Source organism: Magnolia sinica, chromosome 12 (genome assembly GCF_029962835.1).
Source record: "Magnolia sinica isolate HGM2019 chromosome 12, MsV1, whole genome shotgun sequence".
Classification (NCBI taxonomy): domain Eukaryota; kingdom Viridiplantae; phylum Streptophyta; class Magnoliopsida; order Magnoliales; family Magnoliaceae; genus Magnolia; species Magnolia sinica.
This window is the reverse complement of record NC_080584.1, coordinates 10,477,715-10,540,691: the sequence shown is the minus strand read 5'-3', so window position 1 is coordinate 10,540,691 and position 62,977 is coordinate 10,477,715. Positions and strand designations below refer to the sequence as shown.

The following is a 62,977-nucleotide window of genomic DNA, read 5'->3' as shown; positions in this document are numbered from 1 at the left end:
TCGCCTTGCCTGGATGATAGCAAATATCGAAATGATAATCCTTCAAGAATTTCATCCATCTCCTTTGCCGCATATTTAGGTCCTTTTGATCAAAAAGATACTTTAAACTCTTGTGATCCGAGTACAGTTCAAACTGCTCACCATAAAGATAATGCCTCCAAATTTTTAAGGCAAACACTACAGCTGCAAGCTCTAAGTCGTGAGTGGGATAATTTTGCTCATGAGATTTCAACTGCCTTGACGCAAATGCTATTGCTTTACCACCTTGCATCAGCACACATCCCAACCCTTGATAAGATGCATCAGTAAATACTACAAATCTTTCCCCTTCTGCTGGTAAAGAAAGTACTGGGGCTTCCGTTAATCGTTTCTTCAATTCAGAGAAAGCCTGCTCACAACTTTCATTCCATTTAAAAGAAGTGTCCTTCTTGGTCAAGTTAGTCAATGGCCTTGTTAACTTAGAGAATCCCTCAATAAACCTTCTATAATATCCAGCTAATCCAAGAAAACTACGCACTTCTGTCACATTGGTGCGCTATTCCCAATTTAACACTGCTTCGACTTTCGATGGATCTACTGACACTCCTTTTTCCGATACCACGTGCCCTAAAAACTTTACTTCGTTCTTCCAAAAGTCACATTTTGAAGCTTTGGCATACAACTGATTGTCCTTTAGAGTTTGAAGAGCTATTCGAAGGTGTTCAGCATGATCTTCTTGCGTCTTGGAGTAAATTAAAATATCATCTATGAACACTATCACGAATCGGTCCAAATACGGTTTGAAGACCCTGTTCATGAGGTCCATAAATACTGCTGGAGCGTTCGTTAGTCCGAAGGGCATCACTAGAAATTCATAATGGCCATACCGAGTCCTAAAGGCAGTTTTGGGTACATCATCATCTCTAATCCTCAACTGATGATATCCAGACCGTAGGTCTATCTTTGAAAAATATTTAGCTCCCTTCAACTGATCGAATAAATCATTTATCCTCGGCAACGGGTACCTGTTCTTGATAGTCGCCTTATTAAGTTGACGGTAATCGATGCATAGCCTCAAAGAACCATCCTTCTTTCTTACAAATAATACCGGTGCACCCCACGGCGACGTACTAGCCCTAATGAAGCCTTGGTCTTGGAGCTGCTGAAGTTGCTCTCTTAATTCTCTCAATTCAACAGGTGCCATACGGTATGGTGCTCTGGAGATTGGTGCAGTCCCAGGTACCAGATCGATTGTGAAATCCACATCTCTCTTTGGCGGTAATCCAGGGATATCTTGAAATACTTCTGAAAATTCATTAACAATCAAAATTTGTTCTACTCCTTGAGGTTCAACTTCCGAGATGGCTGACAAACTAACCGGTGTTCCCTTCCTTCGCGTCCCATGAAATTGTAACGGTGCTCGCCCATCGATATTTAATATGACCATTTTCCTAAAACAATCGATTTTTGCCCGATATAAAGATAACCAATCCATCCCCAATATAATATCGTATTCTCGCATCGGCATAACTATGAGATTAGCTGGTAAATTTACGTTCTCGATAGTGATCGGACAGGATTTACAAATCTGACTTAGGTCCACTGAATTACCAAGGGGGTTTGCTACCGTTAACCTTTTATCTAAGGGAGTAGGAGATAACTCAAGCGAGCATAAAAGGCAGTAAGAAATAAATGAATGCGATGCTCCAGAGTCAAATAACGCTCTAGCTAAGGATGAATAAATGACGATGGTACCTTCGACTACATCGCTACTAGCTTCGATGTCAGGCTGAATAATGCCATCTGTTGGCGGTGCTGGATCCTCATATAAGAGTGCGGCATCATCATAAGTCTGGGTCGCTCCATCTTCAGACTGTGCTAGAATATCATAACTTTGAATTGGGTCCTCGTATTGTTGCGCCAAGTTTTCGTACGGCTGTACTGTGTCGTCTCCTGACTGTACTAGAGCGTAGACTCGGCCTTGAGCTTGTGGTCGTGGTGTCTGAACTCCCTGCCTCGACTGTTGGTACTGCTGAGGTTTAACCTGTGGCGGCGGCTGCTGAGGTGGTCTCTGATATACCGATGAAGGTCCTTGCTGTGGTGGCCTCGAGTATGACTGTAGCGGCCTCTGTGGATATGGTTGAGGTGGTCTCGATGAAGGCTGTGAGGCAGAAGGATGTAGTGGAGGTCGCTGTGACATAGACGGCGGCGTCTGTTGCTGGGGAGGCCTGAAAGACTGATGTGAAGATCCTGACCTTTGTGGATACTGTGTGCGCTGTGGTCTGGAACAAAAACGAGAAGTGTGGCCCTCGAGTCCACAATTATAGCAAAATCCTGAAAATCGTGGTGCAGGAAGTACTGTCGTCGGTCTGGCCATCGATATCGATGTTGTTCTCTACCTCTTAGCTGCATCTTGCTGGGCTGGAGATATATGTGTTGCAGTTCTAGCACCACTCTTTACGTCCCTCCTCTGATCACGATTCTTCCAATATTCGTTGATGTCTTTCTCCACTGCTAAAGCACGCTCCAACACTTCGGCATAGGTCTTCTGTACGAAAGGGGCTAATCGGCTACGAATAGAGGCTCTCAGACCTTCTCAAATTTTTGTGCCTTACGGGTTTCATCGGACACCAGAAAAGTTAAAATCGTGAGAGCTCCGTGAACTTAGCATCATACTGGTGCACTGTCATGTCACCCTATTCTAATTTCATAAATTCTCTTGCCTTTTGATTTTTCACATACAAAAGAAAGTATTTATCGTCAAACTTCTCACAAAACTGGGCCCAGGTCCAGGCTTCAACTCTCGGGTTTATCCTAACGACTAAGTCTCAATAATGATCTACCTCCCTTTCTAGCATGTAAATAGTTAATTCTGCTTTTTGGTATTCATCGCACCTCATAACCGTGAATATCTTATCAATCTGTTTCTTCTACACATCGGCCTCAGATAAGTCAGGCCCACCCTTAAATACAGGCGGCCTCTGTCTTTTGAACCTTTCCAATAAAGTTCTTATCCCTTCGTAAGCTACATGAACGGTTTGAGTTTGACCTTGCACTTGAGTTTGTCTTATCTGATAGCCCACAAGAGCCATAGGATCACCTATGGCCCTAAGAATTCCACCCATAAGTGACCCATTTTCAGTGGTATCAGGACCAGGAACTCCTGATGTGGCTCCGACATCAATGTTTTGATCCGCCATAATCTATGATTAATTAAACATATAAGCTTAGTGTGTGACAACCAAGGTAGGTTGTACTAACTAAATTGAATTCTGCGTATCATTAATAGAATGCATACTATTTAACATCCATAGAAGCATGAAAATTTATTGGATTGTAAGAAAGATTTGATGATATAAAATATTAATACATGAAGATTAAGAGAATTCAGACAATAACATATATCAAAATTGTAGTGCAGAAAATTCAGATTCTTATGCTACTATTCCCACTAATGATTCTGGTATTTATAAGTGTCGGATTGATCTAAAAATTTTTATGAAGATACATATATAAGTCTACTATAATTATATAAAATTTTAGCTTAATACAAAGTCTACAAAAATTTCTAAAATTCGGATAATTAGGTTTGTACAGAAACAAACGATTTCTAACTAGTATACACATAACTTAATATTGGTAAAGGATAAGCTTATATTTATATTTTTAAATTATTTTTTAATGAAACTATACTTGTTAATATACGACTTAGATTTTGAATCAACTTAAAAGGAGTTTTAATTAATTAGTTATGACTTTTGTAAGTTAAGTAATTTCTGCCTACTATTGCTGTCCAATTTAACGTAATATGCTAAAAATCTTTAAAACTTCCTTTAGGTCCAGATTTGGTTATTAGTTCAGTGTTAAGTCTAAATAAGATTATATATGATGTCAACATAATGTAATAATCCCTAAATTTATATCTCTATTTTTAATCATAAAAGTAAAGGGATTTATGTTTGGGTTACTAATTCTAAAGACAACCCTAGGTCCACAATTTTAATCTAACCTGGCTCTGATACCAAGCTGTCACGCCCCGAAATTCGAGTACCCGAATAAGGTCTTCTGGACCCGAATCTCAAGGTGTGAGTTAAAATATAATACATTAATTACAATCCAGTTGATTTAATTAAATTCAATCAACACTCAACATCATCTAAAAGGAAATACAACTGAAATGTTTATTTAATTCAACCCTTTCTACATCGAAATTTGAACATAAACTAAACCTAATAACAAAATGATTTGAATTAAAACTAAACCTAATTAAAAAATAAAAATAAATAAAATAAAAATAAAGCTAATAGTAGAGACCCGCCTGCTCGTAATATTCCAGCTCTGCACCTGTGCATTTGTTTTAGTAGGATGAGCATAACAGCCCAGTAGGGTCGTTTCTTACCCAAAATTTAACATGTTCAGATAATATCAATTTTTAAAAGAAGGAATCGAAAACAGATAATGGAATTTAACAACAGAATTATAAAATGCAATACATGTGATATTTCCATGAATACTCCTAACATTTGTATTATTTCTTACAACACCGTATCCAAGTGGATGGTCACGTTGCATTAACGCCCATGCACTGGTACCTCATGGTGAGGGACCCATTTATACGTTAGCTGGTCAGACTACTGCTCCAGTTGTACTCCTGACGTATGTCCACGCACACAATTGTACTCATACGCCGTACACAAAGGAGACTCCAAAGGATCCAATGGGTTCTAGGGTCTTTCACCCAAGGGACACGATTGCCCTACTTGCTGACTTTAGGGTCTCTCACCCAAGGGACACGATCGCCCTACTTGCTAATACAACCACATATACATTTTTTTTTTTACAATTTAGATAATCAGTAGATAAGCATGAATAACATGAACAATTCTAATATCAACAAAAATAAATGATTAATAATTTAATAAATTCAATTTCTACACTATAATGCAAGTTCTATATGAGGTACATAAATTTGTTAAAATATCAAGTTCTATACGAGCTCTACCCTTGAGTAATAAATCTCACATTGAGTGGCTGGGCCTACTAAAATTCATGGTTACTTTCGCATTCTCAGCTCAAATATTTTTATTTATTTATTTTATTTTTGTGGCCACCATCAAAAGTTGGTTCGGCAATTTGGACGGTCTGATTACCATACCAACATTTCATGGTGGACGGTTGAGGAGTCACCACCATATTAAAAATGACAGTAAACTATCATGATATTGTTATTTAATAAAGAGGCAGATTGTGGAAATAAATCCATACAACAAACCGAGTAAATGGTGTATCCCAAAGTAATAATTAAAAATGCAGGTATATGATGAATATATACACTACAAAGCCGGAGGGGTCATGACCACTTGCACAAATCCAAAGCCGTTGGTTAATTTTTAGAATACATGCAGCAACTCCAATGCCCCACCATTCAATTTTTCATGGAAAATGGGAAAGCTACTCGCGCGAGTAGGATTTGAATCCTACTCGTGGGTCATGTGCCACACAAGACACATGTGTGATATCTATTCCATTCATCTGAGAGGTCATGTTTTCTATGTTCCCATTACTTGAAAATTTAGCAGTTAAACTAAATAGGTGGACCATACTTGTAAGTTGAATAAGGAACGTTGTTAGCTTTCATTCATTCATGGTGCCTAAGAAAATGGACAGACCGTGCTCTTTTATTTATTTATTTATTTATTATATTTATCTGGGCACGTTAAAGATGTGGATTGCATGGTAGATTTCTCAGACTTACAGTTGTGTGCTATGTTCCACATATGAAGACGAGTAAGATTGTAGTCATACTCGCCTATCCCGCACTAGCAAAGTTCCATTATAATAAGAAGATCTCCAGTTCAACTGGTTGGAAACATTACGGTCCATCAAGTAAATAACTTCTAACCTTTAATTTACAAGTAAAATCTAACCCATTCAATAGGTTTATTATACTATTAGGATCACTTACAAGAAAACACTTACATTCACTCATTAAATGGATAATACTATTTATCAACAGTTATAAGTTATTTTCTATTTTTGGTGAATATCCTGACTAGTATATAGGATTGATTTTTCATATAAATGTTATTCATGTTGTTTTAAACGAATTGAAAGGGTTGGATTTTGAATGAACTTAATATGTCATAAATCTATTGCTAGGTGGACCGTAACTTGTGGTCCAGCTTGATGGACTTGAAACATGCTCCATTAAAGTAGTTTCTCATGGTACATCTCCTTACTTTTCATGAGGAGTTATTTGATACTCTGGTGGAGTACGACGATTGACATGCACACACTCTGAAATTGCAAATGAGGCATATGATAACACAAATATTTTTATATAGAATTTATAAATCAAAATATAAACTTAGATAATTGGTTTATTTTATTCGGTAAATTTATTTTATTATATATATATATATATATATATATATATATATATATATATATATATATATATATATATATATATATATAATTATTTCAACATTAAATATCAGGAATATATATATAAAAAAAATAAAAATAAAATATAAATTCATGAATAAGTAGGATTTCCTACATAAAAATCAACTGATAATAATATTCTAAAAAAAAATAAACATAATAATTAACTGAAAATATTAAATCTCAAGAGAAGATCACCTACCTTAAAGTTTGACGATCCGCCTCCACTCTAATCTCCCTCTCTCTTGATCTACAGAGCTTTCTCTTTCCCCCTCTCTCTTGATCTACCCGGTTTACTCTCCCTTTATGATACGATTGAAACTTTGTTTATATCTTTCCTTTCTTTTTAATGGATATGAGGAACGAGGCGGAAGAGTGGGAGATGTGGGCAGTTTCATTTCGTGGGAGGGTTCGGCGGCCATTACCGTACAAAACGGAAGGAAAGTGGAGAAAGTGGTTTAGTCGTGAGGAAGATATAACTTTCATTTTTTATTTTCTTTTAATTTTTTAAGATATAGTGGGTCCCACTAACAATAATTTAAATCTACTCCGTCCATCATCTCGGCTTGGCCAAGAGAATATATAAGGCAAAAAAAATGAGGTTAATCTGAAACTCAGGTGGGCCACACGCAAATGGACGGCGGGGTTAGTTCCCACAAAAAAATTGGGTTGTTACAAAACTGACTAACTTGCGAAAACAACCGTTCCAAAGTTACAATTTCAATTTCAAATTCAGATATTTTGGATGGTTATAACCTCTAATCCGTGAATACTTGTTTGAACCGTCCAATAAATGTGCATTAATCTGATAGTTCGCTTATCAAATAAGTTTTATTTTTCGTTCATGAGACATTGAAGCTATTTCCAAATTTTTGAACACTTAATTTTCGTTAATTGTATGCCATTCATGCAACATCTAACTGCCAGTGTATCATCCATCGTACTCTGCCAGAGTATCAATGTGTTTCTCTTTTATTTATAATTCTATCAATGGCATGGGAGAAACCGCGTATAACTGTGTTGACCACAGAATGTTCTGGTTGCCTGGAAGAATTATGTTCAATCCACGTGCACTTATAAATTTCCCATGTGGCTTATATTAAATTAAACCGTCCGTTTTGTGGGACCCACTGTACAAAAAATTATAGTGATTGGAAAAACCCAACCTCTAATTAATAGACCTTTCCGTTGAATTCGGGTGGTTGGAAATTTTGCATTTTTTTCAATAATTATATGTCTACTAATCGTCCACGTAAACTATCAATTCACTACAATATTAGGTTAATAATTTTCCTAGAGTGAGCTTCCCTATAAGGACGGTTTAAATTCTATTCTATCGATTTGTTGGGATTTTTTTATCTCTTAGTAATAAGGGATTTTGCCTCGTATAGACCCAACGTGTTACTCACCTATTTTCATTGGATTCAAAAATATCTTTAAGAACCAAAGTCGGCCTCTGTTCATAAGGACAAACTTAAAAACGGTAAAAATATTCTTGCTTTTTTTCAACCGCTTACCCAACAAGCAGGGTATTTTCTTGAAATAACTAAAGCCCGTACCTTGAAAGTCGTGTTTGGTAAGATAGGTTTCCAGGTGGCCAAAAAAGAAAGGCATCATACCGACTCGTCCACCGTGGTAATTTTCTCTAGTAATAATGAAACGAGCGAAATCTTTGATACTGTGCAGAATATGATGAATGATACGCAGGTGCTGAGAAATTGTACACGTAGCATATGAGTGATTCAAATTTAACTGCTCAGGTTATGGTTCTACGTTTAGATGCGCTGCAAACAAAAAATAACACTTATTTGATAGTCTAGTTATAAGATTGGTAGACATTTATAGGACCGTTAAACCAGGCTGTTTTTGATAGTTTGACTAAGTTATAGTGGTTCCATAATTTATACTGTTTAAGTTCATTTAGTTCAATCCACATGTACGTTTTCTGTGTGCCTACATATCAAGCATCATAGGCCAGAGTATCAGATTTGGAATGTTAAAATGGTAATACGAGTTCCAACTCGGGGAAGTTCGCATGAGTTTAGCTTTGTGGATCCACCTACGTCGGACATGCATATCGTACATTTGGTGGGTCCCTTAATATCCCAAAAATCAGCCATAGCCCGAACTTTAGCGGTGGCCGTGTTTGGTCCTTGTATTGAATGGTAATGAATTGTATTGGGATAGGATCGACATCATTATTGTGCAATGATTGTATGTATGGAAATATCATGGTATTGTAGCCATCCAATCCCATGTTTGAGATAAAAATTTTGCTATCCCAAAACATTAGATTAAGCAAATTCATGCTTAATGGACCATGGAATTGTAATTAATGGACCAAATTCACTATGAATGTTATATAATCATAATGTCACTTGTAAACAGTGTATATAGATAGATGGCATGGATAAATGCATGCATCAATGTGGGGCCGACATGTGTAGTGGATTTTAAAATCCACAGAAATCTAGTGACCAATTGCAATTCCATGGGACTAAATGCAATTCCATCCCACCTAATCCCAACATTTTTCATCTTCTCCATATGCATATACTGGATGGAATTGCATGGGACCAACTGTAATTCTATCCTCTAAACTCATCTAATACCGTGCACCAAACGCTCCCTTAAAGTTATACAAAATTATTCCTGAAACACCTAAAACCACTTGGTGAGGCTCACTTGAGTTTTTTATAAGGCTGAAACTTAAGAGTGACCCTTCATCCAAGTGGTATACTGTAACGCCCTGAAAATCGGGGATCGAGCAGGAGCCCAACTCCCGAGTTCCAAAACATCACTTATGCAACATAGATAATGATGATCAAATGTTGTCTGTATTATTGCCTTAAACATGAGTGAGATTATACCAAACAGCATATCATACTCCAGAGACAAATAATTACGCAAGCGGAAGACTGTGATAAGTATGTAAAGTATATAAGCGACTGTAAGTCTCCTAAGTATGATCATAGTTACATGTAAAGTTTCCAAAATATACAAAATGTGTAATGTCATCTAGTCAGCAACTCAATAATCCCCGTCGATCAGAGCGGTCTACATAAACCCGCATAACAACTGCATGTAGGAGAACTCCTCCTCGTCATCGTAGAAGTCCGGCTCTACCTCGTGAGCATCGCCATAATCTGCATCTACAACAGGGTTTGGTTGGTGTTTAAAGCACCGTCCCAGAACGTGGGAGTGAGTGATCAACTCAGTGGAATCATGAAGCAAAGGTTAACATGTTATCAATTCAGTCAAGCAGTAATGATAAAGCAGTAAAACACTCATGTCCTAAGTACTCTTGTTAATGCAAGTATGGTATGTTATAATGATGGATGCCCTCGCCTACACTCCCTCTTGCGGCAACATCTAACGATTGTGGCATGCACCACTCCTAGTAAACGTGCACTTCCTCGCCAAAGCACCGTGTGATGCGATGCATGATTCGTGTTATTCAAATTCTTAGTTAGGTTTATTCATACAGTAGGGTTGGAAAGCTAAGGTACCTCCCTTATATCAATTCTTAAACAATGATCCATTTTAGGGTAGTCAGTCCTAGTAAATCTCATACGATGTTGCGGTTTTAGGTCACTACAAAGGGCTCGTCACCTGATCAAAGTAGGCCTAGTTTATACTCTAGTTGCTACGAAAAGACTCATTACCGCACGCAGTCTCAGAGTATGCTTGAGGTCACTCCACCAACACCCTACCAACTGCAAGTCCATTTTCAAAGGCTCGTCACCAACCCGACTGGGGACCATATCTAGGCTGCGCCAGTGTAGGCCGACAGCTCGAATATAGTGTCTCATACAACCGTATTCGGCTCACGAGTTTGGGTTGCTCATTAAAGACTATGGGGAGCTTCGTCACCCCAGCGTAGGCTGACAGCTCGACCACGGTGTCCCTACCACCATGCTTGGCTCATGAGTCATAGCGGATCAAGGTACTAAGGTTAAACAGGTTTTCACTGGTGAGTTTGGTACCTTAGATTCAAGCAGTAGCGTCCATACATGGTGAACATACATCGGGTCAATCGGGTTACTTAACGAGCTCGACTGGTACCGGCGCACATCGAGATGATCGACATGAAGTGCGTAAGCACTCCGTGTGGCCTAACCACTGTCGATATCCAATGTACGGCTCGGATTCATCGAACACGCCCTGTGTGGCGAAACAATCCTCAGCCACTAACTCGGAAATCATTACCGATTGCCTAGGCTGCATCGTAGCCCCAAACACAATACAAATAACAGTATACGAAGGTATTAACTAAGGACAGCATGTGAAAGCTAAAATTAAATATAAATCTTACCCTAAGCAATTCAACAAAATACATACTACACATGTATCGTACAATAGCATTTCATCCTTAATTCACATAGTAGTAAAATAGGTTATATGAAGGATTCTATAAGCAAGGAGTTGAGAATCTCATCTCAACACCCTCATTACAAGCTTTTAAACAATCATTTTCACATTCAGGCATTTTATCAAATACTTAGGCTACACATATCATATACATGTATTAAAGTAATTATAACAGGTATTATAGCGAATCCCTTTTTCAAGGGGTTCACCATACGTATAACGATCATGTATTGCTAGTCAATAAACATAGCAAGCATAAATCACAATTCCATAGTCATTCAAACATTTCAACAAACACACGGAATGCGTTAAAAGCAACATAATTTACACATATACGTATTATATGGAAAACGTCATATCTGTGCACATGTGACAACAATCAAGTCAGTCATAAATCATTACTAACATTGAAAGCCCTGAAAACCATAACCTAAACATTTATAATCCGCACCTTTCGCCGGTAGACTCGTAATAAACTCAGTTCGTTCTCTAATTCACCGTCTACGGCACAACTGCAACCTACAGTATGAAATAGGTTAGCTATTTCATTCTTTACTCTATTTGAAACCCTAAAACAAGTTAGGGTTAGGTTTCCTTACCTAAGAACGGAATCCGAATCGTCGGAATAGCGACACGGGAATGGTGGTTAAGCACGTGGAGCGGCAGGGAAGAATCCCAGAAGCAAACGCCAACTCTCTCTCACTTTCTCTCTCTTCTCTCCTAAGGTTAGGAATTTGTATGGAATGAGAGAGAGGGGGGGTTTAAGCCTTTATATAGGCCCAGAACTGATGGGAATGACCCCAGGGCCATGGTATACTTAGGTTATAGCTAAAAGTGGACTGTTTCAGTCCAACGGAGCTATTCTGAAGGCTCCATTTCCACATGCGGTCGGACTTAAGCTTCCTAACATTGGATCTAGGTCAGGCTACGACTTCGGTCTGATCGGGTTTACAAATCGACCGCGGAGGACCAATTTCAGTTCAATGGTCACCGGTACTCGATCAGGGCCACAAGTGCACTGACATGTGTTAAAAATTTTCCCTGATCCGAGGGTGTAATTGGGTCAGATTCCGACGATCTGAATCCTTAGATTTGGCTTGCAAGTGAAACGACTCAATTCACTTAAGTCCCAGTTCATTTCCTAAAGATATTCGCATTTCTCACACACTTCGCATCGTGCTCAAGTTGTGTGTTTCTGGATACAATTAGGACTTGATTTCCGAGGTAGTGGTCAAGTCCAACATAGCGGTCATAACCATATGATTTCGTAGTAATCGGACTTTCGACGCGCGGTCCAGGTCCGATACGGAGTCTCAAGGTGCTCTCGAGAGCAACCAGGTTTAGAGATTGATTCTAAATTTCAGGGTAAAGTAGCATCAATGATTCTGCACGTTTTGGATTTTTCAGATCATATTTAAAGTGATCAGTGCCAATTTCATATGTACTATAGTTTAGCACTAGCTAATTCTTGTCTAATTTCTAAAGGATTTTGTCCTTGGTGATTTCTGCCTGAGGTGGTACTCTGGTCTCTGTATGGATTTTTTCAAGACGTTACAATATACCCCCCTTAAAGAAAAAAATTTTCCTCGAAATTAGTACCTTTTCGTACTCCTCGAGAATCTGTGGGTAGTTCTTGCGAACTTCAGCTTCTGTTTCCCAAGTAGCCTCTTCTTCACTATGCTGTGTCCACAGAACCTTCACAAGTGGAATCACCTTACTACGCATGCGCAGCACCTACTCTTTCCTATCTAGGATATGCGTCGGTTGTAGTACATAAGTAGCGTCCTCACTCAACTGCGCCTGCTCCCACTTGATAATATAGGAAGGATCAGGAACGTATTTCTTTAGCATGGATACATGAAATACGTTATGCACGCCGACGAGTGGTATGAGAAAAGCAAGACGGTATGCTACCACACTCACTCGGTCTAGTATCTGGAATGGGCCAATAAATCTTGGTGTGAGCTTCCCCTTCTTTCTAAGTTGAAGGACTCCCTTCATCGGAAAAACCTTCGGGAATACATGGTCCCCAACCTCGAACTCTGGCTGTCGCCACCTCGTATCGGCGTAGCTCTTCTGTCTACTTTGTGCTGCCATGAGTTGACGCCTAATAATGTTGATCTTCTCTGAAGTCACTTGAACTAATTTTGGGCCAATCAGGCTCTTCTCGCCAACCTCTGCCCAGCAATGCGGTGCCCGACAGGGATGCCCATACAATGCCTCTTAGGAAATCATATCAATACTCGCATGAAAACTATTGTTATATGCAAACTTTGCATAAGGAAGACAGTCATCCCAACTGTCCTTGAAATTCAGCACACAAGCTCGCAACAAGTCCTCTAACACCTGGTTTACCCATTCCGTCTGCCCGTTAATCTATGAGTGGAACGTGATACTAAACTTCAATTTCACACCCATTGCTTCCTTGATACGAGTCCAGAAAATAGATGTGAATCGTGTGTCTCGGTCCAACACGATCTCTAGAGGAACTCCATGTAGACACACAATCTCCTTGATGTACAACCTGGCCAACTCATTTGTGAAGTTTGAAACTCTGATAGGGAGGAAATGGGTCGATTTCGTCAACCGGTCCACGATCACCCATATGGAGTCATGTCCCTTCGTCGTCTTCGATAGCCCAGAGATGAAATCCATAGAAATGAAATCTCATTTCCATTCAGCTATGGGCATGGGCTGAGGCAGTCCAGGAGGTTGACAATGTTCGACCTTGACCTGCTGGCACGTGAGACAGCGTGATATATACTCTGCTATGTGGGCCTTCATATTGTCCCACCAGTACAATCTCTTCATATCTTGATACATCTTCGTACTTCCAGGATGCATCGCCAATTTCAAACTATGTGCAGCCTTGAAAACCTCCTGTCTCAAGTCATGAAGATCCGGGACGCATAAGCGGCCGTGGTAACGTAAGCCCTCATCCGTACCAACTCTCCACTCGGAGTCCTCATCGTCGCTAGCCTGCTCTTGAAGCTCAGACAATCGTCCATCGTCCTTCTGGGCCTCAATGATCTTATCATCAATAAGTGGCCACACACGAACGTGCGCGACACTCTCGAACGGCTCCTCCATAGTGAGCTTCTGCTCGAAGTCTCGCACGAACTCTACCATACCCCATTCTGCCACCATCAGCGGAGCCGCAAACTCTATGGTCTTCTTGTGGTTTGACGCGTCAACCACAAGGTTAGCCTTGTCAAGATGGTAGGAGACCTCGAACTTGAAGTCTTTCAAGGTTTCCATCCATTGTCGCTGTCTCATATTCAGGTCCCTCTCGGTGAATATGTACCTGAGGCTCTTATGATCGCAAAAGAGCTCGAACTCCTCTCCATAGAGGTAATGTCTCCAGAGCTTCAATGCAAATATAACAGCCGCTAACTCTATGTCGTGTGTAGGGTAGTTCTCCTCGTGTTTCCTCAGCTGTCTCGAGGTGTACACAATTACCCTGTCCTTCTGCATAAGGACACAACCCAGACCAACGCGAGATGCGTTGGTGTATATAGTGTACTTAACCCCTTGCTCTGGCAACACTAGCATAAAGGCGGATGTTAGCTTATCCTTCAGCTTCTTAAAGCTGCTCTGCCGATCTCATTCCAGGCGAACTTGAGATCCTTCTGAGTCAGCTGTGATAACGGCCTGGCAATCTTGGAAAAGTCCCTAATGAATCGACAATAGTAACCTGCCAGACAAGAAAGCTTCTCACTTCAGTAACCGAACCGAGCTGCTCCTAGTCTTGAACTGCGGCTACCTTAGCAAGGTCCACAGCTATCCCTTCCTTGAACACCACATGTCTCAGGAATTTGACTTCTTCTTTCGAGAAGTCGCACTTCTTATACTGTGCAAACAATTAATTCTTCCTGAGAGTATTGAAGACTGCTCGCTAGTGTTCCTCGTGGTCTTCCCGACTCTGGGAATATATCAGGATGTAATCAATAAATACGATGACGAATCGGAATAGAAACGGCAGAAACACCCTGTTCATCAAGTTCATGAACACGGTCGGTGCGTTCGTAAGGCCGAACGATATAACAAGAAACTCATAGTGCCCAAAACTGGTCCTGAAAGCCGTCTTCTGCACGTCCTCATCCCTGATGCGCAACTGGTGATACCCTGACTACAAGTCGATATTCTTGAAATAATGCGCCCCCTTCAATTGATCAAACAGGTCATCTATCATGGGCAAAAGATACTTGTTCTTCACGTCACTTGGTTCAACCTGCGATAATTAATACACAACCGCAGTGATCCATCTTTCTTTTTCACAAACAACACAGGTGCTCCCCAAGGAGACGCATTGGGTCGTATGAAGTTCGAATCTAACAAGCTGTCAATCTATCTCCTCAACTCCTCCATCTCACGTGGAGGCATGTGATACGTCGGTAACAAAATCGGTGTCGCAACGGGCACTAGGTCAATGGTAAAATCGACCTCGCACTGAGGAGGCAACCCAGGTATCTTCCTGAACACATCCTCAAAATCTCGAACTACGGGCGTGGTTTCAAGTGTTGGCCGATCAACATTCTTCAATAAGGAAGCATAACAACGCAAGCGGCAGGGCAAACTGACCTGAACTGCAAAAGTAAAGGTCGTGCCCTCAGGTGCATGAGCTGTCACCACTCTGGTATCGCAATCGATCTCAGCCTTCATCTCGGTGAGCCAATCCATACTGAGGATAACGTTATAATGCCATAGTGGGGCAACAATCACGTTGATGAGAATTGTCCCGCCCCCTAAGTCTATCGAGCAATCCTTACACATCTTGGTAATGTCTGAAAAAGTCCGTATAGCAGCAAGAAGTCTCACTCCCTTCGTGGAACTAGTTTCCAACCCCAGTCGCTTGATTGCTGCACATGATACTATAGAGGTAGTGGACCCGGTGTCCACCAATAAGAAGACCGATATACCTTGCATATGCGCGGTGACCTTGAAAGCCGATGGTGCCGTAACTGCCATCTCGGATGCCTCAGCTAAAAGTGAGTGCACACGAACCTGCTGTGAACGGTTCGACTGCGGTGCCATAGGTCGCCGAGGCTGCCTGAATCGAAGGGCAGGTGACCGAAAGGATGAATGTGCCGGTGTTGACCGCAGAGGTGGGGCTGAAATAGCCTAAGGAAGCTGACAATTAATCCTCTAAGGCGGTGAGAAGCCATTGTCCCTCATCCTAGCGAAGTAATATGTGTCAGTGTGGCTTGGCCTCTTGCAGTAGGCGTACAACAAGTCTAGTCACCTCAGCTGAGTCGGGGGAGCCGAAAGTCTAAGAGGCGAATCTGCATGAGGCCTCTTACCGAGGAACGGCCTGCTCGGCAACTCAAGTCGTGGCCTAAGAACCATAGGCCCACGAGTGCAGGATAACCTATCCCCGTCCTGCTCCACTCGCATAGACATGCTCACTAGCTCAGCATAGGTAGATATGCCGGTGCAACACATCTTCGAGCGTATCTCGGGTCGCAGGCCCTCAGAAAAGTGCCGCATCAACATCGGTCGGTCTGCCAATATCAGGGGAGCATATCTGGCCAGCTCCGTGAACTGGTTCTCATACTCTGCTACCGTCATCCCTCCCTGACGGAGGCGAAGAAACTTACTCTCCTTCTCATGCCGATATGTGAGAGGAAAATACTTCTCGTGAAAGCACGTCTCAAATGCCTCCCACGTCCAGACATATCCGATGGCGATGGTCCGAAGGACGCTGTCCCACCAAAGGTTGGCCTCCTTTTCGAACATGAAGGTGACCAACTCCACCTGCTCTGCCTCAGTGTAGTGCAATAGTCTTAGCATCTTAAAGATGCAGTCAAGCCAATACTCGTTCTCCTCGGGTCGATGACTGGGTACGTCGTAGATAACTTCTCATCGACATGCGCTTCAAATACGACCTTACGGTTGCGGAACTTACTGAGGCCGATGTTCGGTAGTAAGGATCTCTCCAATAGAATCCAAGGATCGAGGTCCCACTTGGACCTCCGTTCTCGCTCAGCACTAGTACTTGCTTCGGCATCTGTCCTCCTCGTAAGAATACATGGTCAACTTGGCCCGGCCTCATCCGGGGCCGCTCTTTTCCTCACCATAAGAGACAAGAGCGTAGAGATGGAGAAGATGGCGGCGACCACCGCAAAGAAAGCCATGAAAACAAGATGGGTTGGTGGGTATTAGAGTTTTGAGAAACACAAAGAGGTTTGTGTTCTCAAATGGGAAGGAAGGAGGGAAATGATAAAAAAATGGGAGAAAAAGAGGTGTTCTAAAGGTATGGAAGGGGATTTAAGAGGAGATTGAAAGAGGTAGTAGGGTTTGAAGCACTTGGAATGATAAATGGGAGAGTTGTGATGAAGGAGAAAGAGATTTGAAGCTTAGAAGGTGAGTTGGTGTAATGAATTTGAGAGGAAGAAGGATTTGAGAGGTTTGGGAGAGGATATAGGGTAAGGGGGGTTGGATTTTTATAAAAACGACCCCAATGAGGGTTTTTAGAGTGGGAGGGGAGGTCTCACACGTGCGTGGGGGCCCACATGATCAGTCAGCTGGCCGGGCCCCGCTTAGGCGCTGCCTGGCTGGGCGGGGACCCCGCCGGGCGTCTGCCTGGTCGGCAGTGGGTTTGCATGGGGGCAGGGTCTACACCCCCCTGGGGTGCCGAAAAGTCATGGGACCCACCTCGGATCCCATTTTAAGTAGTGGTATGGCCCCCCCGCATTGGTTCGATACACATTCGCACTCCCACTTGCGAATATTCATGCTTTGACGTGTTTTGCGCGCAGGATTGACTGAATCGGCGTCTAAACTCGTCGATGGACGGACTAAGGAGAGATTTGGATCGTCTTACACGATCCACGAGGCCTACGGAGTTAACTACGAAGGTCAGTTTCGGCTGAATCCGACGTCCGACGAAACTGGAAATCGTATAACTGTTTTTACGTTTCATCGCACCCTCTTAAGTCAAAGTACGTCAGTGGGCATCGTGTGGCCATAACCCAGGTCCAGTTTAATCCAAATCATGCTCTGATACCAACTTGTAATGCCTTGAAAATCGGGAGTCGAGTCGGAGCCCAACTCCCAAGTTTCAAAACATCACTTATGCAACATAGATAATGATGATTAAATGTTGTTTGTATTAGTGCCTTAAACATGAGTGAGATTATACCAAACAACATATCATACTCTAGAGACAATTAATTACGCAAGCGGAAGACTGTGATAAGTATATAAAGTATATAAACAACTGTAAGTCTCCTGAGTATGATCATAGTTACATGTAAATTTTCCAAAATATACAAAATGTGTAATGTCATCTAGTCAGCAACCCAATAATCCTCGTCGATCAAAGCGGTCTACATAAACCCGCCTGACAACTGCATGCAGGAGAACTCATCGTCATTGTAGAAGTCCGGCTCTGCCTCGTGAGCATCGCCATAATATGCATCTACAACAGGGTCTGGTTGGTGTTTAAAGCACTGTCCCAGAACGTGGGAGTGAGTGATTAACTCAGTGGAATCATGAAGTAAAGGTTAACATGTTATCAATTCAGTCAAGCAGTAATGATAAAGCAGTAAAACACTCATGTCCTAAGTACTCTTGTTAATGCAAGTATAGTATATTATAATGATGCATGCCCTCACCTGCACTCCCTCTTACGACAACATCTAACGATCGCGGCATGCACCACTCCTAGTAAACGTGCACTTCGTCGCTAAAGTACCGTGCAATGCAATGCATGATTCGTGTTATTCAAATTCTTAGTTAGGTTTATTCATAAAGCATGGTGAGAAGCTAAGGTACCTCCCTTTTATCAATTCTCAAACAATGATCCATTCTAAAGTCGTCAGTTCTAGTAAATCTCATACGATGTTGCGGTTCTAGGTCACTACAAAGGGCTCATCACCTGATCAGAGTAGGCCTAGTTTATACTATAGTTGCTATGGAAAGGCTCCTCACCTCAACGCAGTCTCAGAGTATGCTCGAGGTCACTCCACCAACGCCCTACCAAATGGCAGTCTATTTTCGAAGGCTCGTCACCAACCCGACTAGGGACCACAGCTAGGCTGCGTCAGTGTAGGCCGACATCTTGAATACAGTGTCTCATACCACCGTATTTGGCTTACAAGTTTGGGTTGCTTATTGGATACTACGGGGAGGCTCGTCACCCCAGCGTAGGCCGACAGCTCGACCATGTGTCCCATACCACCATGCCCGGCTCATGAGTCTTAGCGGATCAAGGTACTAAGGTTAAACGGGTTTTCACTGGTGAGTTTGGTACCTTAGATTTAAGCAATAACGTCTATACATGATGAACATACATTGGGTCAATCGGGTTACTTGACGAGCTCGACTGGTACTGGCGCACATGGATATGATCGACATGAAGTGCGTAAGCACTCCGTGTGGCCTAACTACTATCAACATCCAACGTACGGCTCGGATTCATCGAACACGCCCTATGTGGCGAAACAATTCTCAGCCACTAACTCGGAAATCATTACCGATTGCCTGGGCTACATCGTAGCCCAAACACAATACAAATAACAGTATACGAAGGTATTAACTAAGGACAGCATGTAAAAGCTAAAATTAAATATAAATCTTACCCTAAGCAATTCAACAAAACACATACTACACATGTATCGCACAATAGCACTTCATCATTAATTCACATAGTAGTAAAATAGGTTATATGAAGGATTCTATAAGCAAGGAGTTGAGAATCTCATCTCAACACCCTCATTACAAGCTTTTAAACAATCATTTTCACATTCAGGCATTTTATCAAACACTTAGGCTACACATATCATATACATGTATTAAAGTAATTATAACAGGTATTATAGCAAATCCCTTTTTCAAGGGGTTCACCATACATACAACGATCATGTATTGTTAGTCAATAAACATGGCAAGCATAAATCACAATTCCATAGTCATTCAAACATTTCAACAAACACATGGAATGCGTTAAAAGCAACATAATTTACACATATACGTATTATATGGAAAACGTTGTATCTATGCACGTGTGACAATAATCAAGTCAGTCATAAATCATTACTGACATTGAAAGCCCTGAAAACCATAACCTAAACATTGATAATCTGTACCTTTCACCGGTAGACTTGTAACGAACTCAGTTCGTTCTCTAATTCGCCGTCTACGGCACAACTGCAACCTACAGTATGAAATAGGTTAGCTATTTCATTCTTTACTCTATTTGAAACCCTAAAACAGGTTAGGGTTAGGTTTTCTTACCTAAGAACGGAATCTGAATCGCCAGAATAGCGACACGAGAAAGGTGGTTAAGCACGTGGAGCGGCAGGGAAGAATCCTAGAAGCAAACGCCAACTATCTCTCTCACTTTCTCTCTCTTTCCTTATCTTTTTTCTCTCTTCTCTCTCCTAGGGTTACGAATTCGTATAGAATGAGAGAGAGATGGATTTAGGCCTTTATATAGGCCCAAAACTAATGGGAATGGTCCCAGGGCCATGGTATACTTACGTTATAGCCAAAAGTGAACTGTTTCAGTCCAACGGAGTTGCTCTGGAGGCCCTTTTTTCACATGTGGTCGGACTTAAGCTTCCTGACATTGGATCTAGGTTAGGTTAAGACTTCGGTCCGATCGGATTTACAGATGGACCGCGGAGGACCAGTTTCAGTTCAACAGTCAGCGGTACTCGATCAGGGCCACAAGTGTATTGACATGTGTTGAAAATTTTTCCTGATCCGAGGATGTAATTGGGTCAGATTCCGACTGTCTGAATCCTTAAATTTGGCCTGCAAGTGAAACGACACAATTCACTTAAGTCCCAGTTCATTTCTTAAAGATATTCGCGTTTCCCACACACTTCACTCTGGACTCAAGTTGTCCGTTTCTGGATACAATTTGGACTTGATTTCTGAGATAGTGGTCAAGTCCAATATAGCGGTCATAACTATATGGTTTCGTAGTAATCGGACTTTCGACACACGGTTCAGGTCCGATACGGAGTATCAAGGTGCTCTCGAGAGCAACCGGGTTTAGAAATTGATTCTAGATTTCAGGGTAAAATAGCATCAATGATTCTTCACGTTTTGGGTCTTGAAGATCATATTTAAAGTGATTAGTGCTAATTTCACAGGTACTCTAGTTTAGCACTAGCTAATTCTCGTCTAATTTTTAAAGGATTTTGTCCTTAGTGATTTCTGCTTGAGGTAGTACTCGGGTCTCTGTACGAATTTTTTTGAGACGTTACATATACCCAAATGGGTGTCTAGATTTCTAAAACACATTTTAATGGGCCTTATAAATGATCGTGAAGATTTCAACAGGTGTGTATCTACTTACACCTATTGCTTATGTTGTAGCTTACTTAAGTTATTGATTAGCCTTATTTTTAAGCCCATGGCCTAACATGAAAGGGTGTATTGGAATGATACGGTGGATGTCCAACATAGATCACAATGAGACCCATCTTCACCTCAGGAAAACCTCAAAATACCTTACTATGAATTATATTCTAAATTATTGTATTATATGTTAAATTCTTATATAAATTTCAATTTTAGATGTTTATTATTTTTAATATTGCGAGAAAGTCATGATATTTTAAAAGCTGCCACTGCCGTTGAAAAGTATGCGATAGGCTGTAGTAATATTAATTAGTGCATTTATCATGATATATCAAGATTTTTAGAAAATGTCACAGACTTGTGCTGCTGTGAGAAGGAAGAAAAGTAAAAGAAAACAAAACTTAAATAAAAAAGCACAATGTGCTTATTATATAAATGACATTCTAATATCTTTTGTGAAGGTTTTGAAGAAAGTTCCCAAGAGACCACTAAATTAATATAATTAATTAATTAAAATTGAAGTACTTTTCATGATATATGTATGTATGAAAAGGTACTACGAGGTTGACATTATGGGAATCTCATGAGGTCAAGCTCTGTGGATACACCCTTCCATTGTGAGTTATGGGCCAAAACAATCAAGCTAATCCATGATTGAAGTGGGCCCCATCACAGGTAATAGTTGAGAGTGGATGCCTGCCCATCTTTCTGATTGTACACAGGGCACATTGAGATATGCTTCCAACATTTAGCCCATCTATTGTGTGTGTCTTGCACGAGGGTCATAACAAATTTTAGGCCATTTTAAAATTCAAGTGTGCCCCATTAAGTGTTTTTAGATATTTTAGACATGATTTCTCATGTTTACAAATGGTATTACCCACTTAAGTTTTGGATACAAGTCATTTTTGGCATATCCTACGATCTAAAGGAGACCTACCAAATGCACGACATGGATGTCTATTACACATCACGATGGGACCCACAGAGCTCAACCTCAAGGGAAGCTCCCATGAGGTCAACCTCAAGGGACTATATGTGTGTGTGTGTGTGTTTGAAGCTGGGATCGGCCGAGGGAGCAAAGGTGTCGGGTGTGTTGCCCATGTTAGGCCCTAGTTAAATCAGTCACATTTTTTTATTCCAGTGAACCACAAGATTGGAAATAGTGTACAGGCAACCCTTATCCTCTGGTGTACCTTGCTTGAATCGATAATTATCTTGAAATTTTTTGTCCTTGGACTTAAATATTCATGTGTCATCTAATGGTTGGAGTGGATTTTGTACGATCTTCATGAAAGACCTTCTAAAAATTAAAGATGAATGTCTCTCCCAATTGTTTCATTTGGTGTGGCCTACCTAAATCATAAATCAACCTCTCTTTTTTTATTTCTAGGCCTAATATGGTATGACATATGATTGGAGTGGTTCTCACATTCACATCATGTTCTACTCCATAAAAAGATCTAGGATGAATGGTCCAAAATCTCTACTTTTTTGAAATGGTTGTGAGAGGGATGTCGTCCTTGATTTTTTTTATTGAGCTCATTGATGTGGATGTGAAATTTATTTTGACCATTAGATGTGTAATTTTATGCCAGGTAAAGGACAAAAAAATAGGCTAACTTGTGATGGGCCACACCAAAGGAAATGGTTGGGAGAGAGATGTCCAACCTTAACTTTACAAGGCAAACTATGATGATTATATGAAATTCAATCCAAGATGTCAAATGAAATTTAGACCTGGGGCAAAAAAAAAAGTCTCATCCATGATTCAAATGGGCCACACTAAGGAAAAACAATTTTAATGGTGAGTTTTGCCCTTTCCAATCATGCCAATCATGAATGGGACTAACTTTTCAGTCCCCGATGCACCTTACAGTAGTTGGGGTAGATTATCATATAACCGCCTTCCGTATAGGGTATTTTCAAATAAACGCATGCTTTCAAAATATTTAAGGTAAAACGCGTAGGGTTTGCACCATTAGAAACATGGCATGATATCCACCATCCATCATGTGGGCCAACCTTTGATGTGCCCTTCAATGTGAAACATCATGTGGGGCCAATCTCCATTGTAGACCATCCACCTTGTGAGGCCCACCTTGGATGTGGGCCATCCATCATACAAGACCCACCTTTAATGTGGATTGTTCGTCATGCAAGGCATACCTTTGAGGTGGGCCATCCATTATCCAGGGTGTACCTTTGATGTGGGTCATTCATAATTAAGGGCCGACCTTCGATGTGAATCATCCTCGTGCAGGGCCCACCTTAATATGGATCATCCATCATGCAGGGCCTGCCATCAATGTTAGTGTCCTCATGTGGGGCCCACCTTAATATGTTTCGTTCATCCTAATGGGATGTCCATTGTGTGAGTCCCACATTCAATGCAGGTCATCCATCATGTGGCGCTCATCTTGGATGCGGGCAATTTATCATTAGGGCCCGACCTTTGATGTGGACCACCTATTATGTGGGCCCATGTTAATATGGGTCATCCATTATGTGGGGTCTATTTTTAATGTGGACCATCCATCAAGTGGGATCTCCTTTGATATAGACCATCCATGAGATGGAGAGACAAGAGGTAGAAAGAGAGAGAAGTAAAAAAGTTTTTTTAAAAAAAACTCATGTAACTTTCATCACATGGGATACTTTTACAACAGGGTTACTAACTTTTAAAAAAAAAGAAAAAAAAAAGTAAAATGCTAACATACATAAGTTAGAGAAGTTACTTATTAGAGAGTATCCAAAACAGGCACTAAATGACATCTAAACCCACCAAAAATAGTAAATAACTCTTGGATAACTAAAACAAAGACTTTGGATCACAATTGGATTCTCAAAACCTTTAAAGAAATTTAAGCTAAAACACAATTTGACCTAGAAAATTAATGCTCTCTCTCTCTCTCTCTCTCTCTCTCTCTCTCTCTCTCTTGAAATCCCTTAGAGCTAACTGGCTTTGTCAGATGTTATATTATAGGGCTTGTCAATTGCTTTCCAACGATATATTATATGATCGATAGCTTTCTAATGACATATCATATGGCCATAGCAAGCATTTAGGCTATTTTTGCTTTAGATTGACGTTTTTAACTCGATTTGTTTTTATCTTGGTTGTCCAAAATATCATCCTCAACCTGTTCTATGTTACTTCTATTGACATGTTCTATGTTACTTTGATAGACGCCATTAACAGAAATTCTTTGGCAATAGTGTGAAGGGAGGATGTCATGACCTAAACTTGGTGAATGGGCTCACATAATTTTTGAGCTCCAAATCCGACAGTGACAATCTGCGTATACCCCATTCTCGGCTCCCGACTCCTATACGCCAGGATCCAATCCTGGGATTCCATAATAAGGATTTTCGTGGTGTTTTTTCTTTATTATTATTATTATTATTATTTTTATGAATATAACCATAAGTGTACCAAAACTAAAAACATAATCACAATTCTATTATAATATTTGTTCAAGTATAATCTTGAAAAGAAAATACATGATATAATAAAAGTTCAAAAAATCAGACATATGTTCATACCTCAATGATGTTAAGGTAACAATGTGCATAAGCTTATTACGAAGCCTATAAAGTACATGCATGTGTGCGCAATACATATAACAAGCATACAAATATTAGAATAAGCGAAAATGATAGAGGGCTAAACCGACAAGTTCATAAATACTACCTATGCCTATACTACGTGATGCAAGAGCATACATAGCCAAATGTTATATGTTAAGAATGCAATGTACAATGCCAATCCTCCACTAGTCCACAATAGACATGATAAAAGTGTTACTTGTGTGATTATGATAGTTGACCATTATCCAACTTGAGCTAGACCACGGTATGCATTTGCACCATTCACAAAAGTGCAAATCACCAAATGTGCGCATGTGGCACACGTGCATCTAGCTAGATCTAGACCGTCCAAACATGACCCCCATTGTATCAGGAACATAGACTGAAAATCACACTGATTGAATGTGGATCACTAACCATTTTCTTAACATCCATTTGATGGCAATTAATTGGGCGGTGGAGATTGCAAGACAGATATAGCATAATTTGGATGAATGGAAACGACATCTTAGAAAACAGGAACCATCACATGCAAGAGGCTAATAATATCTACGTTATCAAGGACCCGGGTTCAATACACGTGATACACATGTTCTGAGATCCAGACCATTCATCCGATGAGCAGGCAGAATGCAATCTTCAGATGATCCTAACCGGAGATTGGAGGACTTTTGCCCATTGAATGTCAACCGTTGATTGGATCTTTTTTCAAACTTCCCCATCTGTAACCTTCAACAGTCCTCCAATCAATTGCCAGGATGATCTAACCAATCTGATTTTTGGGGTATATGCAAATCCATGGTAGGGCTCAACAGATGACCAGTGCAGATCTTAACCAACTTTGATATGATTGATTTGAATATCTTTCTCAATGCAATTTCCCAACAAATCCATATCCCAAAATGTCCAAATACAGCCTCTGAGGCTACAACCATTTGTCCACAATTAAGTACAATCCAAAGAAATGAAAATACAAACCATAAAACATCTATATAAAATGGTAAATATGCATGTATCCATAACAATGGATTTATTAATGCACGTATGGGCATGTAAATACATGTTCACATGCATGCATGCATGGACAGCTTAGAAGACTATCATCACCGTCCTTCTCCGATGATCTCGTGCAACATCGGCTGAGTAGCCATAGGTGACGGGCTCTCATAAGCAAATGTTGTATTCGATGATGTGCCAATTTGGCTGTTCGTTGTTCTCCCCGTCGGCTCTCTTGACGTGTCATCGGTCATGAAGGTGCTTATCTCACCAAATTGCCAATCAGTTAAGTAGCCGGGACGTGATGTGATGCTACTCACTTCAATGTCACCTGCTAGCATGGCCACCACCCGGGACATGGGCGGGCGTAGCCCTGGGGATGCTTGAGTGCATAGAAGAGCTACTCCAATCATTCGTAGTGCTTCTTCTTTGTCGAATTCAGATAGTGTTTGATCCATCAGTTCCAATGGTCGGTTGGCTTCATGTAGATTCCATGCCTAAGAAATTGTGTAAAGAGATATCAGTAATACATCCATGAAAGTTCCACGAATCATACATGGATGGGTAATCCGTAAGTCCATCATCAAAAGCTAATCAATGATAGTTTACTAGAATGAATTATCAAAAGTAAAATAAAAAATAAAAAAATCCATGATTTGTGATAGATGTGTATCTGCTGATGCAATTCAGAAGCACTCCAAAGAGTCTGCTCAATCAATGACCCGAATATACAGATGGGTCCCACGTTAGCATGCTTAGGGTGCTTGAGTATTTAAATTTTGTGATAGTAATACGTGCGTTCTTTCTTTTTTTACACCCACTCACAACACAGTGGAATTTCACCACAATGGGTACTCAAACCCATGATCTCATGTTGGAACTCTTGTGAATCTACCGCTGAGACATTAGTAAGGAACCAGTAATATAACGAAAGAATAGAATTACCAGCCTACTGAGTCTGATTTTTGTAAGATAATTCAAATGTCATACCCATTCGAGGAGATAGATCTTATCTTGATCCAAGCTTGTATCTGAATTCATCCTTCCACTAAGAATCTCAAGTGCAACAACCCCGAAGCCGAACACATCGGCCTTTTCTGTCAGATGCCCACGCATGGCATACTCCGGTGCAAGATACCCACTTCAAGAAATTCAAGAAGCTAAAGGTTATTTTGATGTAATAAAAAAAAAAAAAAAAAAAACACCCTGAAATGAGCAAATTAGGGTGTGTTTGGATGGATGGGTCCAGCTCCATTGCTCAGTGGTAGACAAACTCTCTTTCAACACTGAGATAATGGTTTCGTGTGCCCATGTGGGGTGGGTGTGAGTGTGTCTAAAATTTTTTAAAAATTTCGGAAAAAAAAATAAAGTTGTGTTTGGATGCTCAATTGAATTGAATTGAAATAATTTGATTTCATAAGACCATTTGGGTGGATTGTGGATTGAGTTGCAAACATTCAGTTTAATCAAGACAAGTGATAGAAAGAAATAATTATGTTTCCATAGTTCTAAAACTCAGTGACTCAGCTTGAAACTTGGCCGAGTCAACTTGACTCGACGAGATTTCAAGCTGAGTCACAGGGAAACTCACTCGTGATTGTGACTTGGTTCTGACTCGGAAAGACTCACTGAGTCTGGTCGCCAACTCAGTCAATCTGACTTGGCATGACTCGAATTAAGTCACTCACAGGCGGCAAGCGTATCATTTTCTATAAGGAAAAGGTGAGGAGATTCACGACAGAAAGGAAGTAAATTGAACCCTTCCACCAATGCACAGGCACTATGATGAGACTATTTTGCCCGGTTTTAGCTATATCTGCTATTACTCTGAATATCCCTTAATCCATTTCTTAAATATTGAGTCAAGTCGAACAAAGATCGAGCGAGTCTTCGAGTTGACCAATCCCAATTGGATAACAAGTCTATTTTTTAAGTTTCCGACCTATTTTGTGGACTAATAATCGCAAGTTGATCGTGCATCCAAATGCACCCTAAAATGCAAATGGGCTGGGCCAATTCCTTTCAAAATGGGGCACTAGCCCTTAAAATCTCAAATCCAACTTGAAATGTATATAGTTGCAATTTGGTTTTTAGTCCATCGTTTTAAAGCTGGTTGACTTGACTTGAAACCTGGCCAAGTCAACTCGACCTGATGAGATTTCCAGACAAGTCTCTGAGAATCTAACTTGCATTAGTTGTTGGGGATTTATGCTGCGGAATCACACAGATCTAGATCTAGGGAAGCAATCCAATGGCACCAAGCAAACTCAAGAAAACAAACAGATTTAATGTGGAAAACTCTTTCGGAAAAAAACCACGGCACAAAGTGACAGAATTCTACTATGAAAGCGAGCATTACCCAAGCAGCAGCTGTGCTTTTTTGTGGATAAATTTATATATGTAATAAGTATTTGTTCACGTCGCTTGTATCCTTCAATTATATAATTATAATATTGAGTCCGGTCGATTTAAGACTCATTCGATTCCTCAAATTGAACTGAACTGACTGGACATCGAGTCGATTTTTTGGGTTTTTGAACTATGGTTTGGTAATCACATTGATGAAAACGGACACCCCACTTTGGTCATTTCTCATAAACTAGAATATTGCAATTTAGTTCAATTGAACATCCAAACAGACCGTTTAAGTAAGATAGGTGAATGTAGATGATCAAGTGCTTCTTACATTGTCCCTGTGACCCGTGTGCTGACGTGGGTCTTCTTATCATCGTATAGCTTGGCCAAACCAAAATCTGAAATCTTGGGGAAAAGATCAGCATCGAGTAGAATATTACTGGCCTTGACATCTCTATGTACAATCCGGAGCCTTGATTCTTCATGGAGATAAGCAAGACCTCTGGCCGTACCCAAGCATATATCGAAGCGGGTGGCCCAATTTAGATTCAAGTTGCTGTTTCCTGCGAGGAAATGGAATTGCTAATGAGCATGTGTGTGAGAACATGTGTTGTTTATCAGGTGAGGCCCACCTTTCATATGATATACCATAGCCCAAATATCTTGCTGATCCGATCAGCAGGCAGGTAATTTGTGTATGACAAATGTGGTTCTTAGCTATCCATTTATTTCATATACATGTGAAACACTTTATTTGTGGATGGCCTTGATTTGGGCTCAAGGCCCATCCATGCCAAGACCAACCAAATAAATGGCCTGGATCTAGCACATACACGCCACATTGGCACGCTTGGGCAGGAGTCCACATCCTACTCTATGATAGGCTCTTATAAGAATTTGGTTTTATGGAAATAGGTACGGTCCCATACCAAAGAGTGCCTGATCAAGGCTCTTGTTTTCAAGATACTCGTAGACCAGAAGCCGCTTATCTCCCTCGATGCAGCATCCATACAACTTCACGAGGTTCCTGTGTTGCACTGCAGATATGGTAGCGATCTCTGTTACAAACTGACTCCTTCCTTGACGAGATGCTACCGAGAGTTGCTTCACTGCTATTACCCGTCCATCTGTAAGTGTTCCCTATAAAAAATACCATGAATCAATATAAAATAAATGAATGCTCACATTACCTATGCATTATCTATGTTTGTATGCATGTATGCATGGATAGATGGTTGTAGTTGTACTAATGATGTAGAACGGGTCATGACCAGCTCAATGGAGCACAAGGATCACATGAATTTGGGATAGAAGGGCCCTAATTGGGTAAAAATGACCAAAATGCAAACTATAGGTTCCAATGGCCATATCTTTCTCACCAGTTATCGGATTTGCGTGTATATAAGTAATTGGAAAGCAATCGACAAGCCCTACGACATGGAAATTAATGGAGTATATTGGCCTCAAGGGATTTCTCAAAAAAGGACAGTTTTTTAGTCAAAATTACATTTTATTTCAAAACTCACTATGACATGGAAATTAAGTTCCATTTTCGCTTTTTGGAGGGTTTTAAGAGTCGGATTGAGGTCCAAGTCTTTGTTTGGTCATCTAAGGGTTGTTTATGAGTTTGGGTAGGAATAGATGTCCTTAGTATTTTTACGTAATTTTTACTATTTTGGGGAAGTGTCCTAGTTTGAATCAAAGTAGGAGTCTATAGGGCCTCTTTTGCTTAAATAAGGCCATCGAGTATGTTGAAGACAGCACTTTTCTTTCAATAATGTCAATTTTATTTCTCGTTTTAAAGATTCACTCTGCTTATGGATTCAAGGGTTGTCAACTAAGAGAAAACGGAGATCTTATTCCTCTATCCATGCACCCGCTGTGCCAGCTAATCTTTGTACATTTGTAGGTGTGTCATTTGTATGCATTTGTTGTTGTCCATTATCACATTATCAAGAGAGTGCATAATTTAAGGCCTGTTTGGGTGTGCCCACAAATTGGAATTTGTTTCCATTTTATCAACCCAAACCAAGTGAGACGAGAATGGTCTAGAATTACGAACCTGTTCTTTTCTCACTTGTGCTTTGGGCCGAGCTGCTTTTACTGACAAAGGTGGAAACTTCCAAACACACCCTTAATTCTTAACTTGCCATTTCTTTTATATTTCAGACCTTAGATGGAAAAATACCTTAAAAACAGGCCCAAATCCTCCCTCTCCCAACTTATTTGCAGGACTGAAGTCATCTGTCGCAGTCCTTAGTTCAGAATAACTGAAAGTGTTTGCTTTGGCAGCCATGCTTAGAAACTCTGCGAATTCAAATATGAAAGGAGGTTAGGATCATATTATCTACTTATATACAACACAAAACTCAAACACATGCACACATATCTATTCTCGAACATGAGGAAAAAATTGTTTCGGTGCGTTTGGATGCACAACTCAATTGAATTGTGAACATTCAGTTCAGTCCCAATGAAGTAACCAGACTGTAATGACAATCATTTACACTCCTTTCAAGTCCAACTTCGAAAGTCACATATTGAATTTTCGATAATACTCCATTAATATGAATACTTTACAGTTTTGCCATTCCAATCTACTGAACTAATTATTGCTATTTGATTCAATAGTGCATCCAAACACATCCCCTATATCATAATCACAATGGATATTTTGGTGAACCAGGTGCTCATCAATTCTTCTGCTTGTTTGAGATACATCAGAGAAAATGGGAAGTCCAGCATAGAGGGTAGCAATTTTCCACTTCCTCTGTCCCACTTTTTCAGGTCCCATGTGAAATGTTGCAGATATTCATCTGAATGTGGTCTAAGAAAGCCAATTGGCGACAAGAAGTTTGTTGGAACAAAATTGTAATTTCTCCTGATTGACACCAAAGACTCGAATCTTCACACACACACACACACACATGCGCACTTGAACCCATGACCTCAGTGCTGAGTTACAAGACTCGAATCCACTCCTATTAAGTCACAAGTGTCTGAGTTGGAGATTCAATGCATATCAATTAGATTGTGTTTAGATGCTCAGTCAAACTGAATCATAATAGTCCATTTCAATAAAACAGGAAGTGTCCAAGTATGGTTAGTCTCAAGATTACAATTACGACCATTTTGAGTTGGAATGCATGGAATTGCAATTACAGTATTGCCCCAACCTTGGTCATTCCTCTGCAATGATTTGAATGAATAGAAATCCAGTTCAGTTGAGCATCCAAATGCACCCTAATTTAGAAATATTGGCATTACCTTCGTCTTCATCGATGCCCCTTCTCTTTAGTCTCCGGATAAAAACTGCCAAAATCAATATAAAGCTCAGAGCACCTACACCAGCTATGATCCCAACGACCAAACCAGTCTTGTTTTTCTTTCCTGAACCTGGGGGACGGTTACTAACAGTTGGTGTGAAATCTGAAAAACAGAAAAAAGCCAGATATTCGTCTGTTAGTATCAAACAGCTAGCAACTTTCAGAATTTAATTCTAACATTCAGTCCTGGATATATTACCTGGAGTGACACTGATGGCCGAAATGGATGGCCCATAAGTACCTCGAAAAGGTATACAGCAAGTCCCTTTCCCGGCCCAAAAGAGATGGATTTCAAGGAAATTCTCAGTGACATTAGCCTGGAAAGCCCTCACAACAGCTCTCTTAAAGGCCCCACCTGCCTCTCTTTTTATATCAAAATCTTTTAGTTGAAGATTTCCCTAGAGATGCAATTAATAGAGTTTCAAAACTAGCGGAGTTAATTGTTATATCAAATTCACAAACTACAGTATTAGGAATGCATGTCATGCCCAAAGCTCAAGCATTGCCATAATCATCACGAATACCATGAAAACCAAAAGAACAACATGCATGATCCTAGCCTAAGTTGCCAATATCATCACACAAGATCATTAAATAAAACGAAACTATAATCTAATGGATGTAGGGACATCCAATTAGCATAGGGTATAGTATATTTCAAAGTAGAAAACCTAATACTACCTAGGGTAAAAATTAGGGTTTGGATAATTTGGTAAAATATGAAAATTAGGGATTTTAGGTTTAGAGTTAGGGTTTTGGGAATTGAAGAAAGGGGTTTCGATAAAAGGATGATGGAAAACCAAAAAAGAACAAGGTGTGGCCATACGGCCAACCCGAATGATTTACACGTGTGACCGTACAGTCACACGTGTGGCGTGGGATGGATGGGTTAGGTCGGTTAGGATTTGGGATTGTTGAAAGATAAAGGAAAGATGAGTTTATAAAAGGATAAAGGCTTAGGGTGAGAGAATCGAAGAATTCGAAGAAAAAACTTGATAGATGAGAAGAGAGAAGATGGTGTAGGGATATATGGAGACCTCGCACATACGCTGATGAAGATTAGCCTCACACTAATCTTCCTTCCAAATCGTATGAAAGTATCTTCAAATCGCATGAAGATGGAAGAAGAAAGCAAAAGCTTTTTCTTTTCTTTTTTTTTAAATCACAAAATCCAATGAGGGAGAGTGTCACACGCCCACCCTCTTTTATAGCTTCACAAAAGTTCGAAAATTACAATAAATACTTTGTTTTGTGAATTTTGACAAAAATAGTCCTAGTCTAACTAAAATTAACTAAAAACAATCGTAATAGCGTCCAAACATATCATGAACAAAACTAAATCCTATAAGCTGCTAAAAGCTGAGAAAAACTAATGTGGATGATCCATGACCAATGGCCTGATCATGTGATCCAACAGCCCAATCATCATGTCCCTCCAATCAATGAGTATCGATCACTTCATAAAGCAGCCCATGTGCATCTTTCCAGTGTGGGGTCTTCCAGATGCCCACACATGCACATGGGGTCTTCAACATGATCACATATACTTGCCTAGCCACAGGAAAATCGGTGTGGCCCGCCTCTTCTGATACGTACGCAAGGATGTATGTGAAGTGATGTCCTCATCATGAAGGACCATAGGTTAGGATTTTATACATCATTTGCATTATTGTACCCTATACCATGTACATTAATAGTTCTCTCTAGTTTTACCTTTTAATAAAGGAATTTTTCCACAGAAGGTGTAATTAAGGGCCAGTGCTAAACCACAATATGGAATATACTTTATTTCTAGATCAACGAAAGCCTCCCGACAAGACATTTGGGTGCATATCTTTGTAATAGAGTTAATAATTGAAATAATATTAAACCTTATCGAACAATAGATGTTTGTAATCAACACTTGGTTTTCATTTTACGATTTTAAATTGGTGGGAGCTTTCAGATGATAGGTTTCAGAGCAAAACTAAGAGACATCACCACACATAACAAAACTCAAGATTGGTGAGGTTTGCCCTAATGCAAAACCCTCAAAGAAAACAATAATATACATCAACCATAGAAAGATAACAATGTATAAGAATACCCCTATATAAACATAGCCACCCAATATGGGCCAAGAGATAAAAGAGGAAAAATATATTACAAGTAATAATACAAACATAATTTAGATAGGTGAGGACACAGACCCCTCCACCATAGCCATCCAACCATACAGCCTAGAGACGTGTGGTGTGTGTGACATGGGTAATCATATATGTCTAACATCACCCATGTCAATATGGAAAGAATGTCGTGCAGAAGGCATCATCTTAAATAAGTTGTATGAGTGCATGTACTTGTCGAGCACTCTAGATCGGAAGCCAACTCCAATTGGTGTGGTCATGCAAACTATGATAGGAATAATAATACATGAGTTACGAGTATTGGTTAAGTGGTCACTTAATACTCAAAAGCATGTGAGAAAATAGCAGTGTTTTAGCTAGTCTCACAGATCTTATTCTTTTAATAACTATCTTTTGATTTTGATTGTAATGAGATGAGCCAGATGGCAATCCATATTGTGCCCCTCCCACAATATCTTTCCATTTTCTTTGAAGCTTGAAATTGGAATTCAAATTCAAAATTTATAAAATATTAGGATGAGAGAGAGAGAGAGAGAGAGAGAGAGAGAGAGAGAGAGATTGAATGTGAATAGGATAAACCCTATCACACCCGAACTCCTCTTATATCTTCTCAATTCCTCTCTTTATAAAAATGGGTATACCTTCGATAAAGTATCTTAACTCAGAGAATTCCTCAAAGAAAGAATCAAAGGAAGAAGAATATGCATTATTTATTACGGTTGCTATTAGACAATCTAAACCATCGATCATGTTCAGGGCCACCCTAATAATTATAGGATCAAAACGGTGGTTGGATCATTTTCTTCTGTGTAATAGTTAGGACCACTGACCATGAGCCTCCATATTTGGCTTTGTGTGTAGGTGTAATGACCCTGATTTTCATGACCCACTTGAGACCTCGACTAAAACAAATTAATGTTTGTTTTTTTCCTTTATTAATAAAAACCAAGCACTTGGCCTAGTTAGTAAAAGCACTCTCGGTAGAGGGATGGGTCAACGGATCGATTCCCCACACCGCAAGAATTATATTGTTGCCAAAATCCCCCAAAGCCCTAGTAGAACCTTCTAGAATCAGGGCTCCCACTCTATTTAAAGGGGAAATCTGTTGTAAATTCCTACAGAAAACCTTAAACCTAAGAGTAGCCAAGAGAGAGAAAGAAGTCTTGCGAAAGAAGAACCTCCACTGGTAAGTTTGTCGTCTTTCTATTCTTTTTTTTTTTTTTTCCCTGTAAATCCCTATCTAAAAACCCTGGATTCAACCAATGGACATGGTAAGTTCACCCTGCATCCATCATCTTGATCCAAGGGAGGAGCTTTGATCAATAAAAGAACATTTTGAACAAGTTTCTGCAATCTAAGGAGAAATCCAATTGTCTCAATCTAAGGAAATTCAAATCTACGGATCCTAAGGCCAAATCGTGTTAAAGCCTCAATTCCTGGATTGATTCGACAAATATATTTCCTATAATGATCTATGAAGTTGTATAACTTATAATCGTTTTTATCAAAAATAGTTTTCAACTATCAATCGTAGATGCCAGATATTCGAATCTAAGCAATCCTTTAGTTTCTACAAATTCGACTATGAGAGAAAACCGTTGGATGGGTTGGACCCATTTCCATAATCAATGGAATCCATCAAAACTAATGAAGAAGAAGAGAAACCCTAAACATTCCAGAAAAACCAAACTGTGTAACTGAACGTATCTAACTTTGGTCGATCAATCGAAGTCAATGTTCAATTGATCAAAGTAGGTCGATTTTTGTCCAGTGGCTAAATCTTAAAATTTGTAGCCTGGTTTGTCTAATCGAACCCAATGTTTGATCGATCGAGGGGATCCTTGAGTGATCTTGACCGATCGAACTCATTCGATCGAGGACGACCAAATCAGTCCAGCGAGCAAATCGATTTAATCAAACCATGCTTGATCGATCGAAGATGACAAAAAATGTCCAGAGACTTAAAAAGTTAATTCGAAATTTCATCTATCCATGGTCGATCAATTAGAAGAGGGCCCTTGAGCTGGCTTGATCGATCGACTGCATTGATCAACAGTACCTGCGTTTTTCAAAATTTGAATTTAAGAAATTGACAGGTCATCTTGCTTGAGTCAATGGTGGACCCCACTTGTTAGAATAATATGAATGAATTGGAATATGCTAAATTAACTTAATAGGGATTTGAAACATAATTTACAAAGTGTTCGATTGATTGAAGGATTCAACCCTACCTCGAATAGGTGAGTGAATCCTAACGTGTCTCTTATCTAAGATAGATGACTTGATGGCTAAGATTGTTTTGATTAATATGGTTGTCGTATTATACTCTTTGTGTTATTCTTTCTTTACAATTCATGTATTGAGAGATTTCCTGATATTGATCATGCAAACATGTCAATCATTAATAATATGAAAATTCGTTATTCCTCTCAAAGATATATGTATTTATTGACTACACATGCTAATGCATAAACATTGAGTATACATTACATGCATCCATTGAGAGTGCATGAACGACTCATACTTTAAGTTCCCGAGGGATCTCCTTTGATGGTTACACCTGACAGATTCGTTACCAAAAGCCACGATAGTGGAAGCCTACTCATGAAGTAGATGTGTCGATTACCCTTGCCTACCTCGGTGGATGTCTATAGGGTACAAGTTACTCATGTGTCATGCCAACCTAGGTGGATGTCTGACTAGTACAATTTTAGGTTTACGGATATCTAACCTAAACAACTAGACGATCATCCCACTTAACATGCATCTCATGACACCCTTGCATCCATGCTCATGCTGCATATACATAATATGGTTTGGTTGTGCTATCTTATATTATGTTATGGATGAACCATGCTAGATTCGCTCACTGGCCTGGCCAGCTAATGTCATGGATTAACAACCGTACAGAGACGGACGATGCAGGACGACCTAGTCAGGTGCCGGAAAATGAGGCCAGGTTGGTGGATGAAACTCAAGACCAATGGCCATATTTAGCGGAAGATGAATTTGTTACATTAGACGGCTAAAATTATTCTGAGATTTATTTTTAGGACTTTTAGTTTCCATTTATTCTAACTATTGTTGTTTGATTAAATTTGAAAATATTCATAGTTACAATCTTGTTAGACGATGATTAATTATTTTAGTTGAATAAAGCCCCAAATGGATGGGCTTAGATAGATTTTGAGAATTTATCTTACTAGTGTGAATGTTATGGATGAAGTATTGTTAGATGGAGTGGAACAGTTAAGTCTATGAATGTCGATGTGATGATAATCTAGAATATGTATAATTGTTCCTCTTAACAATCGTATGATGGACGGATTTATGCACACTTGGTGCATGAGTTATGGACCGTAACTCGGCTCTGAGGGTGCAAACTCTGTATCTGAAGTATAGGACGTGACATTAGGTCCCTAAGATCATATAGATACCACCAGATCTTGTGAGCCTACCCATCTAGCCCTTTCAAAACCAAGTTACATCTAAACTAGTTTGCATCCATATCACCTGTGATGCAAAAAATCAAACATAAGCATCACTCCTTGCATTGTGAGATCAAATGTCCCATCTTGTTGCAGCCAAAGCACGATACGGTGTGAGTATCACGAGTACCAAATGAAGCCACCAAATACATATTAGAGGAACCATGAGACTGAGGAATTGAGGAAAAAATCTTAATTAAGTCGTTGTTCTTGGGCCAACAAATCATTAATCACGGCATTCATGGATGGAAGAGGGTTACGGTTCAATAGAGTAGTCCGGCAATGTTTGTACTTTGGGCACAGTTTCATCATAAACTACTGAACATGTGTCTACTCCTGCAAATCCTAATAAATATGAAAATCATTAGGAAACACTGGATCAATCATGCCCATCTCACTCCAGATGGCCACAATATCATTGTAGAATGCTTGAATACTTTTATCGCCTTGGGAAAGAAGTACCAAATCCTACTCTAAATGATAGAAATAAGCTTCATTGCTCTGCTGGTTTATCACCCGTAAATGATCTCACATAGCCTTAGCCGTGCAATGTGTAATCAACCCAATAATAATAGATTTCTCAACTGAATCTAAAATTCTAGTCGTTATTCGACCATTCTTCATCTCCTAACCAGCCAGTTTCTCAATATCTACCAATTTTGGGGTCTGAATAGACCCATCTATTAGCCTCGAAAGACCACGACCCTTCAGAAACGCCTGGAAATTAACAGACCAAAACCTGGTACCATCAAAGGTACAATGGAGAGCATCATTATGAATTTTTTTCACCATAATCAGAAAAAAAACACACACACACACACACACACACACACACACACACACTAAGATGCAAGATCACAATACAAAATTACCAACCAACAAATCACAGAATAGACAATAGCTCCAAGGATCCACCAGAAATTTTTTAACGCAAGTACAACCAGATTCGCATAGCCGAACAAAAGATTTTTTTTTTCCATACTCGATTTGTATAAACATATGGCACCCAAGAAGACCAGAAGGGAACTATGAAATCCAAAAATGACTTACCAATATATAAGGATCAAACTGTTAAAAACACCAAATTTGATCTATGAAGATCGTCCACTCTAATACCATGATAGGTTTTGAAGAAAACTAAGAGAAATCACCACACATAACAAAACTCCTGATTAGTGAGGTTTTCTTTAATGCAAAACCCTCAAAGAAAGCAAAAATATATATCAACCCTAGGAAGAAAACAATTAACAAGAATACCCCTATATAGACATAGCCACCCAACATGAGCCAACGGATAAAAGAGGAAAAAACATTACAAGCAATAATATAAACATAATATAAATAGGTAAGGGGACAGACCCCTCCACCATAACCATCCAGCTGTACTCCCCAATCACGTGTGGCACGTGTCACATGGGCAATCATATAAGTCTAACATGAGAATTGTTTAGGAAAAAGGTCAATTATTTTATTTTGTTCTTTATAAGATATTAAATGATAGATATTCTCCTCAACGTTAAACCGTGGAGTTTTTTCCTATAATTTCTTACTTCGAGACACCAAATTGATCTATTACTTATCTGGAATGTTATGGATGGTTGTGATTATGTTGACCTATATGTATTATGGTAATGATGGTTAGAAATCAAAATATCTTTTTTCATCGGTCTAAATAATTAAATCCCACCTTTTCCAACATAATTCTACACTTAAGAAAGGCAAAAAAGAACATAAATCATTAAAGAATTCTTGCATGTGTTTTTTAAGGTAAATGTTTTGAATGACAAAAAATAAAGGAAAGAAAAGAATCCTTTGACACTCATGATTTGGTATTACATGGTGAAAATTGATGAGAAATGGATGATAGATGAGCTTTAAAAAAACTCTGATTATTTATGTATATTTTTTATTTTCTAAGAAAATAAGAAAAGAAATCTGATAATTTATGATACGATTTGCGGTTCCATATGGTTCAACCCCTATTATGATTTGCAACATGATAATGATCTTGACAACATTGCTCGTGATATAAATGCAGCTAGGAAAAAAAAAACCATTTATGGATTCTTTGACTGTCCATTTTTAAACTACATTCTAAGTTTTCAACTCAATAAATTACTACTAATGATGATGAAATGACATCAATCAATCAATACTTTTGATCAACATGTTGACTTTTTCTTACAAATCAGAGAAATGAGAAGGCTATTAGGGAGAGTAGGCTACTCCAATATTACTCTCTCCACATTTGCACTAGATCCAATCCATTAATCAGGTGTCACATTAGCATATCATAAGGATCCATGGTCCTTCACTCAAGAGTGGCCTTAGAAGGTCTCAACCAAAAGTTTAGTATGCATGGCTAAAGTGATAATACTTGTAAAATGGGCACCGATGCTCAAGCACAGTACTAAAACATAATGTCATCTTCAAAATTCAGAGGTGTGGTCGATCAATGATTTCTGAAAACTTTGCAAATAATATCTGACTCATAGGGCAAGAAAGAAATAAGCTAGGGCGTGTTTGGATGCACTTGTCAAATTATATTGCAATTGTTTGTTAAGTTAATAAAATAGAAATAACCAAATTGAGAAAATGCAACTACAATTTGGGCTACTTCTTAACTATGTATACTAGTAAACATCATTAGCTTTTTTTCATTAATTCTTGATTAGTCCAAGCATTCCCAATTCAATGTGCATGCAAACGCAAATTTAGGAAATTGATCCTACTATAAAGTACAAACCTGGGCATAAATATTGAATACACGCCTTCCAACACTCCTCCAAGTATTTGTATCTTCGATAGCTATCTCAGCAAATTGCAGAGTTATGGTGTACTGGCCATTTTCAAGCCCGAGTCCATAGTATCTTAGCGATCCTGGCGATATCCTTGCTGTTTGGAAGAGCTCCGAGTCCAAAGTATTCAGAAACTGAGAAGACGAGCTTGAGATGTATGAGGCATTTCTGTTCTCGGCAAACAACCCAGTGTTGCTGACAGCCCACCTGGTCTCATCGGTCACATAATACGTTGCTGCACTGAGAGCTTCGTTATCATTCTCATACACCGTTCCATCGGAAGAGGTCATCCCTCTGCCGCCGCACTTGATTGCAAATTGAGAGTCTGTAAACCAATAGAATGGTAACATTGATCAAAGCCTACAGTTAGATGAGTATGGTTATATGGGTGTTGAATCAGACACTGCTACAGAATGTCTGATTCAGACAACCTAACCTAAAAGAATTTAATACAAGGCTTTTCAGCAGGCTATAAACTTTTTTAGAAATTTAATTTAAATTTTGTTATAGAGGTTTGTTGATTCCACATGCATGTATAGGGTGGCCCATCTACATGAACATGTGCCCATGTGGCACACAGGTATGGGATCCAAGCCGCCCATCAGATGCATCTTACCATGTAAATATCCAGACCTAAAACCCAGGCTGGTCCACTGATCAAGTGAGCCACAGCTCTAGAAGCAAATCACGGGAAATGAGCTTTTCTACCCGACCATTTGTTTCTTTATCTGCAGCTCACCCAATTTGTGGATCAGCCTGGTTTACAGGCAGGGACATCTAAACGGTGGGAGATAACTGATGGATGGCATAGATCTTGCACTCATGGACCACATAAAAATTGGCACATGTGGTGGAGTGTATGTTGGCTGCCATATTCTAGTAAAGTGGAAATAGCCAAATTTATAGTGTCCTCCCATAACATTCATATTTTAGGGTCCCAGCTTGAAATTTCAATTCAGTTGCTTTCAGGTTGGACCGGAAAGAAATGTAATTGCGATTGGCTGTTGCTTCCTCATTATCGATACCAGTGTTTTAAATATCAACAATATCAGCCGATATATCTTGTATCCTACATGTGCGGTACGAAACGCACAGGTAGTGCCTATACATCCCACCTGTTCGATCCAGTGAGCATTTTCAATTTTCGATTCATGTTTTTGTTGTAACTCACGTTAAACCACTGTCAAATGGTTACATATTTATGATTCTTCATGTTTTTCAAGAAAAATCATGGATTTGGAACTTCGATTTCGAGATTTGGGGGAGATGCTTTAAGTTGCAGAAAATTTATAAAAATCAAAATTTCTCAATTTCTCACAAATCAGTTGCATCTTTATATCCAAACACAAAATTAAACATGCATGTATGTAACCTAATCTAGTGATTCTTCTTTTGCTTTTGAATGTATTGCTCGTGTTTCCGTACATGTCTTCTTACATTTATAAATTATATGAATAGACTTTGAACAGACGTGTATCAGTTCAGTTGGAAAACACATATATTATGATGCCATACAAAGGAAACCCCTATTATGTGTACTTTTTTTGTGATGTTTTGATTTCTAAGTGTGTATTGATATCTTTTTCAACAATCCTTGAAGTTTCATTGAAAAATTCAACAATTTCCCAATGTTCCCATGTTTCCCAACAACGGCGATACATTACATGATACAACCGATATATCTCATGCAATAACCGATATTTATCCGTATCCCAAGGGTGCGATACATTACACGATAAAGATATTTAAAACATTGATCGATACTAGTATAAAATTGCTAATTTTTTGCAATTTGATTTATGCATGCATCCAAACACAGCCAAATGAAAGGGAGGAAGAAAAAGAACAAGAGATGGCTTACAGATTGGAGAATCCCGATTGCACGGAAAGTTCCGCTGAAGACAATTCAATCCCGAAGGCAAAGCACTGAATACCAGAGATTGAAACAATCAAATGTAACTACGAGATTATGACAATATCTTATGCAACCAAGATGCACAACCAATTCAGGAAATATGGTATCCTTAGTAACGACAGTTACTCAAACATTCTTTTATTTTGTTGAAAGAGTAGAGTAGCATCGCCTATGAATAATACCTGTTATTAGAACTATCAATGACGAAGTTGTTGGCGACCAAGTTCCTGAAACAGGACACAATTCAAAAGGAGCTCACTGTCAGTTTTGTTACGTACATCGTTGCGAGTACATTGAAGTGAATAGGTGACGTGCAGATGCATGAGAGATCCATGCCACTCATTAGGTGGGGACGACTGCAGGGCATGCCCCGGCCTAGAAATCTAGCGTGGACCACAGATGGACGCTGGACACGGCATTTGTTATCTTTCTCCAGCCGACTTTTTTGCTCATACATGTGCAGCCTGTAGGATGCATGGAACAGCCTGATTATTTCCAAGGGCATGTTCAAGGTGGGACCCACCTGATGAATGGCCCTGATGTTTTGATCTTTCACACATGTGCTATGTTCACACGTTGGGAATCACTTCGAACTTCTCTAGATTGAATATGGGTACCCGAAGTGATACTGCAATTTCCACGTGCTAGATTACGGAGCACAGAGATTAAACTAGTCATAGTTGTGGGGTGTTTGAAATGGGTCGTAACTGGTCCGAATATAAAATCCAAAACCATATTTATATATCATGCAGAAGAAATAAAGAAGGATGTTGTCCTATCTTGGGTTTGGATGCTCTGTTGAATCAAATTGCAGTAATTACAAGTTCAATGTAGTGGAAATGACTAAATTGCAGCTACCTTCCTCGATAGAAATAATGAGGTAGTGCACTTCAAATTGCAACTGAGTTACTTTCAAGTTGGACTTAAGAGGAACTTACCTGCAAATTGTGGGCTACTTGCTCTTAATGCTAAGGTTACTACAGGTTGGTCATAACTCATAACTACTTTCTTAAACTAAGTATCGCATTTCAATTCAAGCCTTGATGGCATAATGAACTGTTTTGTAGGTAGAGAAATGAAAATTCAAGTAGCAAGCTTTATGCTTCTTTTGGACATACAGTTGTAAGCCTTGTGTGATCCAAGAGGGAAAGCTTCCTGATAATTGATTGTATGACAAATCTCTGCCAAAAAAAAAACATATAAACAAATAAATTCATCAAACAAGATCAACACCAACCAAAAACACTAGAAAATTAAGGTACCAAATGGTGTTTGTGTTAAAGAATAACAAAAAAATTCAATGGACTTTTGCAGAAGAGAACAATGAAAAATACAAATAAAAAATTCAACTGCAGATAATTTCTAAGTCCGTGTTTGGTTTAACTGTCAATTTGAATTGGAATAATTAGTCCAGTAGAAAGGAAATGACCAGATTGTAGTCGTCTTAGTAAGCATATTAGGAAGTCACCCTCAAATTGCAAATTCATTCCTTTCTGTCCAACTTTAAAGGAAACTGCAAGTCTGCAATTTGGAGTCCATCAATGTGACTACTACTGGCAGTAGTTGTGGTTTGATCATTTTCACTTTATGGAGCTAATTATTTAAATTCAATTCAACAATGCATCCAAATGCGGCCAAGTGAGGAAAATGCAATTTAAACTATGAATTCAATAAAAATAAAAAATAAAAATAAAAAGGCCGAATAACGTACATGTTGACAAGTGATGGGCTTTTATTGGAAGGAAGGCTACCAGACAAGCTATTGTTTCCAAGAAACCTGCAGATTGAGATGGATCAAAAGAAACACAAAATGCATACACCAAATAACGCTTAAAGAGGTTGGATCCAATACAAAGGTTTCTAAATTAAGCTTAACCAATCAACCTTTCGGCCCCACCATGATGTTTTAATGACATCCAATCCTTCCATCATTTTTCTCCTTGGTGCCCAAAAATCCGGCCGATCCAAGACTCAGGTGGTCATGGGCCACAACATGGAATGGTTAGGATGGTGACAACCACCATTAAAAACCTTCCAAATTGTATGTGGGGTCCACTATGTTCTTTATATTCCACCTAATCCACTAAAAAATGCATCCACCCAGGAGGGAATGGACCCATAAAACTCAGGCCATTACAAAACTCAGGTGAGCCACAATATGTGATTTTTGAGGTTTTAGGCACGATTTTACATCTTGCTATTGGAGTTGTGCCCTAGAAAACTAATGTGAACCTAAGACATTGAGCATGTGGATGTGATGAGGATGATCTTACCCATAGATCATGATGACTAAGGGTCCTTGGAGGATAGAATGCTTTGCTTTAATTAATATGTGGATAGGGCTTGAGTGAGGAGTGATTCCTCTAGTTGTCCTTGGGAACTTGAGATTGGACACAACAATAGTTAACTAAGGAGAGTTGTGGTTCATGAATCCTACCATGACCATCACATGTTCTAGGATAGACCTATGGTCATCACTTGATGAGATGTATGGTTATATTGTATGGGGAGACTAAATTGGGATAGGATGGACAATCTCCACTCTCCACCATTGGGGGTCATCTGTATGCCTACGCCCTTACCCCACATGAGGATAGAGTCTTCCATAGATACAAAATCTTATCAGACCTTCAGGTACTTGCATTGATGGATTGAGATCAAATCACTAGTCTAGGGGCCCATTAACCTGGACTATGATAAGATTTGATGTTACATAGAAAGATAATTAATCCTTAGATGAGGGGGTCACAATCCTAATTGAAGGCTCTCGCTCTCCTTGCGAGGTTATCATGTATCTATTAAAAGTGGGTGTGGCTATGTACATCCATTAAGGTCTATTGATTCTTTCACAGGCCAACGAGAGATCCACTGTTTATCTAATGATGTATTATTGGAAAGATCCACTAGATTAGGGAGTCATCAAGTGGTTTTTCCCCATTGGGCCCAGTACTTGAAAGGTTTTAAATGACTTTACAAAGGCTTTTAACCATTGATTTTTTTTCAATTGAAAGTATATTTGTATTTCTTTGTGTGGGTGCATATATAGTATGCTTACTCCACTGGTGTACCATCCTTTTATATCAATATATGTTAGAGGGGTGTTCTAAAGAATATCACTATACAAAAACCCTAACCTCTTTCCTCTCTTTTTCTTCCAATCATCTCGTTCTTCTACAAACTTCATCTACTTGGTATCAGATCTATCCCTATTTGATCGAGAGTTTGATTGGAGCTATCGGCGACTACTGACGTCAGGGTCCGTACGGCTGGCATCAGCAACTGTACTATCCGTACAGACTTGTGGTCCAAGAAGGTTATGGGTTGATAGATATTGATTTTAGAAGATTTATGGTGATTTTTGTGTATTTTCTAAAATTGTTTAAGGCGTGCTTCGAGCCCCACAAGATATGTTCCGAAAATGACCCCATTTTGAGATTTTGTCATTTCTCCCAATCGAAGGGATTTTCCTAAGGAATCTCTCTATACGGTTGGTTGGATTCACTGTTATTAACCATTCATACATGAGTTTTACTCAATCATCAGAGTTTTAGCAAGTTTGTGGGGTCTTTCATGTGCGGTTCCACTTTTTTGGGCCATTTTTGAAGGAAAATTATGGGGGTTTCATTGTTTTGTGGGATTCTATGTGCCTAGCATACATCAACCTGGTTTTGCTCTTTATTGAGATTCAGGTCTGTTATATGAGGGTTTCGGATTTATAAGTGTTCGGGTCATCGACTACACACAGGGAGTAGTTGGGTGTATATGATGTCCTGTTGTGGATTGCTTGATTGATTTCCATTTATACATATGGTCATTATCAGTCTTCTCTATTACTCTAATATAGATGATAAGCTCCCTTTTGGAGCTATTATGGGGCCCTCCGAGTCTCACACCATGTTGACCACCACAGTCAAATTGAATAAGAATTATTATCTACGAAGGGCCCAATCAGTCAAGCTATTTCTAGGTGGAAGAGAAAAACTTTCGTATATCTTGGATGACCCTCCTGACTCTACAGATCAATATTTCAAAACCTAAAACAGAGAAAATTACTAGGTCATGGCTTGGCTTCTAAACAGCATGTGGGCTACAATTAACAACTATGTTATGTTTGATTGACATCAACTAAAAAGATATGGGATACTATCCAGGACATGCATTCAAAAGATACCAATATATCCAAAGTGCATAAGCTGGTCTCAGACATATGTAAGCTTCAATAGGATGCTAGAAGCTTCAAGGAGTCTTTCACTATTTTACGTGGTATGTGGAATAAGCTAGATATGTACCATCCTTTTCCTTCTCATGGTACTCAAGACCATGAGCTCATTTGGCAACAACGTGAAGAGATTCAAATTACGCAATTCCTTTCCAGAATGAATCTAGAATACTAAAGTGTACATCGTCATATCTTGGCTATGGAGCCCCTTCCTTCACTTCCAGTGGTCTATGCTCTTGTTCAAAGAGTTGATTTCCTGTCTCCTACTATTCCTGTGGTCACTGACAGATCCACCTATATGACTATAGACCATCCTTCTCCTAGTTCTAGTTCTAGGGCTTCTAGTTAGAGCTCTCTGAGCAGTAGTCATTCTCCTAATTATGGTGGTTGAGGCAGGGGTCGAGCTCGTGATAGATGTGGTCGTGGTATCCGCACCTTTGGTGGATGTGGCTGTGGGCATGATGGTCCTCCTCGTTTTTGCACCCATTGTGGTGGTACTAATCATATAATTGATCGATGTTGGGATATTGTTGGCTGACCTAGGTGCTTGTATGACTAGTACAATGTCTTTCGATTCTGAGAAGACTTATTCGGTGCCTTTAGCATTATCTTACAGTATGTCTACTTTAAGCGACTCTGTCACTATATCCAGAGAAGCGTACGATGCTTTGATGCAGTGTCATAATCGATACGTGAGTTCTACTTCCAACTCTAGCTTGACCCAGTCAGGTATTGCCCTCCATGTGTCCTCTTTGTCTCCCTCCTGGGTTATTGACTCTGGGGCTACATCTCACATGACCAGTAAGCTCGACCTTTTTTATTCTTATCAAACTTCTAATCAGCTTAGCTTTGTTAAAGTTGCATATAGTAATCAATCTTGCATCTTTAGAACAGAGTCAATTACCCTTTATCCCTCCATGCAGTTATCTTTTGTTCTACATGTTCCTTCATTTCCATTGAACCTATTGTCTGTTAGTTCTCTTACTAAGTCGTTAAATTGCTCCGTAACATTCTTCCCTTCTCATTGTGTCTTTAAGGAGCTGCAGATGAAGCAGGTGATTGGTGGGGGCTATAAATGTGTTGGGGTTTACTTTCTCAATGATACTGACCTATGGGCCTTTTTCTCTTTAGATAAAGACTCTATATCCAGATGGCATTGTCATTTAGGACATCCATCTTTATCCAAGATAAAACTTATCTTTCATTTTATTAATGTTTTTAAACTATTATGTTGTGATACTCATGTATTTTCTAAACATCATAAAATTGTGTCCCCTCCCCCCCTTAAAAAAAAAATAAAAATAAAAATAAAAATTGGACGGAAGACTCTATGGGCCTTTTGTCATAATCTCTCTTTATGTAATAGATCTTATCCAAATGGAAGAGCATCCCTCAGAGAGAGAGAGAGAGAGAGAGAGAGAGAGAGAGTCCTGAACATCCCCCCCTTAGGCGTGAGAGAGGGAGGGAGGGAGAGTTCACTTTTCTTCTTCTCTCCTCGTCGTGTCTTCTCCTCTTCTTCTCCTTCTCTTCTACATGTGCATGTGGGGTCCAAGTATGGACACGTGGTGCGTCGTCTCAGCCCTACCCTATGTTGGCGTGGGCTATCACTCTCCATCCATTTAGGATAGATCTGGGAGAGACCTCATACATTGGAGGATCAACATCAACAAACAAGAAATTTCTACATCGTAATCACAACACTCCACACCAACGAATGATATAGATCGTTCATCGTAGGTTAAGAGGTTAATAATTTGACATTATAGAGGTTTAAAGATCCTATGGTCAATTAAAATTGGATTTTCGAAACTATGTTCAAGTTTTATTGTGTTTTCATTAAAAATATAACAATTGCCATCCACATCATTTTGGGCCTCCTCTTGGACCTTTTTACAGCCGACAACTTACTCTAACTATCTCTTTCTAAGTAGTGCATCTCGTTGCACATAACCAAACCATCTAAGTCTCCTTTCCCTCATTTTATTACCTATTGGTTCTGCTACTAAGTTCCATCATATGCATTGATTACTAATTCTATCATTCTCCACTCATAAAACTCAACATCACTATTTCAGCTAAACTCATCCTATGAACATGTTGTTCCTTAATTGGCCTCCCACAAAGCATGGTTGGTCTTATAGCTATCCTATAAAAATTCCCTTTGAGTGGTTCATGACGATCATGTATACTCCAGATGCACACTTCTTCTACTCAACTTGAATTTTATGGGCAACATCCTTCTCAATCTCTCCACTACCACAAATTATTGACCCAGTATATCGAAAGTGGGCATTTTGGGAAACTTCTTGGTCAATAACCTTAACTAATTCCTACTTTTCACTCCTATTGGTCTTATAGCTATCCTATAAAAATTCCCTTTTGAGTGGTTCATGACGATCACGTATACTCCAAATGCACGCTTCTTCTACTCAACTTGAATTTTATGGGCAACATCCTTCTCAATCTCTCCACCACCACAAATTATTGACCTAACATATCGAAAGTGGTCATTTTGGGAAACTTCTTGGTCAACAACCTTAACTAATTCCTACTTTTCACTCCTATTGTTACTAAAGTTGTATTTCATATACTTTATTTTAGTCTGGCTAATTTTAAATCATTTACATTCTAAAGCATCCCTCCATAAATCTAGCTATGTTTATGCCCCTCTTTGCTTTGTCTATCAAAAATATGTCATCTGTAAAATATAGATCATGTGATCACTTCTTCCAAATGCCTCGTTAACTCGTCCATAACCAATATGAAAAGATACGGGCATAATGCCAACCCTTTGTGCAAGCTTACAATAATTGAAAATTCAGTTGTCTCTCCACCAATGGTCCTCACATTTGTTACTGCTCCTTATACGTATCTTTAATCATGTCAATATATCCTCTTGAAACTCCTTTCTTTCCCAACACCCACTAAATTAACTCTCTAAAACCCTATCGTATACGTTTTCTCTAAATCAATAAAAATCATGTGTAGATCCTTCCTCCTCACCCTATAATTCTTCATCAATTGTCTAAGTACAAAAATAATTTCAGTGGTAGACCTCCCAGGCATGAAACCAAACTAATTTTCTAATGCATTTCTCTCTTGCCTTAGTATTTGCTCAATCACTCTCTCCCATTGTTTCATAGTATGCCTCATGAGTTTAATTCCATGATAGTAAGTGTAGTTCTTTGTCTCCTTAATTCTTATAAATAGGTAGTATTGTACCTTTTCTCCATTTATTTGGCATTATCTTTGTTCTAACAATCTTGTTGAATAACTTTGTTAGCCAAAATAACCTAGTATCTCCCATACACTTCCAAACCTCTATTGATATACCATATAGTCCAAGGGTCTTTCTTGTTTTCATCTTTCTCAAAGCTTCTTCACTTCAAATATTCTAATCCTATGGATGTATCTATGGTCTCCGACATCATTTTATTTTATGGTTCTCTTCTATCCATGTGCTCTCAGAATTATCGTCATTTAACAAGTCCTGAAAATAGCCTCTCCACCTTTCATTGATCTCATTGTCCATTACTATCATTCTCTAGTTATCACTCTTAATGGATCTAACAATATCTATGTCCCTACCTTTCATCTATCTCATTTTTGCAAGTTTGAGGACATCATTTTCACCATCTCTTGTCCCCAGTCTATTGTGAAGATCATCATATGCCTTAAACTTGGCCTCACTACTTTTTTGGCAATCTTTTTGTCATTTCTACATTGTTCAGAATTCTCATTGTTTCTATTCTCTTTTCGTGCTTTAAAACATATGTTTCTCTTAAATAGATTTTTGTACATTGCCATTTTACCATCAAGTTTCCTTACATGATTGGCTTTTCCCTCTAGATACTCCTAAAACATTCTTTTGCCACTTCCCTAATGCACTCAACCATCTCATTCCATATAACATTTACTTCTTCCTCATCACCACTTTCTTTCTTCCATCAATTTATTTATAAAGAACATTGTCTTCTATCCTCTTAAACTCCACCACTCAGTTTTTTTACACCTATTATTTTCACTCACTTTCTTCCATCTCTCAATGCAAACATCCATAACCTTTGTTGGCCGGTCAAACTATCTCTTGGTAAGACCTTGCAATTTCTTAATATTAATCATTTTGTTTTCCAAAGTAGAAAGAAGGTTATATGGCCTGTGTATGATCCACTTTTGAAAGTTATTAAATGTTCATCTCTCTTTTTAAAGTATGTTCTTGCTAGAGCTAGACTTTATGCTGTAATGAAATCAAGGACAACATCCCCTATCTCATTTCTTCTCCCAAACCCATCTCTTCCATGTACGCTCTTATACCCTCCACATTCTTTTTCCCACATGACCATTTGAGTCTCCTACAAATATCCTATATCCGTTCGTAATTTCTTGCATTAGTCCACCCATATCCTCCTAGAATTGTCTCTTGATTCTATCCCTAATCCTAATTGTAGCGCCTATTTACTAATAACATTGATTATCTCCTCTCCTAACACAAATTTTATTAATAAAATCTTGTCAATTATTCTCTTAACATCTAAAATTTTATCTATCACCATCACTACCCCACTTCTATCAATCTGTGACTCATTTCCTATATACCAAACTTTTTATCCATCAACTTCTCTAATTTTGGCCCCTTTGCATTTAGTCTCCTAAACACAAGCTATGCTAACTCTTCTTGGTTTCAATGTATCTACCAGTCCCATACTCGTCAATGTTTCTATATTCTGTAGCAAGACAAATCCTATTCAAATGGACTAGCTTCTTTACCCATGCGCATCCAAAATGGTGTGGGAACCCTTGCCTACTTCCACATGAAGAATAGATTGGGTGTCATTAAAACGTCACAGTGGGCTACACACGTCTATTTGTACATCAAGCCTCATGTAGAAACATTTTTTTATTATTTGAACTCATGTTAAAAATCATATGCAAGGACCAACATGAAAATGACATGAATAAAAGGGTGTTTCGATCTTACAAGTAACTAAGAGAAGTTAAACTGAAGAGAGAACTTGGAATTTCACCGGTTAAATTATTGAAGCTCAAATCCCTGAAAATGTAAAACAAAGAAATAATTTAATAATAGAAAAACCAAAATACAAACTGACTAATGTGATAGCATTCGAAGCAAGCAGCTGACCACCTACTAGGGATATTAATGGACCTAGATAGCGTGTTGAGAGTTTTTGAGACCAACTGGACTTGGGTCTCATTTTTAGGCTGGTGGACTGGGCCTGGGCCTATTTCCATGACCAAAGAATAAATGGATTGGGCCTGCTCCCATGGTACACAGCTCTTTTTGTTCTGGCTCAGCCTCAGTCCATACCTAGGCCTGTTTTGATGGCTTTCATGGGTGGACCTGGGCTAATCACTAGAGCAAATATAGGAGATGTGAACAACTTACAGGTGCTGTAGTGATTGATACTCTCCAATGTCAGATGGAATTGTATCCGAAATCCTATTATTTCTCAAGACTCTGCACAAAAACACAGAATTCAATTGTATCAGAACAATAACAAGATCACGAACAACAGCAACAGCAGCAGCAACAAACAAAAACAAATATAAGTTCACTTACAAGATGGTTAAGTTCTTCATATTCTTAACAAATGCCAACGATGGGATCCCGTTCGTTATCTCACTAATTCGCCTATATGAGCATCAGATAGTCAATTAAACAACAATAATAAAAGAAAAAATGTAGATAAATTGGAGATGACAAAGCAATGCGAATACTCACAGATCAGTTAGGGATGTTAAATTAGAAAAACTCGATGGTATCGGACCTTTAAAAGCATTGCCTTGAATCCTCCTACATTAGCATTCATGAGTTAAAATTCTCTACAATTATCAAATGGCCAGTCGCAGGCCTGATTTTAGGCTCGGTTATCTCATGGTTCGAGATATTATCCAATATGCAGTTGACTCTGGCTCGGTATTAGTGAGAACAGAATGAGCCACTGGGTTGAGTCTCACTCCAAAACCTGACCGAGTAAGAACGAGTCAGGGCAAGTACCCATTACAGTCTCTGGGTAAGTTGCAGTCATGGCTGGCAGGGCTTGAGCCTTAATTTCAGGTCTGGCAAATAAAATGGCCGAGCCCAGACCTAGTCTGACATCTTATCTATTATGACTATTTGCAGTATAAAAAAAAGGGCCATGGCCAGGCCGAACTTTCGAGACTGTGTAATAGATTATAGATGGGCCAAGCCCTGTGGTAATGTTCAGGCCTGATATATAAGCGGTTTGATTGCATCCTTAAAACGGAGAATAGAAAAGATTAAATGGAGAGAGGAAGGAGCAAATCTCATTATATTAACTTACAGAGATCTAAGCTTAGTCCAATTCCCTATGAAGTCGGGTATCGAGCCATTGAACTCATTATCAGAGAGCCGCCTGAGATTATAACATGCTTACAGTGTAAAGAATTCAAATTTAAGATAATTTCATTGCTTAGAAGCAAATCAAAAGTGTGTGAGAGAGAGAGACACTGTCTGCAAGTTTACTAGTCTGGCAAATGTTGAAGGAATCGGACTGCTGATGCCAGCATTGTTCATGTAACTGTCCAAGTAAAAGAGTTTGTGAGTTCAACTGCAAGTTATATATTCTCATACATGCTCGATGGTTGGTGTAATAAGAAGAAAAAAAAAAGGCAGTAGCCCATAGCATACACTGGATCATTAGTGCATCGTGGACCAACCACTGTAAGGTTGGAACATGATTGTGATCAGTTGGTGGGGGCCACCTGTTGAAGTCATTAAATCCCTTGATATACATTGATACACCACACTCTGACAGCTTGAGCTTTTGGAGTAAATGGTTGGTACATGGTATCTAAGAGGAAGGTCCTATGTTTGAATCTTAAATATATTATTCTCCCACGGGGTCAGGAAAAATCAGGTCCAGCCCAAGGACCGGGAAATCAAGTCCGGCCAATTTATGGTGTGAGCATCCCTCCACCCTCGTTAGTATGTTCCGGTGTGGAGTTCCCACTCAGCACGTGCGAGGGGGTGTTGGAGTGATAAAGTCTCTTGATATACATTAATACACCATACTCTGACAGCTTAAGCTTTTAGAGTAAATGGTTGTTTGACACCACCCATAGTAATCTAGTTTTTGTAGCTGATTTTTTTTTTTTTTTTGCATGGTTCTTTTGCTACATTTCTAGTGATATTAAGAACGTTGAGAAATCAACTTTTAGTGTTTGATCACTTTGAAGATCTTGATCTGTCTGCAATCATTCTGCTGTACACCATTCCTTTTGGTTCATGATGCCCAGACATAGATGCATTGACACAGCAATCAAATATAATGGGTGGGCCATGGAAGTATCATGCTGTAAACTAGTAATGGGCCCATGCATAATGAAATAAAATAGCTTGTGTGGCCTCAATTGGTGGTGCCGCTAGAGCGAAACACCCATGTTGAATGACAATGTGACATACATCATAAAGATCAGATGATTACTACCCAGCTCCTAGCAGCCCTGGCCTAAAAGACAGGCTGGGCCACTCATTCGGTGGGCCATAGTGTACTGAACAGGTAGATGGAAAAAACTTGCTTCAGGCCTGGCCCACATAATAAATGGAACATTTTACACTGTGGCCCACATAATAAATGGAACTATCTGCTTTTCAGGCCTGGCCATCTGCAGTGGGTGGACAACCAGATGGATGGTTTGGATGTGTACTTGTGTAGATGGGCTGGGTATCAAAGATATGATTAATAACTTACAGTTGTTCCAGAGTTGATAAATTCCCCAACTCTGGAGGGAGTAACCCACTGAAACTATTGGAACTAATGCCCCTGCAACAGAATCCAAATCAAAATAATTCAAGCAAAATGATAAATTCATTGTCCAACTACTAGAAAAATGCCACGTGGACACTTGATGATTGATCAAGTACCCACCTGCAAGGGCATTTTATGGATATCAGGTTCGGGTTGGATCCATGTGATGGACCAGTTAAAATCAGGCTGGATCGGGTCGGGTCCAATTAGTTTTAATATTAGATTTATATTTTTAACACATGTTAATTATTCTAGTAAAAGAAATAAGGTTTCTGAGAGCCCTTTTACACACCATGCCTGTGTCAAAGTGGCACATGTGTCTGCAATCTAATCCATCCATTGGGATGGCTCAACCATGTAAATGCTCTTATTTGTCCCAAACGCAACTCGAAATCTAGATTCAAAGACCCGAGAGCTACCCGATGGGTACCCAAACCTGATAGGATCCTGGTCTGGATCTTCAAGAACTGGACCCTGACTGGAAAGGATCTCTGGACCAGGCATGACCTGAACCAAGTTAGCCCAAGCACAAGTACTATAGAATCCGACCTTTTGACAGCCATATCAGGACTAATGAGAAGTTGGTAGGTGCCATAGTGTCAGGTCCAGAGTAGTGGTCCATACATGACACTTTGTCTGATCAAGATTGGATGATTATAACAATAGCTTGCACCAAAAATTAGTGTCAGTGGTTCCACTAGATCATCGAACAATTCCTTACTCTAATCAGAGACAAAATTCATCTTAAATTAATTGAAAATTACATAATTTAATTATAAATTAAGGAATTAAAGATATCTTACAATGATTTAAGACTTCGAAGGTTTCCGAGTTCCTTTGGGATGCTTCCAGACAACGCATTGATACCAAAGGTCCTTAAAAAAAACACCCAAAAAAAAAAAAAAGATCAATGTAATTTTAATGCAATAGATCTCCAAATGAATGAATTAGAAATGAGTTTGCTTTGATAAGTATTGATTTGGGCCATATGTATTGTGTCACTCAATGGGCCCCACATGTTGAGATGGTTGGATTTTTGGGCCCCCTTTCTTGATGGGGCATGGCCTGATAAAGGGACTGTTATGGATGGATCAAAATTTGCAACTGACACTGTGATGCAAGACGATTAGCCACTTGCTCTAAAAGCTCGAACTGATAAACAGTGGCGAATCAATCCATTTATCTCATACCCAAGCCCCACATCGCAAGGGTTAGGACCTCAGTCAAGCCCCCCTCATGGGCCCCACTTCACATGGGTTCCGCCTCACATGAGCCACCTGCCTCACACGGGTGGGGCCCGCCTCACAGGGCCCCGAGTGTGCCACTGCATCCCACAGGCCACCCCACTCGAGCCCGGTGTGAAAATGCCCTGCATTAATGACCATCATCCACATCATAATCATGGCCAAACTAATTTTAATTACATGTTAGAAGTCGTTGCATAACTTACATGTATTCCATAGATGTTAAATTGCCGATAAATGAAGGCAAGGGACCAGTTAAATAATTTTGACCCAAATTCCTGCAAATATAGACCAAACATTGTACTTAGTGGTGGTAGACTAGAAGTATTCAAGCAGAAAGGATGGGCCACACATATCAAATGGTCCCAATTTCCCATTAGGAGGGACCCTACAGATTGGCTCACTTTCTGATAGCAGACCACCTGATGGGTGTTTCAGATTGCATGCCTTGCTTATTACATTGCATCTTTGAAACAATCGCCCAGATGCCTGAGCCCGTGAGCACAAGACCATATCATTTATTTTATGGGCACTGACCTGTAGAGTTTGACAGCTATTCCAAGGCCTGGCCCATAATGCCATTAATGGGTAAATGCCTGGCTCTGATTGGGCATCAACATTCATAATTGGTGAGAGATTGGTGGGCCCCAAAATGAAGATCACTTGTCTAGAACAGTAGGCCGATCCATGCAATAGGTGGGCCATATATGTACACTGGGTTAGACCATTGGCCATCTTTTGATTTCAATGGTGTATGCAACTCTCTAAGTAAAGCAGCCTGCCTAATTAGCAGATTGGCCGGATTTCCGGGCCACATGATCTTCATGATGGGGCCTACTGTTTACATGATATCCGACACAAATGACACACTTCGGCTGCATGTAGGCTGCAGGTGATGAGTTCTGTATTATTAAATTGAGCCTGTGCAGAGTCTGTTTATTTGTTGGGTATGAAGTAGACCCAAGTTTGCAGGCTCAAAAATTATATAGCCAAGCCCAGACCACAATAAGATGGTTCAGCTCAAATTGAAACTCTCATATGCTCAAACCACCCCCATGAGGAAAAAGGTGGTTTGGTCATGAACTAGTTGTCCTAAGGAGGAGAAATCCATACAGATTGGTGAGACGCGTCAGACTCCCAAGCGCTTCCGGGATTGGACCTCTTACATCCAAAGCGTAAACTCTCCTGAAGAGAAAAGAAAAGAAAATTGAAAAATAAAAAAGAATTTATCAGTGTTTTTAAACTAGGAACTTAGACTCAGCTCAGTCGACGAATGAGTCGAGACTCTGACGGAGGGATGAACGTGATGAGGATAACTACTCCGAATCCACGGAGCTTCTCTGGACTCCTCACAGAGACTTCTCGAATCCCCGAGGAAAGAAAGCAGAAAATAAAAATAAATTCTAAGAAATTCAAAATTGATTCATTGATGAATAAAAAATGAGTTCACAACCCTTTAAATAGGGGTACCAAGCAATGAGAAACAAAATTAGAATCAAACTACAACTCAAACTCCTAGAATCCACGACTTATTATAAATAGTAAACTTACTATTTATAGACAATCGTGATGTCTACTAGTGCGCAAGGTTTTCGGCCAAAAATAGTAAGTGTCCTATTTGGCTTCACCAAACCGTTCTCCTAATTATTCTAAGCTCTTTTCACGTTGGGCGCAACTCCCAAAGCCCGACGGATGAAGAGTTATAATCAAACTAAAACTTACTATTTATAGTAAAAACGAAATTAAAACAGGAAAACGACCGTCGATCCAGGGGTTTTTTGCAATTCTGGGCTGCGCAACCTGGCGTAGCGAGGTTGGTTGGCTTCAGTAGCTCGTTCTACCCCAAAATCATATATTTTACGTCAGATAATTCATTCCGGATTGCAAGATACGCCCGATTTAAACTTCGATGGTATGGATCACTTCTGTCGTCGACCGGGCCTTTTCTGATCCATCTTGGCCATGTAACTGTCCGCAACCCGCTCTACATCAGACTCAGACGAGTTGACCTAATGGCTCGGCCTAGTCCCATAAAATTTGACCTGGTCTAATTTATCTTTAGCAAAATCAAAACATGTGAGTGTCTTTTAAGTGTGTTGGATTGTAAGGCTCTTAAGATCAAACAACCCATTGCCAAATGCAAGGCTTCTTGGGGCTGTCAATGGAAAAGCCTTGGGTTGGCTTCGGCCAGGATTTTGAACTGTTCAGGCCAGGCTTATTCAAAATTTTAATGCTTCTAGTAATAAAAAATATTCGACTCAACAAACATATTGTGCACTATACCTAGTGTGATACTCGTAATTTGTGGTGAAACAATATCGATAGAGCAATAAGCATGTTTCTAGAATCTCGACTGTTGAATAGGTTGTACGTGAATTGGTCTACCATAATGCATCAGTGAAAGTAGGAGACGATACGATGGATGATGTACAGTCTATTACAATGATTAAAACTTAGTATGAAACAACAGTGCCTTATTCAAAATAACCAAGGTATTCAATAAGATGGTAACACTACTGTTTCCATACAGGCCACAACGGTTATTATGGCTATTTAAAACAAAAAACAAAAAAAATGTATTAGACCAATACGAGATTCCCTTTTTTCCATAATGCTTAACGTTTATGTAACTGTTTTTTAATACCTTGAAAATAACATCCCATAAGATGATCATGTGCTATTAAATAGATACTAGCTTTAAAAGATACAAAAAAATGAGATTTTGCTTCTTCATTATGTAGGAAAAATAACATATATATGCATTGAAATGATTGCAAGTTTGTTACATGCAATCGACTAAGATCTTGTCAAGTGACTTGAAAGAGTGTTACGAGTTTGACTAATAATGGATACAATCAGCTAAATTGTTTTTATCCATACAAAAATCGATATCTTGTATGGTGGTAGGTCCCACCTTGTCCTTAGATTTTATCTAATGGGCCCCATCCTCCATCCTCTAGAGCAAAAGTTGATTGTTGGATGAAGCTAACTGATTAGGACATCAAACCCTTCAAAGTTTATCAAAGACAAATGCGGCCAATGAATACATCTTCATGTCTTGAGGTCTAACCCAGCTCCTCAACAATGGCTCATGACGAAGGTTTAAAATCAGTGTATCAGGCATTGAATCGTTCACCACCTAAATGACATTGTTTTGCCCCATATCGGGTTCTTTCAGGCCAACCATATTGTTCATGGACATTACTAATATTTATCAAGTGATACAGATCGGTTTCGTAGAATACTTTAAACCTTACTCATGAAAGCATTAAATGGACCTTGATGCTAAAGTGGACCTCCCTACAAATTAATTAAGTCAGTCTTGGATAGGCCCATTTATTCATTGGGCCTGACATCACGCCCATTGATTCAATTGAACAGTTGGGCTGAGATGTGGCCCAAGAAACCACTCAGAGAATCCCAGCCAATAAACAAACCCAGTTACAGATCATGGGATAAGATAAGAGATGGGACTAAGAAGCAAAATCATAGAATGGATGGGGTGTGTTAGAATACATACAGTGCTGTTATGTGGCAGGTGGCCCCGTTGTCGAACGTGCACAGGCATTTAATTGCAGGGTTCATGTCCTGATCGTCGATGATCTTAGAATCATCAATGGCAACCCCGCTGCATGGTTCACCACTTATGTTCCACGTAGGCAAGGCGGACAGGCCCCATTGCCGAAAGATGGAGTTTAGAGCGGCCACTGCACCATCCAAAGGAAATGTGTCAAGAGTCAACAGTATGGATCGTGTTGGCATGCATGAACGGTCATGATTCAGCTATGTAAGATGATCACAGTCCACTTCCCCTGCCTGAGTTAGAAACACAGTTAGGTGGTCCCCACAATCTCCCTACTAAATTTCAATAGGCAAAGCTCCCATGTTGGATCAGTTAGGATCCTGAAGCCAGGCCAACAGTTGAAATATTCCAATCAAAGAGATCTATGTTTCCCCATCCAAGGTGTGGCCCATAATATAAATGGTTTGGATCATTTAGAGAAAGGCTAAAATCCCTATTGCAATGCCTCGGGATTTATCCTAGCAAACCTCTCTTATGAAAATCATTATACTAAATGGTCTGGGCCAGACTGATCAAGTGAGCTCAGCAGGTTGACTGCCCTAATAGATTTCCTAAAAGTCAACATCTCTTTAAATTCAACGTTTGGTATCAATAGCAATGGCTCCAATCTTACTTATATAAAATATGTAATATATGGTGAGAAAACATATATATATATATATATATATATATATATATATATATATATATTTGTTTTCTCACCATTGTGTGTGTGTGTGATCCAGCCATTCATCTGGCTAGGCCCACCAGATATATGCCATCTTCCAAAATTCTCACCCACCAACAACCCTAGCCATCCCATTGCATTACTTGTGATGATTGCAAATGAATGGTCAAAGGTAAAGTTACCAAATGACCTCAAAAATCATCTGATCAGATGGATGGGATTGTCTAATCTGCATAAATTTCTGAATATCAACGTGTGGCCATCAGATGAACAGTCTGGATCTCGTTTGCAACCCCACGTGTGTGATATCTGATTCACTAGTACGAAGTAACAAAGAAAAAATGTCCCTAAGAATTCTTCACAGAAAAGGGCGCGGATTTGGCGAGACCCGGGTAACATCTTGGTGGTTGAGGATCTGACCGTAGGGCCCACCTCGATGTATGTATTTTATATCCACGCCGTTCACCCGTTTTTAGAGATCATTTTAAGTTAATAAGCCAAAAACAAAGAAGATATAACTCTCAGGTGTACCACACCACAAGAAACAATGGTTATTGAGAGCCAATGATTAAAACCTTTCTAGGGTCCACTGTAATGTTTATTTTCCATCCAACCTGTTGATAAGGTCACACAGACCTGGATGAATGGAAAACACATATATAATCTTGATCCATAACCTTTTTGGCCCTCAAGAAGTTTTTAATGGTTGGAATTCAATCCCTACTGTGGTCCACATGAACTCTTTTTCTGATTCATTTTTGGGACTAAACTCTAAAATGATAAAGGAAAAACAGATGGACGGTGTGGATAAGAAAAAAATACATCTATGTAGGCCCCACACTCAGGGCCTCACCCAATCCGCGACGCACAGAAAAATGATTTTTTCCCAAAACGAAAAATCACAGTAGAAGTAACCTTGGACGCTGCAACAGTCACTTATATTATAGTAATATAAAATTACTATACTCTACCAATCCGTTGTACGGCGCATGCATACAATCGTTGGTGTATATGCTATTCCTCGCCCATTGATACACCGAATTCTTGGGTGTATATGCTATTTACCAACTTCAGAGTTCTGATCAAGTAATAAAGGCAAACAGTGACTATGCATACATCCCCGAATACCAAGCATGTGGTGGACCCCATTCATCACCGCGCAACAATGATCAGAGACATAAAAAGTAGATACACCGAAAATCCAGCATATATTCTTTGGAAAAAGTTCTCTTAAATCGATGAAAGTGAATCCCTCTTTCTCTCTCTCTCAACGACCATTCCAAACTCCCCAGATGATTTTCCTATCTTTTTTTCAGAACAAAATAAAAAAAAAAACACTACATATCTCACAAGGGTTTCACTTGTTTGGCAAGAAAAAAAAAAAATTTAAAGACCCCAAAAAATGGGCATACTTGCATGCATGCATCACTGACCAACCATGACCAGAGGTGATACAAAAGCATATACACCGAAAATTCAGTATATACTCTTTGCACCCAATTCTCTTTTTGTTGGTGAAGATGAGGCTCTCTCTCTCTCTCTCTCATTGACTATTCCAAATCCCCCAACCCGATAATTCTCTCTTTTGAGAACAAAAACCCAAAAAATAGCTTAAAATCTCACATGGGTTCTATTATTTTGCAAGAAAGCCAACCAAAACTTTAATCACAAAGGCAAAAATAAAAATAAATAATAAATAATAAATAATAAAACTGGTACTTTTAATGTAGAGAAATGCTCCGGTGCTCCTAGTTGCATTTATCCATTTACACAGTTCAATCAATCAATCTGAACTGTCTATCAAGCCTATAACATAATTCATGGATCACCATGCAAAAATCACACTGACCAAATGCTCTAATCCATAATTGTTTTGGCCTTATTTTACCTAGCGTTCCTTTTTCCAACCTATGGATGGGATGACCACGATTCCCTAAAAAACTGATTCTTTGGAATGATAAGCAATCCATGATGTGTCCTAACAAATAGATGGATCAGATTGTCGATTGGACCTATTTTAGTGTAAGAAATCTTGACCGTCCATATTAAAATCCGTTGATCAATGGTTTAAACTTGTTGGATTCGTGTGATTTTTTCATGATAGGCCATAAAACATAGGTTGGATGTAATGAACAATTCAGATCAATGAATTGGACTGAATTGGGCTGTCCAAGTGGAGTAATCCCACTAGGAGCTCCACATGTAAACAAAATTCCGATTTCCCGATAAGGGAAGTATTTGCAACTGCATGCAGGTCCCATATAGCACGTACATAAAGATACAGACACGTGTTGAACATACCTTCAGATGGATCTGTAGTAGCAGTTTGAGCTGTGGACGTCTCAATCAAATAAAAGAGATGTATCCACCCGAAGCAGATGAGAAGTAATATATAAGATGGAGATTTTGGTATCGACTTCATCTTTCCATGGGAAGCTCTTTCTTCATGGGATGGTAGAGAGGAAATGGACCCAAATGTATTTTATGGCTTTTCATTTTAGTTTATGGAGAGAGAGGAAATAGACCCATACATCATGTGGGCCCTACCATGGTGTATGCATTTTCTCGGAGCCTTCCATCCATTTTTCTAAGGTAGATCCAAAGCTCCCGTGGACCCCACCACAGGAAAAAGTGGTGATTTAATTTCCACTATTAAAAACCTCTCGGAGCCATTAAGAGGCCATTTGGATCTTAAGTTGCTTAAGATAAGGCACTTATTCTGTTGATAGTTTTCCTTAGTCTTTATCGATTGAGAAAATAAGTATGTTTGGTAAACAATATATTTATCAAATTTTCCTCTCTTTCGTCATCTCTCAACCTCTATTGTCTTCAACTTATGAAAAGTAGACAAGTAAAATTTTTTTAAAAAAAGTAAAAATAAAAATAAAAAAATAAGTGATTATGTACTAAAAGGTAAATATAAAATAAAAAAAAATTAAGTGATTATGTACTTCTAAATTTTTTTTAAAATAAAGTTACTTATAACTAATTATAAACCAAACTTACTTCTTCGAGTAAATCACTTATCTACTGTCATGAGTAGAAAAGGCAACTTATTTGGTAGCATCCATAAATGGGCCCTAAAAGTTTTGGATGAAACTGATATTTGTGTTTTCCGTTCATCCAAACTTGTTTGATCTAATCAACAGGTTGGATGGCAAATAATTATTACTATAGGTCCTAAGAATTTTTATTAGTGAGCGTTCAATCACTACTATTTTCTTGTGGCATGGTCCAATTGAGACATGGATCAGCCTAATTTTTAGGATCTTATGCTAAAAAAAATTATCCAAAATATATGGATAGAATGCATAAAACATAAACGTCATGTTGGGGCCAATATTGCACTGTATAGTAGCCAACTAGCAGCACGCCCACCTCAATGTATGTGTTGTATATCTAGGTTGTCCATCTGATTTTTCGAGCTCTTTTTAAAATATAGTCCAAAAAATTAAGCAAATTGAAATCTAAGTAGACCACACCATAGGAAGCAGTGGAAAATAGCTTATACCCAAAGAAGATGCAATTCATAGCCATTTGCAGGTGATTTAAAGCAATGAAATAATTTTCAACGACTTGCATTCAAGTAAAAAATCAAAGGATAGTATCACTATAGAAGAGTGATTATGGCACGGCCGGTAGCTTATCTATATATAGTTGTGGCCTGAAGATGGATGACTCAAATCATTGGACCATATCAGAATGGTATACCATAGGAGATTAGGTGAGACCCCAGATCCACCAAGGTGGGTGGGACCACTGTCTGTG

The 62,977-nt window shown here is 39.2% G+C and overlaps 1 protein-coding gene and 1 long non-coding RNA gene across 4 annotated transcripts; one reads left to right on the top strand and one right to left on the bottom strand.

Annotated features, from left to right (window-relative positions):
• Window positions 1-25,564: 25,564 nt before the first annotated feature.
• Window positions 25,565-61,649, bottom strand: LOC131220903 (probable LRR receptor-like serine/threonine-protein kinase At1g56140). Of its 3 annotated transcripts, none has more exons than XM_058215817.1 (24): window positions 61,511-61,649; window positions 58,480-58,666; window positions 56,073-56,144; window positions 55,166-55,237; window positions 54,519-54,590; window positions 53,659-53,730; window positions 52,414-52,485; window positions 52,249-52,320; window positions 51,666-51,737; window positions 51,504-51,575; window positions 51,330-51,401; window positions 50,904-50,975; window positions 43,418-43,483; window positions 42,825-42,887; window positions 41,889-41,933; window positions 41,653-41,717; window positions 39,740-40,116; window positions 31,579-31,777; window positions 31,321-31,482; window positions 30,242-30,360; window positions 28,983-29,193; window positions 28,385-28,616; window positions 26,689-26,839; window positions 25,565-26,195 (listed from the first exon to the last, which is right to left on the bottom strand). In XM_058215817.1, the coding sequence occupies exons 1-24, from the start codon at window positions 61,629-61,631 to the stop codon at window positions 25,806-25,808; spliced, it is 3,108 nt and encodes a 1,035-aa protein (XP_058071800.1). In that variant the 5' UTR covers window positions 61,632-61,649; the 3' UTR covers window positions 25,565-25,805. The 3 variants fall into 3 exon arrangements, with proteins under 3 accessions (XP_058071800.1, XP_058071802.1, XP_058071801.1); XM_058215819.1 differs by lacking the exon at window positions 61,511-61,649 and adding an exon at window positions 60,622-60,791; XM_058215818.1 differs by lacking the exon at window positions 53,659-53,730.
• LOC131220907 (uncharacterized) lies at window positions 44,513-47,183 on the top strand. The gene is made up of 2 exons (XR_009158881.1): window positions 44,513-46,726; window positions 46,963-47,183. It is a non-coding gene; the product is annotated as an uncharacterized LOC131220907 (long non-coding RNA).
• Window positions 61,650-62,977: the final 1,328 nt, after the last annotated feature.

Coding starts and splice junctions, on each gene's coding strand:
- LOC131220903 (XM_058215817.1), bottom strand. CDS start 61,631: ATGAAGTCGATACCAAAATCTCCATCTTATATATTACTTCTCATCTGC. Junction 52,321..52,413: donor CTAGTAAACTTGCAGACAGT/GTCTCTCTCTCT, acceptor TTATAATCTCAG/GCGGCTCTCTGATAATGAGT. Junction 40,117..41,652: donor CAATCGGGATTCTCCAATCT/GTAAGCCATCTC, acceptor ATTGGTTTACAG/ACTCTCAATTTGCAATCAAG.